This window comes from Camponotus floridanus, unplaced genomic scaffold (genome assembly GCF_003227725.1).
Source record: "Camponotus floridanus strain SB8 unplaced genomic scaffold, Cflo_v7.5 scaffold148, whole genome shotgun sequence".
Classification (NCBI taxonomy): domain Eukaryota; kingdom Metazoa; phylum Arthropoda; class Insecta; order Hymenoptera; family Formicidae; genus Camponotus; species Camponotus floridanus.
In genome coordinates, this window is record NW_020229268.1 from 350,617 (window position 1) to 412,251 (window position 61,635).

General features: G+C 32.8%; 8 protein-coding genes across 16 annotated transcripts; 3 read left to right on the plus strand and 5 right to left on the minus strand.

The window, feature by feature from the left end:
• The first annotated feature begins 1,789 nt into the window (after nt 1-1,789).
• On the plus strand, nt 1,790-4,770 carry LOC105249998 (protein disulfide-isomerase A3). Its single transcript, XM_011255831.3, has 5 exons — nt 1,790-2,086; nt 2,958-3,189; nt 3,267-3,475; nt 3,614-3,730; nt 3,799-4,770. The coding sequence occupies exons 1-5, from the start codon at nt 1,935-1,937 to the stop codon at nt 4,571-4,573; spliced, it is 1,485 nt and encodes a 494-aa protein (XP_011254133.1). The 5' UTR covers nt 1,790-1,934; the 3' UTR covers nt 4,574-4,770.
• Nucleotides 4,771-7,127: 2,357 nt separating this feature from the next.
• LOC105249999 (ras-like GTP-binding protein Rho1) lies at nt 7,128-14,474 on the minus strand. 4 transcript variants are annotated; one of them, XM_011255833.3, is made up of 5 exons: nt 14,344-14,472; nt 10,720-10,802; nt 9,007-9,167; nt 8,511-8,894; nt 7,128-8,314 (listed from the first exon to the last, which is right to left on the minus strand). In XM_011255833.3, the coding sequence occupies exons 2-5, from the start codon at nt 10,775-10,777 to the stop codon at nt 8,276-8,278; spliced, it is 642 nt and encodes a 213-aa protein (XP_011254135.1). In that variant the 5' UTR covers nt 10,778-10,802; nt 14,344-14,472; the 3' UTR covers nt 7,128-8,275. The 4 variants fall into 4 exon arrangements, with proteins under 4 accessions (XP_011254135.1, XP_011254136.1, XP_011254138.1 ...); XM_011255834.3 differs by lacking the exon at nt 14,344-14,472 and adding an exon at nt 13,770-14,048; XM_011255836.3 differs by lacking the exon at nt 10,720-10,802 and having other exon boundaries at nt 14,344-14,474.
• Nucleotides 14,129-15,780, plus strand: LOC112637258. Its single transcript, XM_025406553.1, has 3 exons — nt 14,129-14,550; nt 14,981-15,210; nt 15,503-15,780. Exons 1-3 carry the CDS (start codon nt 14,388-14,390, stop codon nt 15,557-15,559), a joined length of 450 nt encoding a protein of 149 aa, XP_025262338.1. The 5' UTR covers nt 14,129-14,387; the 3' UTR covers nt 15,560-15,780.
• Nucleotides 15,781-17,268: 1,488 nt separating this feature from the next.
• Nucleotides 17,269-19,799, minus strand: LOC105250000 (small glutamine-rich tetratricopeptide repeat-containing protein alpha). 5 transcript variants are annotated; one of them, XM_025406536.1, is made up of 6 exons: nt 19,644-19,799; nt 19,029-19,123; nt 18,627-18,767; nt 18,348-18,545; nt 18,065-18,268; nt 17,805-17,988 (listed from the first exon to the last, which is right to left on the minus strand). In XM_025406536.1, exons 2-5 carry the CDS (start codon nt 19,094-19,096, stop codon nt 18,100-18,102), a joined length of 576 nt encoding a protein of 191 aa, XP_025262321.1. In that variant the 5' UTR covers nt 19,097-19,123; nt 19,644-19,799; the 3' UTR covers nt 17,805-17,988; nt 18,065-18,099. The 5 variants fall into 5 exon arrangements, 4 of the variants coding, with proteins under 4 accessions (XP_025262321.1, XP_025262323.1, XP_025262322.1 ...); XM_025406538.1 differs by lacking the exon at nt 19,644-19,799 and adding an exon at nt 19,508-19,614; XM_025406537.1 differs by lacking the exon at nt 19,644-19,799 and adding an exon at nt 19,286-19,499.
• A 2,308-nt stretch (nt 19,800-22,107) lies between these two features.
• LOC105250002 (small glutamine-rich tetratricopeptide repeat-containing protein alpha) lies at nt 22,108-24,213 on the minus strand. Of its 2 annotated transcripts, none has more exons than XM_011255841.3 (4): nt 24,065-24,213; nt 23,101-23,447; nt 22,559-23,020; nt 22,108-22,423 (listed from the first exon to the last, which is right to left on the minus strand). In XM_011255841.3, exons 2-4 carry the CDS (start codon nt 23,418-23,420, stop codon nt 22,312-22,314), a joined length of 894 nt encoding a protein of 297 aa, XP_011254143.2. In that variant the 5' UTR covers nt 23,421-23,447; nt 24,065-24,213; the 3' UTR covers nt 22,108-22,311. The 2 variants fall into 2 exon arrangements, with proteins under 2 accessions (XP_011254143.2, XP_011254144.2); XM_011255842.3 differs by lacking the exon at nt 24,065-24,213 and adding an exon at nt 23,856-24,007.
• Nucleotides 24,214-25,092: 879 nt separating this feature from the next.
• On the minus strand, nt 25,093-35,078 carry LOC105250003. Its single transcript, XM_020027159.2, has 19 exons — nt 35,041-35,078; nt 33,703-33,795; nt 33,488-33,614; nt 33,046-33,266; nt 32,554-32,762; nt 32,073-32,368; nt 31,887-31,990; nt 31,616-31,814; nt 30,730-31,272; nt 30,451-30,642; nt 30,121-30,336; nt 28,523-29,739; nt 27,696-28,380; nt 27,255-27,472; nt 26,462-27,086; nt 26,122-26,366; nt 25,823-26,027; nt 25,527-25,606; nt 25,093-25,392 (listed from the first exon to the last, which is right to left on the minus strand). The coding sequence occupies exons 2-19, from the start codon at nt 33,721-33,723 to the stop codon at nt 25,252-25,254; spliced, it is 5,544 nt and encodes a 1,847-aa protein (XP_019882718.2). The 5' UTR covers nt 33,724-33,795; nt 35,041-35,078; the 3' UTR covers nt 25,093-25,251.
• A 932-nt stretch (nt 35,079-36,010) lies between these two features.
• LOC105250004 (guanine nucleotide-binding protein G(i) subunit alpha) lies at nt 36,011-41,451 on the plus strand. Its single transcript, XM_011255844.3, has 4 exons — nt 36,011-36,131; nt 39,385-39,569; nt 39,834-40,120; nt 40,442-41,451. The coding sequence occupies exons 1-4, from the start codon at nt 36,011-36,013 to the stop codon at nt 40,917-40,919; spliced, it is 1,071 nt and encodes a 356-aa protein (XP_011254146.1). The 3' UTR covers nt 40,920-41,451.
• Nucleotides 41,452-42,337: 886 nt separating this feature from the next.
• Nucleotides 42,338-50,296, minus strand: LOC105250005 (synaptojanin-1). The gene is made up of 7 exons (XM_011255846.3): nt 50,170-50,296; nt 49,579-49,933; nt 49,244-49,408; nt 47,896-48,947; nt 46,320-46,903; nt 45,332-45,506; nt 42,338-45,117 (listed from the first exon to the last, which is right to left on the minus strand). Exons 1-7 carry the CDS (start codon nt 50,294-50,296, stop codon nt 44,099-44,101), a joined length of 3,477 nt encoding a protein of 1,158 aa, XP_011254148.1. The 3' UTR covers nt 42,338-44,098.
• Between the last annotated feature and the right edge of the window lie 11,339 nt (nt 50,297-61,635).

The following is a 61,635-nucleotide window of genomic DNA, read 5'->3' on the forward strand; positions in this document are numbered from 1 at the left end:
GACTGAAGGTCTTGAGAATTTCAGGTCTTTCTTCTGTCTGCACTTTCTACTTTACTTTTTCACAATATTTATCTTTCTTCTTTTTCTCTTTGATGAATATATTTATTTTATTTTGCATGCAAGTAGAGGACAATATAATGTAGATGAAAAGAACAGCTTTACTCACACGTAGTCTCTTAGAGTTCAAAATCTGACGTTTGTCGCCGATTTAATTCCAATCTTGTCTATCTCATAAAACAAAAATAATATCAGTGTTGCTCGCAAAGTATCGGAATTAATACATTTGAATCGCCGGCTATATTAAAGTTCATTGATCCCTCAACTTGAAATTTCTAACATGCCCTCCTTCAATCCTCCTCTCTTTCAACCCCTCCTACCTCCTCACAAATGCGTTTCTTTCCTAAATTACGCGTTTATAAATGTCGTCATTTATATACATGTAACGATTTTTGTAAATAATCAATATACATATATAAATATAATTATATATATATAAATATATATATAAATTATATATATATGAAAAACAACGGTGTAAATGGACGGAACCTGTCTTTGTTGTATCGATAGTCTTATATCAAACTTGTATATGAACGGAGAGGGACTTTTGATTATTAAAAGTTTCCTAGAGTAAAAAAAATTATGAGTTTTCCCTTCAGCCACGACATTATATAATATAATTATATAATTATCATTATAATAATTATAAAAAAAGTATAAAAACACGAGATACGTGTCGATACTTATATTTTACCTATAATATATAATTAATACATAATTATTGTTTTATCTTATATTTTTTACTATGAGATAAATATTACAATTATACAATAACATGATTAAATCTGCAATTTATTGTTGATGCTTTCGGATAAAAAAGATGAAGCTAAAAAAAATATCTATCTATATAAAAAAAATAAAAAAACTTTAAATTTTTCAATTAAATGTGGAAAGTGCTCTTTAATAGACTAGAAGAAATATTACATCATAAACGCAATGTCGCGTAAAACAAACTTTATATGACATGATAGTCAAATAAATTAACACAAAAAAATAATTAAAAATAAATTAATACAATTAGCAGAATATATATTTTTCTCATCATATGCGGTCCTCCACACGTCACGAATACGCTATGAATATTGCTTTCCAATCACCTTGAGATGGCATCTTGTATCTAGTGCCGCCAATATATGGGGTGTACCAAGAAACACGTATATACATCACAAATAGCGAAATTTTGCTCTGGAAATAATGCGATCAATCATTCTTTCTGCAAATGTCAACCTTCTCCGTTCATTTATCCCGACTCTTCGATCCCCGATACCACATCATATTCTGTAAATTAAATGAAAAATAGCTAAGCTGAAAAAACGAGAGATTCATTTCGAGTCGATTCATCGTAATTTTCAATTCAATTATTTAATTATTCGTGTATATTTTAATTATATTTAAGCAACATAATCTTTTTAAAATTTTCTCATCTTTTTTTTTAAATTATATAATTCGATTATTGAACTTAAAATTTATCATTCTTTTTCTCATCTTTAACTCATTTTTTAATCATTTTTAGGTAACTTTTAAGTGATAAGTAAAATCATGATGATGTCATAATGAAGTCATGAGTTTCATGTTCTACCTGGGACATATCGAATTATCGAAAGATCTTGACGAGATAATCTCTCGCGGAATAATAACGAGATACGGGGATTAGCGGTGCTCTTGCTTTTGGAGCACCGGGTACACGTGACACGCGAATGGGAGACTGGCCAGCCAATCGGTGAGCGACAGCACCTCGCGGGCCGCGTCTCCAAACCGCTGGTCGTCTGAAAGGAAAGAGCCACGTCTGCGACATCGACTTGACGGAACGGATTGCCGGATTCGAGACAGAGTTGCTTCCGATCCGCGCAGGAGCCTAGTTGATCGTCGCGAGGATGCTGCGAAAGTGTCTGGCTATTTTACCCGCTTTACTCCTGATACTCGGCGCCTACGCCGACGAGAAGGATGTCCTGGAGCTCACGGACGAGACCTTCGAGAGCGAGCTCGAGCGTCATGAGAACACGCTCGTCATGTTTTACGCACCTTGGTAAGATACCTGGACCCTATTTTTTCCTCTCGTCGGTTTCATTTTCTCCTTCAATCACATATTTTTCCATATTTGTCAATAATTGCACTCATGCACATAAGATAAAATGGAAAAAGAGAGAGGAAAGGAAAAATAAAAATGTCGAAGATGCAAGTAAAAAGTTACGGAGCTAATCTTTAATCGCCGGATGTCTGGAAGGTTTTTTATCTATCGTAATGGAATTTATCTGTATTTTATATTATCGCATTGGCAAGAAAAGAGAGAGAGAGAGAAAACGAGGAGCTCGTGCGTTTTCTCTTATTAAGGCGAGATATCTTTTTAGAGCCGAAAAATCGCGCTGAAATGTCGACGTCGTCAAATGCCGGTATATTTGTCAGCGGTCTTGATGACGTATTCAAATTTCCAGTCTCCTCGAGTATCTTAAAATAAAAAAAATTTCACTCTATTTTCTTTCAATATCTGATCAGAGAAAATCTGCAATCTGCTCTTTTTCTTTAAATTTCTTTTTTTTTTAATTTATTCAACTTTCCTTTCCTGCTATCTTTTTGCTTTAATGAGTATATAATTATTTTGATAGATTTAGTGGAAAGAAGAAACTTGCTTATATTATCCGAATGTTTTGATTTGAAAGTAGTATAAAAAATATAGCATGAAAATAGCATATATTTATTTATGTTAGAAAACTATAGCTCTTATATTTATTTATATCTCAGATTTATATAAAATAACTATAGGAAACGAGTATCCATAGCTGTATAAATTTGTTGAAAAAAGTTTGAATTAATAAGTTAATAGATTGTTTTGTGCCACTTTAATTCATCATTATTTCATTATAAAGAGGCAAGTGATGGAATATTTATTTTGTCATCAGGTGCGGGCATTGTAAACGCTTGAAACCAGAGTATGCCAAGGCAGCCGAGTTGCTTATAGGCAATGCGCCACCAATCACTCTCGCTAAGGTAGATTGTACAGAGTCTGGAAAGGAGACTTGCAACAAATTTTCTGTCAATGGTTATCCAACTCTCAAGATCTTTGAACGTAATGAGTTCAGATCTGATTACAATGGTCCCAGAGAAGCACCCGGTATTGTTAAATACATGAAGGTAATATCTTATGAGATTTTTATTTATCAGATTTAATTGCACAATTTTTCTACATATCATGGCTATCTTTGTTTCAGTCTCAAGTGGGACCAGCATCTACAGAATTGACTAGTGAACAGGCCCACAAGACGTTCTTGGAGGCTGATGATGTTAGTGTGATAGGTTATTTCGAAAAGGATGATTCTCCTTTGGCCACAGCATTCCACACTGTTGCTAAGAAACTCAGGGAAAAAGTCAGATTCGCTCACACATCGGACAAAGAAGTTTTGGACAAAGTGTCCCATAAGTACGTGTGTTTACATAAAAGTGTTTATGTAAAAGTATAAAATTTCTTTGTATATCTATTTGTGTGCTAAAAAAAATAACTTGTTTCAAATATGCGTATAAAAACTAAGCATACAAACTAAAATCCTTTTTGCTTCAGAAATACTATAATTCTATATCGACCAAAGATACTCCACAACAAGTTTGAAGATAAAAGTATAATATATGAGGGTGGTGACTCTGTTAGCGATGTGAATGACTTTGTTACCAAAAACTAGTAAGTATCATCTTTTCATCAAAGTTTCATAATATTGGATTCACTTTGTAATGCCAATTTTTGCATAGCTATGGTATCGCTGGCATACGCACTCGCGACAATGCACAGGATTTCAAGAATCCTCTAGTGATCGCCTACTACAACGTAGATTATGTGAAGAACGTCAAAGGTACAAATTATTGGCGCAATCGAATCATCAAAGTTGCCAAGGACTTCCCCGAATACTCATTCGCCATAGCTTCCAAGGATGACTTCCAGCATGAATTGAACGACTTCGGTATCGACTACACAAAGGGCGATAAGCCAGTCGTTTTAGCACGAGATGCCAAAAATCAGAAATTTGTTCTTGAAGACGAATTCTCTGTAGAAACGTTCGAAGCGTTCCTAAAGAATCTGCAAGCCAGTGCTCTAGAACCATATCTCAAATCTGAATCAATTCCAGAGAGCAACACGGGCAACGTAAAAGTTGCAGTGGCCAAGAATTTCGATGATGTAGTTACTAATAACGGCAAAGACACGCTAATCGAGTTCTACGCGCCTTGGTGTGGTCATTGTAAGAAATTGGCGCCAATATATGACGAGTTGGGCGAGAAGCTGGCAAACGAGGACGTCGAGATTGTCAAGTTTGACGCGACAGCGAACGACGTGCCGGCTCCGTACGAAGTACGCGGTTTCCCAACCCTCTTCTGGGTGCCCAAAGACGCCAAGGACAACCCCGTTAAATATGAAGGCGACCGCAATCTCGAAGATTTCATCAAATACATCGCCAAGCATGCCACTAACGATCTCAAGGGCTATGATCGCAAAGGCAAGGCGCTCAAGTCTGGAACTGACGAGCTGTAAAACATTATCGAAGAAGACAATCGCGAAGTTCGTTTTTGCATTTCAAAATGCAATCGGATCGACGATCCGCGAGTTTTCCTCATGTAATACACACTTAAGAATGTGCATAAACATAGAGAAGAATAACGCTGTGAGTGCAGATATAATGCGTTCCCGCATTGCGCATTTTGCAATAAGTGACAGATGAAGAATGTTCATCGAATAAAGAGTGTTTCTAGTAGAAATTAGAATTGTCTGTTTATGTATTGATACTTTTGTCATATATTAACTTGTAATGACTGTATAATGACGTGACGCGGCGTATAGAATTTATTTTTAATGTTTTTCCATGATATGCTTTACGAATGGAGAATTATAATATAATGAAAATATATAAATAGACATATCTATATAATAATTTTTTATATATTAGAGATATTATGTATTCAAATATTCTTCATCTTTTACTTATTACAATATATATATAAAATAACATATACACTCCATTCCAACCTAGCGTGTTTCGATTATACTAAGAGATAATGCAGCGATTTCTGTTTATACTGAGAGTAAAAATAAATTGTTTTCTACAAAACTTGGAAAAATTTCTTTTCCTAACATAATTATAAAGCGTCATACTCATTTATAATATACAAATTAGAAAAAAATACATATTTAAAAGTAAAGATATTAGAAACCCTAATACGAATAAATGTCTCATTTACGCGGGTGTATCCAACAGTAGCACCGATTACATCGTCATAATGTTTATTATTAGTTACAATTTGTTATAGCGTTCGTAGGTTAATCATACAGTACAGAAGTTACATACAAAAGCTAGTTAGTAGTTGTAGAGAGAGAGAGAGAGGGGTGTATGTGAACTGGTACAGATTTCGGAAGTCAAGATCGACGATCTTTTCTTTTTAATGATAAAAAATTGGTTTATTCATCGGAACTGCCAATAAATCGCTTTTTTTTTTCTCGCGTATACAAACCCCACTAATCACGTTCGAGTCTCAAAATATCTCTACTTATGAAGAAGATAATTAGCTTACGGTGATTAAAACCGCGTTATCGATAACTCGAGCTTTTCACGGGGCCCGTTAAGAAAAAGTACTTCATTTGTATTTGTGTCTCTGTGTTACGTGTACGGAGATTTATGCGTATTCTCTTCAGCATCAGCTTCAGTCAAAGAAATAAAACGCGAGTCATTCATATTGTGCATGCGAATACGTATTTATCATGTGATAATGTTGGAGGATTTGCACCTATTTAAACGATCAGGATAGTTCTCGTCTCTTTTGCTTATTGCTCTCTGCTTATACCATGCAAGTGTGTGTGTGTGTGTGTGTGTGTGTGTATATATAGGGTGTCTGGAAAGGTAAGGTCAATCGAACAGGAGGTGAAAGAGGAGCATGAGTAGAACACATAATGTAAATAAATTTTTTTCGTATTCGCTATGGTTTAGAAAATACATCACATTATGTGTTCTACTCATGCTCCTCTTTCATCTTCTATTCGATTGGCCTTACCTTTCCAGACACCCTGTATATATACATATACAGGGTTCTAAAACTATGTCGGAACTTTTAAGGGCGTATTCTAGGGGTTAAGAAAGTTAAAATAAGAAAAAGTTCATATATATGGGTCTAAAAATGCTTTCCCTCCGAGTTATAGCTCTCTAATGCTGAAGGAAAAAATTGTCAAAACCACATAAAAATGAAGCTCATTATTAATTATTACGCTGTGTGAAACTTTAACATTCTATAAAAAAGTCTCCAAGAGTTACAATACATTTTTTGATTTTTTTTCCCTCAACTTTAGGGGGCTATAACTCGGAGGAAAAGCATTTTTGGACTCATATTTATATGAGCTCTTTTTCTTATTTTAATCCCTACGCCCTTAAATTCTTCGACATAGTTTTAGAAACACCGTGTATATATATATAATGTGCTCTGGAAAAATGCTATTCGAATCTCGATCGACGCGCGTATATTTATTACGAAAGAACGGATAAAGAATTTATATGTATATATATATACAATATTTTGGGTGCATAATTGATACAATTATATATGTATGTATATATATATATATAACGGTATATATATCCACGAAACTCATTATAAAAACACTTTCGAGCTTCAGAGCGATGCGCGAACTGCAGAGGAGTGGAAAGCGTGTGTCCGAGTGTTTCCCAAAACACTCATTAATTCACAGGCACACTTAATTGCTTAATATACATCTCCCTTTCTCTCTTCTTGCCGTCTTCCTTCTTTCTCTTTGCTTTCCACGAATCCGACGAATACGCGCGTTCGTTCGCAGCAGAAGTAGTCTCAAGTTTTTTTTTTGTCGCTATAAGCTTCCTTTTTTTTCTTTTACGCGGTTTTGAAAAATTCCAGTTAAAAGCGTATTGCGTATAATATAACAAGATCTCTATACTACTATCGCTAAACGCGCGTTCGAGAGAAACAAAGAGAGAACTTAGTGAACACAATTCCGCAGTCAAGTAACGTTGAACTAACAGCCGAGAGAGGCTTCGCGTTACGCGGCTGTTAATTTTCAACACCACGTCTTTATAACACAAATTTTATTATGAATCTTACACAGATTAGACGGATCTCTACACAAGAAGACGAATAACACATCAACATTTTTTTTCTTTACTTCGGCGTAAAGAGTAGTACAAGCGAAACAGGAAGAACTTGTGACGAAAACAACAAGATCGGAAATTAATGTGAATTTCGCGAAGCTCGATACTCAATATAATCGTGGCACACACGGTAAAATCAATTCGGGATATATCGTTGCGAAATAATTATGTACGACTGATAATCTCTGATTATCTGGTAATAATTATACGCTAAAAATATTGATGGCGTATGTACATGTATAAAAAAATGCAAATCGCAAATTCAGTTACGAGAAGTGGACACCGGAAGTGAAGCACTTCTGTTCGAATGTCCATGATTCTTGTGTTTAATAAAAATAAAAAAAAAAAAGACTCGTTCAGACACAAAAAGAAAACGCGTTCCCCGAAGTATATAAATATATAGCCGCAGTTATAATCCGTGTGTTAGTGTGTCACCGTGATACAATATAACTGAAAGGTAATAATAATAAAATATATAATAATACACACATTTAATCTAATTGGTATCTTAAAGACTAAAGTGATCTGTTCTCTGTTCTACCTATACGCGTTTATAATGTAATGTCCATTACTTTTCTTTTTTTTTTCATTCACAAATCCATAACGGAACGATTTTAATAAAATGGCGATGCAAAAAATTCGGAATCCTTCCGAATCGCTTTTTTAGCTTTCTACATTGTTCTTTGACTGCCGTGTTACACTATTTTGTATATTCTCTGTTTCTTATTTATATTCTTTCTTAACTCGATCAATTTTTCCTTCATTTTGTTTATTACCAAAATAAAGAGCCACTACGATTAAAAAAAACAAAAATGTATATAGAATGCATATAATAATAATTATAATTATATAATAATATTAATAATATTAATATTAATAATAATAATGTTCTGGTTTGACGCGGTTGCACCATATCTTTTTTCATTTTTTTTTGTTGTATATTTTATTATGTAAAATAATTAAAGATAGTTTCCGCGGGATCTGCGGCATTACGACTAGCTTTGTTGCAGCTAGTTCCGCAATTCCATTATTTCGCCCGTATTACGTCGGGTTTACTTGGGATAAACATCTTAAAGGAGCCTACATCTGCCCTTCTTCTTCTTCTTTACCTAAAATTTTAACATTTATTAGTATAATGCATTAAAGAATAAAATAACAGATAATTGTTATTGTGGAAAGATTATTTTGGGAAAAAAATTTTCTTGCAATGAATGTTTTTCTCATTTTAACTCGCACAACTATATTTAACGATTATTATTTCTTAAGAATTATTATTGCAAGCATAATATATTAATTAAAACATACTTGTAACGCAGCTCGGGTTGCCGTTTCAAAGACTTCTCTTACACCTTCCTTACTCTTAGCAGAACATTCAAGGTAGGCGAAAGCGTTGATTTTTTCCGCCATGGCTCTACCCTCCTCGGGCTTAACGGGCTCCTGTTTCATCTTGCTCAACTCCTTGATAGTATTAGGATCATTACGCAAGTCTTTTTTATTGCCCACAAGAATAATGGGAACGTTCGGGCAGAAGTGCTTCACTTCTGGTGTCCACTTCTCGGGAATGTTCTCCAGGGAATCGGGACTGTCGATGGAGAAGCACATTAGAATGACGTCCGTATCTGGGTACGACAACGGACGCAACCTATCATAGTCTTCTTGTCCAGCTGTGTCCCAAAGAGCCAGTTCTACCTGTTTATGAAATAAAAATTATCGTCTGTTATAATACCATGTAAAAAATGTATTTGTGTGTAAAAAAATATTTCAACAAAGGGAATAAGAAAAATATAGAAAAAGCATGTACCTGTTTACCATCCACTTCGATGTCGGCAACATAATTCTCGAATACCGTAGGTACATATACTTCAGGGAATTGGTCTTTGCTGAATACTATGAGAAGACATGTTTTTCCGCAAGCGCCGTCACCCACGATAACCAACTTCTTCCTGATGGCTGCCATGAATCCTAAAATTAAAAAGAAAATACACGTTACTTGTAAGACAATTGATAAGTAAATTGGTGAGCTGATGTACGACTGGCACTGTTTGCTTGTTTAGGACATTTATCGCTTTTAAAATAGATACTGATTGATTAATTAATATGAAAAGCAGAATGTGTTTTACATTTGTTATGAGTTAGTGATGCATTTCACAATTACAATCAAGTCAATGTGCTAAAATTTCCTAATTTTTAGATCATATATAAAATTCTGATAAAATATATAACTTTCTCTTAAATAGTATATACTTTGTGTTTTCAATTTATCGATATATATATATATATATATATATATATATATATATATATTTGTTTTATCTTAAAATTAAGGAAAAGAAAATTCCCCCGAGGATATTTCTGAGAATATTTCACAAGATGGTAATTAATAATTTTCAAAAAACAAACATTTTCTCCATCAAATTAACTTACCTACTTTACATAGAGATTGTAATCATATAAATTTTTTTTATATAATTAATTTTGCTATCACATCGTACCACAATGTTAAATATGATTATGTCCAGTAACCGTGCTTTTATCACTATTTCTCACTAATTATGACTCATTTACACAAAGTACACACACATACTATATACTGTACAATTTTCCTCCTATACAAGAGATATAATCGTTCTCACTAATGTTATCTACAATAAATAGTCTTAAACTATTGCAGGTACAAAAGATAAATTCTTTTAAGACGTTTATTTTAACTGTCAGCATATAAATACAGCTTGAGGAGAATATCTTATCACCTAAAAAAATAACACTAAATTGATATCGAAAAAGAATTTCAGTCAGTACGACATTGTACACGAAAAACACTACCAAATTATTCAAACTAAAAGCATGCGGTGTAATGAGTTTGCGACATATACAATGAATAATATTATTAGAACGTAACGAAATACGTCGGGAACGCAAAAGGTAGCTGGAAAGAATCGAAGAATTAGTATTAATAATACTAAACTTGCTTCTCTTGCAGCATCGGTAAATTATAATTGAGTGGAGAGCAGGGTAAACTTTTTTTAGTTCAACAGATTCACAAAAGCGTGTATGATACAAATATATGAAAAAAGTGACGGATGAGGCTAAGAAGCGTTCTTCATCAGAGTTAGGAAGACGAAATCAGGGTAAACCTTCGAGAAAGAGAGAGATCGTGTAAGTTATATACATCTCTCCTTTTTTGGAGAGCGCAATATAAATAGTTTCTCACATTCAAACCTCGTAGGCTATAATTCAATTTTCTCATGTCTTTCAAAAAGAGCTTTATCGTAGCCTAATTATTTTGAGCTAATCTCAATATATAAAACATTATCTTTTTCTATACAGAATAAAGTAGTGTCCCCTTTGACTATTTCAATTTATTATACCCTTTATATAATTTATTTCTATAATTCCAACTCTACTCTCGTAAAGCGAGTAAGAGAGAAATTCTAAATCCTGTAATCTGTTCGATCTATCGAAAAAGCAGGACCTACGAGGACTGAAATTTTAAAGGATATTGACTGGGTCGTACCTGATCCAGGGTACCCCGTATCGTCTGGACCGAGGCATCGGCCCGCATTGCATCCCATGTTTTTAGTCTTTCTTTCAGCGTCTCTGTTTTAAGTGGACATTTTATATGTTAGATGTAGGTAGGAAGCTGCGAGATGAATGCAATATACCACACAACAAATATCAATATATATGTATACATATGTTTATGTACACGTGTACATATACATATATATGTACACATATATGTTATCTGCTTTATATATATTAAAAGTTTGTCTAAATAAAGTTTATCTATATAATTAAAGCTTGAAAACACCTCTTTCATTATATATAAAATTTGTGCAATATTTTCTATTTCATAACTCTTTCTTTTTAATATTAAATAAATAAATAAATATATATATATATATATATATTTATTTATTTATTTATTTATATGTGTATAAATAAATAAATATATATATATATATATATATATATATATATTTATTTATTTATTTATTTATACACACACTACTTTTTTCAACAAGATTGTCAATGATTAAATATAATGATCTTCATCGATGACCTTATGTACATATTTAAATTAAGATATATGGAATTTGTGTGGCTACATAAGGTAGCGTCTTTTTATAACATTGTACTATATTCATAAAAATAGTTATCACATACGAAATGGACTAATATATAAGATTACATTTGCAATTGGCTCGCACTTATATAAGTTCTCTATATCTAACTAGGAAGTTTCTTCAAGTTCAAGTATCAAAGACTTTACCTTATGCATTAGGATAAAATAATAATCTGTCGAGACATGCAGAAAAAAAGAGAAAAGAAAAGAAACAAAAGCTCGTATATTATTTGTTAGACATGCAATATCAAACACTATGTGTGTTCATATTAGAAAAGCCATCTGATAAAACATAAATCCAAATGTGATACACACTGTACAGACACAACAACAATATGCTGCACAGAAATTCAGAGGCTGTTCTAATATGGTTTGAAATGTTTATAACAATTTGAAATATGTAGTTGCCCACAACAGAAAGGAATGATCTCATTGATTCTAGAATCGAGAAGAAAGTACTACATAAATTGACAGCGATGAAAGAAAAAGCTTCTGATGCGAAAATTCATCCCTTCACATATTCCATTCCCAACAATGGCTCATCGTAATAAATTGCAATAATATTTAACAAGGTTTTATAAAAATCAAAGTATCAATATAAAATATCATCTATAAAGTACAAAAAAAATTGCCATAGTATATCCTTCCATATAAATATAATAACAAAAAGAAATATTATTCCTGCTCCAATATACGGCAGTCGTACGAACAAAACTGTTCAAAATATTCGAGCAAATGTCCACGTCGATATCGCGATTCCCTGACACGCAGGAACGAATCCTTTGTTTTACAATTTATATATATATATATATATATATATATATATATATATATATATATGTTTGGATCTTATATACAATTTATTGGGAAAAAACACGCATAGATTGAATATCGAGGGAATAAAAAATTTGTACATCGAGCTCTGAATTAATTCCTCCTATTGTGTATCTTCCGTTAAATATAGAAATTCCTAAAGATGACGAACACATGGATCAATGACAAAAGATGTGTAGCCACCTGTCATAACTCCTAATCCGAGTGTTTTCTACGATAATAGAAATGTCAACTAAGACATACGTTCTTTTCGGTCGCACTTGAAAGAAAAAGAGGTATTTTGATCGAAGAAGAAAATGAAGAGAAGAGAGAAAATTTGTGGAAAAGTGTGTCCGGAATTAAAAAGAACGGACTCCGAGACTCTTAAATGCGCTCTCTTTTACGCTTTCTGCATTTCAAGTGTTTACTCCGATTTTGAAGGGGGCGTAAAAAAGAGAGAAACAAAGTTTAGAGAGTGCGACTAAAATGAAGAGACGAGTATGTCTCGGTTAAACTAACCTATGCCTTCCACCACGACGAAGATAGTGCGCATCGGCCAAGGTCGGGGAGCGTTAAAAAGAGAGAGAAAGAGATAGAAAGAGGGAGAGAGTGCGTGGCGGATACTCGGGACGCCATCGATGACGCGAGTGCTCAGGAGACGCTAACGATGACGTGAATTCTCAAGAGACGCTATTCGACGTCCCGGACATTTATTTTACCTCGCACTTGCTCGATATTTTTTTTTTCGCATTGGAAATGCGCACATTCGAGCCTCGCGAAAAAAAATGAAGAAAAAAAATTAACAAAATACAGGAGAGTGCAACTGAAAATAACAAGCGTCAGGATTATCACAATGTAACGTAATGAAAGAACATGTATTCCTTTGAGCTCTGCACCACACACATGTCATTTTCCTCGAATCTTTTCTCTTTTTTTCCTCCGTCTCGTCTGTCACGAAAAAATAGCAGAAAATCTCGTTAAATCGAATCGCGGAGAAGTGGAACGTGAAGGCAGCCGAAAGGGGACGGACCCGAAGGCGCTGCTCCCGGCGATGCCGGGCACGTCGCACGATTGCGTCACGTCAAAAGCGCGCACGTATTCCAGAATTCGTCGAGCGACATCCGGCTCGCTCGATCGGGCGCTGTCACGAGAGCGAGCTGTCATCGATCGTAGATCCGCGGAATTACGGGAATGACGATGGAAAAGCCGAGGTTGGCCTTCTTCGCAAAATTTCGCAAGGAAAAAAAAAACGCATCCGGTTTCCGCGCGATAAGACGAGACGCGAGCGCGATGAAACTTAACTCCCTGCACTTCCATTTTTCCCTCCCTCTCCTTTCTCTCCTCCGCAATCGTCCCAACGTCCAACGTCGTTACACGAATACGGAAAATACAGAAAATTACGAAGCGAAAGAGACGGACACGTCGAGCGGAAAATAGGGTGGGAAGGGTGGAAATAGCGGCGTGAGAAGTGCGTGCTGCGTAACGCAGAGGTACGCAGGGGGGGTCGTCGCGAAAGCGAAGAGATACGCCTATATGAGTGTGTCTGATACGTGAGAGAGTGAAAGAAAGAGAAAGAAAGAGAGAAAGAAAGAGAGAGAGAGAAAGAAAGAGAGACGTTTACTTACTGAACTAAACGGCCACGTAGTGTCAGGTAGAGCCCGAGAGCATTCCAAGAGATCCGTCGTGCGAATCGCCGAGCTTCGCGACGACCGAACGAGGCGGACGGGGACGACGTGGACGTAGACTAGCACGAACGACGCGAATACGAGATAACCGTCGAGCCTCAGAGCGCGGCGATGCCGAGCGGACGGGATTCGCGACGCATGACACTCCCTCGGAGCCTCCTCGCGCGACCCGTTCTCGCTCTCCTTCGTCTACCTATCTCCCCGCTTCGCACCCACACACACACACACACACACACACACACACACATATATATATATATATATATATACACACGCACGCACGCACCCTTCTCTCTCTTTCTCTCTCTCCGTCTCCCTTTCTCCCTCACTCCCTCACTCCCTCGGCTCGTGGAGGAGGAGCAGGCTCCTTTTTTCCCTCTTTTAGCACCGTACCCGGCCCGATGTCCCGGCGGGATCTCTAACGCGCCCGGAGCACGTTCGCGACGCCCGCGCGCACAACACACCCTCGCACCACTCCGGCCGACGCTAACTTAAAATATAATTGCGTATTTACCTGATGTCTTAAGCGACAGAAAGTCGAGAAAATGGCTGCCCTCGATGGCCACACCTCGATCTGTTGAGTGCAGTGTAGAAGGCTCGTGGGACAAATCCCACCGGCGGGACCTTGGCGCGCACGCGCGACTGACGTCATCCTACCCACGTGACCGATCTCCGCAGACTCGTGCTCGGATGTCATTTCTCGCAGGACGTTTCTTCCTCGGTCTATATAAATTTCTTATCGCTCTCGTTAATATTGAATATACAATCATTTATATTGTATATTATATATTTATTATATGTTATACAGGGTGTCCAGCGTATTATTTAAAATGGGACATCCTGTATATTATATATGTATACAATGATATTTAATATACAAAAATATAAAATATATCTTTTAAATGATATATCAATATCAATCTGATATATGGAATATTTCGAAAATAAGGAGTTAAATTCTCGAAGATTTATTTCTATATCTTTATATGAATCAAAAATATGTAGAGACGCTGAATGTTTCGTTTCTAAATGTAACTTTGTATCTTAGGAACGTGTAGAAAAGAAATTATTCCGTCTAATATTTTTGAAACAAATAAATAAACAACACGTTTATGTATATTTCGTGACATTTCTTAAATTTCTTTCAATAGGTTCATCAATACCCTTATTACCGACAAAGTATACGTTACTGAGGCGTTATTGCACACGCGCGGATTTGTCCCATGATTCTTCCACATTGGTCGAGTGTGCGGCAATCGGTCGAGATGGTAGGGGGCGAGACGCTTCTCGGGTACATCTCAGGAATGCACCGAGTCCAAATGCCGGAGTCCGAATGTCGCGTGACTCGCGCGCGTGTCTGGCTTATCTACCGCCAAATCAGGTCGGCATTCATAAATTGGTTAAACTGAATGAACATTAATTTCGCGATTCGTCGATATTAATAGTCCTTAGCAAAAAATCTCTTTGAGTGCATTCAATAAGAATAAAAAGAACAAATTAAGATCTTGACAAATTTTCTTTCTTTCCTCTCTTTGTATACATTCTCCACCTCTGAAATGTATCAGGTAAACATACAGACGTCGTGAAAGAAGAGAGGGAAAGAATCGTAGAAAGAATACGCAAGTCGACCATTCCATTCACATAAATTAACTCGTAAATGCCTCGGTGGACAGGTGGTAAAGCATCGATCGCGAGGCGCGGCTTTGTCAGTTTGCCGCGTATCCGGCTAAATGGGAAATCGATTCAGGAATTTGCCGGCGCCCGGCGAATTATCTTATTTCGGCCCTGCGATACGCTCCGAAACCGGCGAATCATGCGCCACCCGCGCGCCGCGCGTCATGGACCCCTCTGTGAAAGGGGTTTGCGCATGCGTCGCGCTCCATCACCGTCGCCGCCACCTACGTGGGTGAAGGTGGATGTGTACGACAAAGGGTTGAAAAATATGTAAATAATGACCGAGTCGTTTCTTTATATTATATATATATATATATATATATATATATATATATATATATATGCATGTGTACGCGAATGTTTACCATTGCTGCGTTACGCAGAGAGATGTGAAAATGAAGGAACGAAAATGTTCGTCATTTACATGAGTAGTCTGCAATTTTTGATATATTAACATAAAATTTAAATTTTAAAATGATGTTACATACATATATAATTTTGTATTATAGTGAAGTAATAATGGAATCTAATGTAGATATTAATAAAAATAATAATAAAACATTGCAAAATCACAAAATTACCAAAAATATGGTACATACTAAAACTTCTTTATCTTCACGAAAAATTCAATATTTTATATATAATGGATAGATGAATATTTATTGTACTACAGAAAAAAAATTGCAAAATTAACATAAAAAAATGCATTATATCTATTTTTATATACAGCCATATAGGAACATTTTCATTTTTTCATATCAGTTTCATTATATCTATTTTTATATACAGTCATATAGGAACATTTTCATTTTTTTATATTAGCTTCACATTGTGATGCATATTCACATGTCATTAACCGACATATCAACTAGATAAGATAAATGCCATTATCAAAAATTTCCCCAATTGTAAGCAAAATAAATCTTGTATTCTTTTAATAATAAAGTTTAAGGATTCGAGACATCTTGACATTCAATCGTATTCTAATTGTTATTCAGCGTTAAAAGTAAATTCTAAACAAAGTTTCTTTATTAAAATAAGCTAGAATCGCACTCGAAATATTAATGCTATATATTTTACTTTTATCATTTAAATATTATATATACACGTATAAATTTAGAAAATTTCAGATTATCCCAATAGAAAGAGAATTTGAAAATTTTAAAAATAAAATCCTGCAATTTCTGTACAATAAAGAATTTAAATTAATAAATAAACACAACTACAAATAATTTAAAATTATTGATATAACAAATACTGTTAAATTCTTTTTAAATCGCTCATTTTTATGATCTGTATTTCACTCTTGAATGGACTTTGTGACAGTCAACTGATTCTCAAGAAGTATATGCAAGACGATTCGCTTTCAAGAGAGAAACTATATCTACTAATTATCGTCGCATAGTGAATGCGCTCGTCTAATGTTTCAAAGATGCTGATTAAGGATTAAAGAAATCTTTTAGCATTATAAAATCAAAATTATTTATATAAAAAAAATCTTCATAGCAATAAATAAATAAAAAGAAAGAAAAACATGTGTAATATTCACCCTCTCTCTTGTGGAAAATGTTTTACAATCGGGGATTTTTTGATAATGCATGTGTCAGAAATAAATCTGTTTATCTGATATTTTTATGTATAACTTCGATCTTTTCCTAATTGTTTTCTTAATAATTTCTCAGAGTATGTATGCGTGTGTATATTATGTGAATAATAATGTTCATCAAGTAGAAAAAAAAATTAACAAGAAGTATCTTCAAATATTCGTTAAAAATTTTAATGGACAATTTATATAATATTCGCATGTTTATAAAATATTCAATAGACAATTCTCTATTAAAAGAGCACTCGGATCCATACCAGAAAAATTAGGCAGATTCTAATTAACATTTAGTTGAATCAATTTCTTTTCCGCTAATTGTAAATTATTTCAGTAACTCTTATTATCTGGTTCCATTGCTTCTTATTATCTGGTTCCATTGCTTCTTATTATCTGGTTCCTAAGCCTTTTCATACCTTTCCTTAATTTTATGCTCAAATTACTAAATGCTAAGCCTAACCGAGTATATGCCTCGCTATTCGAGGGATCGATGGAGAGTGCCGTGAGAGAGTCTTTAATGGCTCGGATGAAAATACTATAATGGGAATGACGAACTCCTTTAGTGATAAGCTACCACATCATTCAACTGGATTAGTCTATAAACAAAAATAGATTTAATTACAAAAATAAAGTAATATTTTATAGAATAAAAATAGAGAAATTATGTAAAAATACTTTGTATAACTGGCAAGCGCTTCGTGATATTTTTCCTGATCAATGAGTACATGTGTATACTTTAAATAATTATGTGTATCCCTACACGAGGGATTGATGGAGAGTGCTGTTTGATAGTCTTTAATGCCTAGGTCACGATTACCAAGCTTTTCGTGAACAATTACTCTATTCAGATAATATTCTATATTGTGATTATCCAACTGGATTGCTCTATAAACAAAAATAGATTTAATTAAAAAAATAAAGTAATATTTTATAGAATAATAGAGAAATAATGTAAAAATACTTTGTATAGTTGGCAAGTGCTTCGTGATACTCTTTCTAATCAAAAAATATATTGCCTAACATATTATATGCTTCGTTACTTGAGGGATTGATGGAGAGTGCTGTTTGACAATCTGTAATGCCTAGGGCATAATTACCAAGCTTTTTGTGAACAATTGCTCTATTGATATAATATTTTATATTGTGATTATCCAACTGGATTGCTCTATAAACAAAAATAGATTTAATTAAAAAAAGAAAGTAATATTTTATAGAATAATAATAGAGAAATAATGTAAAAATACTTTGTATAGTAGGTAAGTGCTTCATGATACTTTTCCTGTTTCATAAATATATGGCCTAAATGAATATATATGTCATACGAGGGATTGGTAGAGAGTAACGTGTGATAGTCTTTAATGGCTTTAAAGACATTACCACGCTTTTTGTGAACAATTGCTCTATGGCTATATGCTGCAACGTGATCATTCAATTGGATTGCTCTATAAACACAAAATAGATTTAATTTAAAAAAATAAAGCAATATTTTATAGAATAATAATAGAGAAATAATGTAAAAATACTTTGTACAGTTGGCAAGTGCTTCATGATGCTTTTCCTGTTTCATAAATATATTGCCCATGATTGTTAATCTTTCCGCCTCGGCCTTTGATTCTGCTGTAGCTTCAGGGCCTAAGTTAGATTCTGCATTCTCTACTGTGATTCTGTAAATTTGACAAACATTACAATTTGGTGCATCAAAAACTTGCACATTGTAAGTGCTTTCCGAACACTGGTTAATCATTTCTCTTTCTACACTCTTGCCGAAATCAGCTGTTATATGGTCGGTATTCATGGTCCGGTCTTACATTTAAGATCATCTTAAGCTCTCATTCCACCAATCAATAGCTCAATTGTAGCTATTTAATTAGTTGAATAAGTTCTTAAGATGATCTTAAATGTAAGACCAGGCTATGAATACTGGCCTATGTCCATCTTGCAATTGATCAGTCTGGAACTGCCCAATCGCCGAAATTAATCTCTTGTCGGCCATCAGTACAAAATGATGAAATATTTATTCCTGTAAAGAAAAAAGATAATCTATTGTGAGAATGCAATATATTATAACAGATATATATGTATGTATATATAGCAAGTATAGCATTTCATAATCATCCAATTATTAAAAATAAAATGGAAAGGGATAAAAAAACGTAGAAAAAATGACAAGAAATCGAGATACATCAAAGTGTCTCGTCACTTATGCGAAGCCAACCGCAGTTAGAAGAATCCAATGGTAATGTGGACAAAATTATCTATTTTGTCATCGCTTGATATAATCAAAAAATTCTTGCCACATTTCTTTTAAAAAGCTAAAGGTAGGTTTTTTTACACGCGAATAAATTTTCAGAGGCTCGATTATCCCTCCGAATCGCGATATCACGTTCATAAACGCACTATGTACTTTGTTTAATAATATTAAACTGCTAATCCTCGTGGACGTTGCGCTCGTGATAACTGACGAGAGAACGATCGGGGAGGAACGGCGATACAAATTGCGCGCGATTAGGCGAGTGCGAAAAAATATGAAAAAAATGCACCTTTTTTTCGTGTAACTCGAATAGGAACTCTGGACTCGAAGTCGAACGGAAAGGAACAGACGCAGAAGAGTACAACCTGGAGCACATAAAAAAACTTAGACAGTAAACTTAAGACTTAAACGAATCGATCAATCACAGTCGAGCAATAAGGCAGCCATTGTCTTATTGCTCGACTGTGATTGGTCGATTTGTTTAAGTTAACACGTCGTCTACAATGGCAGTAGGATTAATGGATTAAAGCAATAACTTAAGAAATTGACCAATCACAGTCAAGCATCAAAAGAATACTCGACTGTGATTGGTTTCTTGAGTTACAGCTTTAATCCATTAATCCTACTGCCATTGTAGACGACGCTTTAAGGCCCGGTTCCAGCACAACTCGAGTTAATCCGAGTTTAATACGTTAAACTGGGTCCTGATTGGTCCATTTGCTACTTAAACTCGGATTAACTGGATTGTGGAACTGGGCCTAAGCGTAACGAATATTTTATATGTATAACGAATGAATGTATATATGTATGTACTACAGAAAAAAGTACAAAATATAAAGAAAATACGCATTATATCTATTTTTATAAATAGATTATATTATAGAACATTTTTAATTTTTTATATTAATTTCACATCATGATACATATTCACATATATGTCATTAACCGGCTAATCAACTGAGTAAAATAAATGCCATTATTAAAAATTTCCCCAATCGTAAGAAAAATTAATCTTGTATTTTTTTAATAATAAAGTTTTTAATAATAAAGAATTCGAAACATCCTGACATTCAATCGTATTCTCATTGTTATTCAGCGTTAAAAGTGGTAAATTCTATACAACAAAGTTTCGTTATTAAAATAGCTAAAATCGCACTCGAAATATTAATGCAATATATTTTACTCTTATCATTTAAATATTATATATACACGTATAAATTTAGAAAATTCCAGATTATCCCAATAGAAAGAGAATTTTAAAATTTTAAAAATAAAATCCTGCAATTTCTGTATAATAAAGAAATTAAATTAATAAATAAACACAACTACAAATAATTTGAAATTATTGATATAACAAATACTGTTAAATTCTTTTTAAATCGCTCATTTTTATAAACTGTATTTCACTCTTGAATGGACTTTGTGACAGTCAACTGATTCTCAAGAAGTATATGCAACACGATTCGCTTTCAATCATAGATAAAGACCATCAGACATAAAATTCCATAAGCAAATGAGACGTAAGTGTAAGGAAATCCAATTGGAAGGGCCAATACTCGATCGTGATTGGGCGATTATTTTATACAAATCACAAATGTAGCTTGCAATACTATTCGCTTGTGCATATCCCAGCAATATACATGACATACACGCTACGTATGTGCCAAATAAGAATGATGTCATTTTGGCCAGCTCTTATGCCCAATGCTAGCCGAATACAAGAAATACGACCATTAATGTAGTTTACGCATTTAACTGGCAGAGATAAACTATATCTACTGATTAACGCCGGCGAATGCGCTCGTCTAACGTCACAAAAATATCGATAAAAGATCAAAGAAATTTTCCAGCATCATATAATTAAAATTATGTATATCGAAAAAAATCTCCATAGCAATAAATAAATAAAAAGAAAGAATGAAAGAGACTTGTAACATTCACTCTTGTGGAAAATGTCTTACAAGCAAGGATTTTTTGATAATGCATGATGTCAGAAATAAATCTATTTATTAGATATTTTTGTGTAACTTCGATTTTTTCTTAATTGCTTTTTAATAATCTCTCAGAGTATGTATACGTGTATATATTGTGTGAATAGTAATGTTCTTATTATCAAATAGAAAAGAAAATTAAATAAAAAAAATTAACAAGATAACAAATTAACAACATCTTCAAATGCTCTTTATAATGCGACTTTTATTACAATTTATCTTTTATTAGCACATTGTTTTATTTTCGTATACAATGTGCTAAGAAACCAACATGTTTGAAATACTCAAGACTGTGAACTTGATATGCATAAGCTCTTGTCTGAGATTGGTTAAAAATTTTGATGAACAATTTATAATATTCGCATGTTTATAAAATATTCAATAGACAATTCTCTATTACAATATGTAGAGAAAATTCAAGAAGATATCAATAAAATGTACATATATTTCTTATTAATCGAATTTCCAATCATTTAATTGGAAAATGTAATAAACAATTGTATATAAATTTGTATGTGCAATTCAGTATTCAAACACAATCCGAGTAACAAAATATTTTGAACAATGTAGTAAATTAATTCCAATATATGTATATTGCTCAAAATCATTGCAGCCATTTAAAAAATATTTTGTTACATTATATTAATTCTTGTATGTATACTATAAAAAATTGCCCAAGGAGAACAAAGGAGAGAGAAAAGGAGAAGGAAGAGAAAGGAAGAAAGATGAAAGAAAGAGAAACAGAAGAGGAAATATGATTTTCCAGCCACAATTAATGACTGATCTATAAAATGAATTCTGTAGTATGCATGTTAACTTTGCCTTAAACATGACGATAGAATAATTGTCATTGAAGCCATCTCACCTTATGACGTTTTAAAAAATGATACTATTTCATAACGAATGAGAAAGGAAATGATGTACACATGCAGTGTTCACATCCTATCATATAATCAGTCATATATTTTAATTTTGCTGCGGCGGTTCTGGATCGTTCGGATTGCCGCCCATTTGCCGTCTTAGTGATTCGATTAACTCGGGGTTTGCATTCTGCATTTGTTGTGCCAATTGTTGACCTCTAAAATATTTATGTGTATGTGCATAAATATATAAGCCAAGATTAGATGAATGTGTCGAGCTATCGACAAATTTAATATCAATACACTTTGATTTTATTAAATATAAAATGATAAATAATAAATAATACACTTACGCTTCTATGAGTACTTCCATACGATTTCCACCTTCCTCCACATTACTAGACATGAGATTGCACATCATATTCTGCATAGCTGGGTCGGATAACATCTGGCGCGCCATATTCATTAGAGCAGGATTGCTTAAAAGGGCACTCAGATCCATACCAGGCATATTAGGCAGATTCTGATTAACACCTAACTGAGCCAATTTCTCTTCCGCTAATTGTAAATTATTTCGGTAACTCTCATTATCTGGTTCCATTGCTAAAGCCTTTTCGTAACTTTCCTTAGCTTCTTTATGCCTCTCCAAACTAGAATATGCTAAGCCTAAACGACCATATGCCTTGCTATATGAGGGATCAATGGAGAGTGCTGTGTGACAATCTTTAATAGCTAGGGCATGATTGCCAAGCTTGCTATGAACAGCCGCTCTATTGCAATAATATACCGCATTGCGACCATCCAATTGGATTGCTCTATAAACAAAAATAGATTTAATTTAAAAAAATAAAGCAATATTTTATAGAATAAAAATAGAGAAAATATATAAAAATACTTTGTATAGTTGGCAAGTGCTTCATGGTGCTTTTCCTGTTTCATAAGTATATTGCCCATGTTTTTCAATCTTTCCGCCTCGGCCTTTGATTCTGCTGTAGCTTCAGGGCCTAAGTTAGACGTTGAGTTCTCTACTGTATTTTTGTAAACTTGATATATATTAAAGTTTGGTGGTGCATCAGAAGCTTGTACATTGTAAGCGCTTTCCAGACACTGGATAGCCACTTCTAAACTCTCACGGGAATCTGCAGTTATATCTCCATCTTGTAATTGGTCAGTCAGGAACTGCACAATCGCCGAAATTAACCCTTTGACAGCCATCAGTGCAAAATGAAGAAATATTTATTCCTGTAAAGAAAAAAAAACAATCTACTGTAAGAATGCAATATATTATGACACATCATATACGTATATATATATATATATATATATATATATATATATTATTTATTATATATTATATATTATATATATATATATATATATATATATATATATATATATATCAATTTATATCAAGTGCGGCATCTCATAATCATCCAATTAACGAAAATAAAATGGAAGGAGGAAAAAGTAGCAAAAATGACAAGAAATCGAGACACATCAAAGTGCCTCACTATTTATTATTATTATGCGAAGGCAATGGCAGTTGGAAGAATCCAAAAGTGATGATGACAATTTCTAATTTGTCATCGCTTGACATAACCAAAACGTTCTTGCCGAATTTCTCTTAAAGAGCCAAAAGTAGATCTTTACGCGCGAATAAGTTTTCCAAAGGCTCGATTATCCCTCCGAATCGCGATGTCACGTTCCATAAACGCGCTACGTATTCTATTTAATAATATTAAACTGCCGATCCTCGTGGACGTTGCGCTCGTGACAGCTGATGGGAACGAATGCGGGGGAGCGGCGACGCAAATTGCGCGCGATTAGGCAAGGGCGAGAAAATACGGGAAAAAACGCACCTTTTTTTTCGGGTACCTCGGATAGGAAGTAGGAATCCGAAGCCGAACGGAACGGAACAGACCGAGAAGACCTTCGCCCTCGCTCGCACGCACGTAGCACTCTGAAGTTCGTCCAAGTGCAACTTCGGTGCAGTTCGCGTGCTCGCGCACCATCGGCGGGACGAACTTCGGTGACTTCCGCTCCGCGAAAGTGAAAAATAAACTCGCCAATGTGTTTTCCCGAGAAACGAAATTCGTCAAATATATGAGAATGCATCTGCGATCCATGAATTCGGAGAGCTCTAACATTTCTTTAGTGAAATATTTTAATAGAAAATAATTTATGGTCATATAATTACGTCGTAAGATAATGCGATTATTAAACATAAAAATTTATTATTCTTTTTGTCATCTTTAATTCATTTTTTAATCATTTTTGTTTAGATAACTTTTAAGTGATAAATAAAAAATCATGATGACGTCATAATGATGTCATTATGAGTTTCATGTTCTACCTGGGTTCCTTCTTTTATCGCTAAATTTTGTGCTATCGCGTTGGTTCATTTTATCGAAACTCAACCGATATAAATAAAAAAATATTAACGATTTTTTTTCGAAAATGCGTTTATATACATATTGCTTCATAATTCATTTTCATACTTTCGTACATACATATTATAAAGCATTATAAGCACGTCTCCAAGGACAATCATTTGAAAAAAATTCTATAAATCATGTCAAGCGTTCGCGAGAATTGGCGCGTCGCTTTAAATTTTATTTCAAACGATTTCAAACAAGTAAACGATAGAATATTAAATATAATTTGATACGCATAGAAGATTATACATCTCAGTAAAAAATTACGTATAAATATTTTATAGTAATTAAATTATGCAGTTTTTGTTCGCAAATAACTCTGTTAATATTATTGACGTGATATAATGTGCAATGCAATAAATGTATTTATGAGAAAATGATAATAATCAACAATAAAAATAAATAACAATATAGAAAGAAAATAATAATAAATAGTATTAATTAATTTCGCCATGTTTTATATCTTCTTTATATCCTCCTTATAGTCGATTAACGATTGAACGTAATAAATACTTGTATCAATTTTTAATAATGTCGGAATATATAAGTAATCATAAGTATATATACGTGCGCATATACATCAAATTCATACCGATGATTTTTTTGTAGGATTAATGTGGACCCTGTTTCACAATTCGGAAGATTATATTGTTATCATCTGTACCAATCAAGATGTAATGCCGATTCATATGGTAAAACGGCATTATCGTTCGTAAGCCATCCACAGTGTGTTGTAACTTCATCTGGAATTTCTGTAATAATTGTAAAAAATTACATGTATAATATATATCTTAAAATTATACAGAAAGTTTCTTATTTTATTTATTCATATAAGAGAATATACAAGAACCAATGTATAAAAAAATATAATAGTTTATAGACTTACCCCAGCAAACATATATTCGTACATGTAAAATCGACCACCTTGCGTTGTGATAATCACAAACACATCACTATTGCCAAAATCTGTGATGGTAAAAGAATAAATTGTAAATTGTAAATGATAAATAAATCAAAAATAAAATTTTAATTATAATAATAACCGTTAATTATAACTGTCAATTAAAATAATTAGGATTATAATAAATATATGCACATACACACCGTATGTGTATCTTAATTATATTAAAATCACTGTGTCTATCTTATAATTATATTAAATTATCACTTTAAAACTCATACCATCAGTGTAGAAGCATTCGATACCATTAATTCGATGAACATGAAAAATGTTTTGATAGTGGTAAAAGTTCCGAGATGTAGGATCATATTTGTAAATATTCACGGCGTTTGTATCAGGATTATCAAGCAAGATAAAATAATCATTTCCTTGCGCTAAACTCTTTACGTAACGACTTCTGCTTGCGAATATTTTCAGTTGTTCAAACTACAAAAAAATAAAAGAATTAATTTTTTATTTTGTATTACAAGAAGCTGTATGCAAATTGTTTATATAGTTTGATTGTCGCGACAATTATTACCTTTTGTGTTAATGGATTGAATCTATATAAAGAAGATTCCGAAGACTTGCTAAAACAGCCGATAAGAAGAAACACCTCGTGATGATTGATTTTGAAAATTTGAATAGACCAGGCACCGTCCGTAGGAATTTCTTGAACTAATGTTGCATTTTTCGTTGTCATATGTATTCTATAAAGCAAGGAGTTTGTACGATGTGTCGCGTGTGCTTTATCATAGTAAATCGCCAAAACTATATACACATTATCTGTAAATTATATTTCATATTTATGTTCGAAATTTCACATTAACTTTCTCTTTATTTCAATTTTGACGATGGATTCTTTAACATGATGTACGTACCATCGTGTTTAAAAATACTGGCATCTTTCAAATATCCCTCTATCTGATCGAAAACATCTTCTTGAATCTCTTTAGAATCTTCAGACCTTATCAAGGAAATCGTAGTGAATTCTTCCTTGGTTCTCGACGAGATGCATTTTTCACTGCTCGAAACGGCATTTGTTATTATATTAACATCGAAAATACTACTCGGATCGTGAAAATTCTTTACGATTTCTCCAGGATTGACTTGCCATTTTCGTACATTTCTATCAACGATTTCTACTACAGATTGATATGTACACGAACAATTGTCTGGTAGCCCACAAAATCTTCCAGGTTGTTCGCTATGCATGTTTAATCTGACTGCGTTTTCGTTGAAGTGCACTACGTCAATTTTGCTGACATTGGTTCCGGGTATTCTTAGATCCTCTTCCGTTTCCAGATAAAAGAAAATATTGCGCAAAGTCTCAGATATTTGAGAATTATACTGGATATTCTGTTCGATTATCCTCCAGCTTTCCTCCAGGCTTTGAAGAGTTTCATTCACCTTCTCTTGAGAATCGCTGATAGCGGAATGTAAATTTACACCATTCACCAAACCGGAAACATTCATACTTTGAATCTGAACGTTCGACTTAAAAATCTAGTGGAAGAAATAATTCAAGCATATATTAAAATTAATTTTAATTAAACATTTGTGTTAAATTACTATACTTGTATTAACTTAAATTTCTGATTATTAAATCTTTCAGCCTTGTAGATTTATTGCAATTTAATAGAAATAAAAACATTCTTTTAATGTTATACTAACGAGATTTCCAAAAATATCGACATCCTCATCGTTTTGTACACCATTATTATATTCCTTTAATATTTCAACATTGTTGACTCGCGGTGCAGTAACATTTCCTTCGATTATCAAATCCTCTTCAAAAGTTTTCGTGCCATATATCATTTGCATCTCATGAGCATTATTGAGGACAAACTCGGATGGATGAATTCCGTTAATTTTCGCTACATTCGCATTACCTAAAATCATATAAAGATTTATGAGAATTTATCAAAAATTCTTGTGTGTGTTCTATAAATTACAAACTAGAATGACAACATAATACTATCGAATCAATCTTGCTCCAAATGTATAAATTATTTAATTATTAATCATTAATTTTTCTTTCTTTATCTCTCATTAAAAATTCTTATTAAGATTCTGATAACATTATCACTAAATTAATTTGTATAATTGTTTCACCTGTTACTGTAACGACACCATTAAATTTCAAATCGCATGAGATATTGTGATTTCCGGTGAGAGTAACACGATTGTTTGCAAACTTGTCGAAATCTATATTGTTTAAATTCTGTAGATGTACATTGCTCACTACTACAAGCTCCTCGAAGAAGATGTTATCTGGCATAACATCGTCAGAACGTACAGCAGCGTTAATGGATGCATTAAGATCGGCATCGTTTGCTTGAAGTTTCTCGATTGTCACATCCTTGAGGAATGTCAACGGACCGATGATCGTTTCCTCACGATCTTTTCTAACAACCGAATCGTTAAACTTGAGAATATCCACGTCGTTGACTTTGGCGATGCCCAAATCACCGTTCACCACCAACTTGTTCGCGACGAAATCATCCTCAAAGAATTTCTTTCCATTGATTTCGATTTCTCCCCCGTTGTCGATCACGGCGTCTGATATTATACGTCCAATTTCATTAATCTCGTTGAATGCACCGGTGACTGCCCACGCGCGAACGTCCTTCGTAAAGGTCACTTTGCCCGTGATATTTTGATCTTCAGTCTTAGTCACGGCGTTCTTCAACAAGTAAGATGTAGAGGTAGAACTAGTCAAAGGCGTCTCCCAATAAATTTCGTCCACTTTAAGGAAATCGATATTTTTCACGGGAATATATAATAAACTGTCGTATAACTATAACACAAGAGAAAAACCAAAATATTAAGTTATTTTTTATAGAAAGAAATCTGCAAATTAATAAAACTGTTAATTATTTAAACATTTTATGTGTATGATACTAACAATGAGATTATGAAAAAAGATCTTTATTTGTTACCTCACGCACGTTACGTCCATTTAACTTTGAAGTAATCACATCGCCTTCGACAAATAAATCGGAGAATGTTACATTGCCCGTAATCGTTAAAGGTTCATCCACCCACATGAGCTGTGAAGTGTTCTGCTTGTTGATGAAATCTATTGTGACATTATTGGAAGTGATAACATCGGCTGAAAAGTATCCTGGTATCGTTTGTTCCCTCGATTTTGAGAGAATACTTGCAAATAGCTCATCGAAATTTCGACCATGAAGAGATTTCAATGTTATGTTTTCTACGATCAAGTTTTCAATGCTCTTCTTCGTTGTTATCAAGATATCACTTTGCCCCAGTTCATCTAAGAAACTCTCAATCGATTGTCCGTCTACTTGACTGATTGTTAGGTTCTCTACCATCAAGTCTCCATCAATAATGATTCTCAAGTCAGAATTTTCCAACTGCATCAGAAGATTCAGCTCGGTTCCATTCAACCTTTCCACTTCCAACTTTTGTACGTTGAAATGCGGTACCTTCAAGGTTGCTATCTGATGATCATCATTGATACGAAGCCCGTCTTCGAAAATGATCTTGCGATCATTGAGAAGGCAGACATCGAGATTGTCGACGAATACACGACGTGCTCGAACGACGGGAAGTTTTGTGGTTCCTGAGAAATTTGCTCCAATTCCGTTCATGATATCATCAACGTCGATACCATTGAAAGCTAAAGTAATGATATCTTCCGCTTGAAGACTTTGTAGATGCAATTGTTTCCGAATAATTAATTGATCGGATAGAACCTGAAAGAGAGTATCGTTCGAACCATCTTCAGGAAAAAATTCATCGACATAAAGATTTTCGAAACGTAGATTGGTGAACTCGCTCGGTATCTCCTCCATTGTGGTGTAAAGAAAGTCATTTTCCGCAAAACCGTTGAGGTACTTTGTATTGAGTCTGTCGATGGTGAATCCACTTTTCAAAGTAATTTTTTCCGTGATCGTTTGATCGCTTGATTTCGTCCAGGAGTTGTTAAACATGTTGTTTACATTTACTAGAACATCTTCTATAAAGAGCGTAGCTGTGTTTTCGATTTTCATATTCCGAAGATGTAGATCACCGAATATCATAACGTTTTCATAGATATGAAGAAACTGTTCGTTGGGCATTTTCATTACAGATGTGTTCACATCAATCATGAAATTCTCGGTGACGTGGAGATTCGCCAATTTTAACTTACCTTAAATAATATAAATTTTCTCATAAAATATACAAATATTAGGCATAATATTACATAAATATTCATTATTAGTCAAAATAAAACAAAAATTAAAAAAAAATAATTACTTAATTTATAATTATTCTAATAAATGCATTATTTTAATAAAAATTAAATAATTTTTACATTAATATTAATGCAAAACATATATAATTATACATATAATTATAGTTATAGAATAATAGTATAATTATAGTATAATATATTGTATATTTTAATATAGTATAATATAGCATATTAGTATAAGATAGAATATTACAATTAAAATTTATCAATTATTAAAATTAACATACATGGTCAGAATTAAATAATAATAATGGATCTAATTATTTTGTAAATTACCTTTAATAACATTTTCGCGAGACTTTCGCGCAGCTTCCTCAACCGGTATTCCATTAATCGTTTCAGCAAATAAATTGTCAATCTGCAAAACTTTTATATAAAAATCATCAAAGGTCTGATTCGTTGTCGTTGTCATAAGTTTATCAGCGGGAATACCGTTCAACATCTGTGTCGTAAAATTCATAATATTCAACGAGTTTTTATACGTAATTGTACCTGCAATGTAAATGTCATAAAATTGTTATCCGTGTTCCATCAACACGTTTTTTAAATTCAATTTTCTACAACTTGTTAAATAATAATGCAAAGTAATAAATTGTTATATTTAACCTTTAATTGTCTGATTATGGTTAATACGGAATAGATTATCAATCAATTGATCAACGATTGTCCCGTTCAAGCTTTTAATTTTTAACTTTGGTACTGTCAAATCAGAGTGTAATATAATAGTGTCATTTAAATATTCAATTGAATTATTTGCAGCAACAAATTTGATTCCTTCATCCTTTTGTAACATCCAATCTGCAGCATATTAAAAAGACGTGAAAAAAGAAAAAAAAAACATATAAGATAAATTATAGAAATTATTCAGTTTTTACTCTAACTTACATTGAGGTGGCACTCCACAGAGAGACTCAACTTCAAGTTCGTCTACAATGATATTTTTCCAGCGCAACGGATATGTAAAGTTTTCATTGCGTTCCGAGAGAACTATCTTCTCTGATTGTATCTCCATGTCGTTTATGATATCCACGTTCACTTGATCGATTTCCAACTCTTCTAGATATGCATCGTCGATCACGATCGAGTCTTTCGATGTTTCTAATGCAATTGTGCTCATTTCTTTCTTCTTTGACAGTTTTGGCATTATGACATCATGGATACTGCGATTAAGTCCGTCCAAAGATTTTTCAATTTGATGAGGCGGTAAAATGTTTTCCTTAGTCACAACTTCAATGTTCTCCACTGTGCCGGATTGCAAATTCAAATTATCGAACTTTATTGGCTCCGAGATCGTCAAATTTTTCGCGGACGATAAGAGAAATTTCCAAGAATCTTTGGCTTCCTTTATAGCCGGCATTCTTGCTTGCAATGTTTCGATCAGATTCGACAAGCACTTCCTTGTTTCATCAGCATCTTTTACATTGTTTTCTATGTAAAAAATTATATTTAAAATTTGTTTCTATTGCTAGAATTTTCTCGTTAAATTTTTTCCATAAATCTTCAGACTTGAGATGTTTAAAAAATTTAATAAAAAATGAAATTTTGAAATAAATCATTAAAATTTTGAAATAAATCATATGTATAGACTAATAAATATAAAAAAAAATTAATTAAAGAAGTAGATCTTAAGAACGAAATTTCAATATTTTTAATTCCGCAAAAAATCAATAAAAAAATATCAAAATAGTATAAGATAGATAATTTAAACTTATTTTCGTATTACTTGTTTTTTTTTCGTGATGAATTAAAAAAATCAATTACAATTATTTACCGCTTGGTACAGAAGCCATTTCAGCTTGCCACTGTTCCACCCAATATACATTTTTTTCCTCAATAACCAATATTACAGTCACCGTATAATTATTCATCGATATCACCATATCAATTATCGTTTGATTATCCTTGAATTGTTTAATGTTTTCAATTTTCCAATCGGATGTGCTATGAAATTTATATAACTGGATGATATTCTGTAAATACATTTGTTATAATATTACATTTCGCTTTTATATTTGCAAAGATTAATTAATTCTTATTCTTACATCATGTGCTACAACTATAAAAGTATCGCCGTCTACGTGGAAGATACTCATCAAGCTATGTGGATCAATCTCGGAAAGATTAAACCAATCCAACAACTCTTGTCCTAGAATGCAATAATTTTCAGTTAACATTTTATTCGAAAAAAAAAAGAAGAAAGTTTATATATTCAAGAGAGGAATACCAACCATCCCAGCAGAGAACATTGCTTGGCCCCAACTCGTTTATCATTAAGACGAAATTGAAGTCGCTGTGGACATAGTGATGCATCGAAACCGGTCGCGAGGTGGACAAAAATTGTATCCTCGCGATGTCACCGCCTTTGAACTCGTACACTTCAGAACCGACCCGCGGATTCTCGGTATCGTACTGTGCGAACAAGATAATCATCGATCGTCGTTGCTCGAATGCAGTGACCGATATCACACCGATTGTCATCACCTCGTTGACTACATCCATGTACGTACCGCTCCATCGATAGATACTGCAATTTGATTGCAATTCGATTGCAAGAGAAATAAAAAATGTGCTCTCGGCAAGCATATATTCGCTATCATTTAAAAATTTAAATCATTTATAGACAAGAAATTTATATTATATATATATATATATATATATATATATATATATATTGAAATTAATTGAGCTATATAAGTGTACAAGACTTACATGGATGGCACAGAAAATTTGCCAGCATAATTGGCGATGACTAGATGGAGTTGATCATCCTGTATGAAAAATTTAGCATCCACGGGAGTCCCTCTGTGTCCGATAGTGTGGCGGAATCGCAACATGTCTTTTCGCGTTGCCGTATAAAGATTACACAAATCGGACTCGTAACATAGTAATAGATAGGTGATATCATTCCATACGATGTCCTGCAAATAGCGCAACTCGTGATTTAAATCATGATTATATAATGAATTTTATATAAGTGTGAAAAGAATAAATATATTATAAATATAATATACACGTATTATAATACGTAATATAATATACACGTATATAGAATTGTATACGCATATATATATGTACAATATGTATATACATAATATAAAAATAATAAATATGTAAAAAAATATCAAAAAATATTTTCCACAAGATGTGATAGAAAATTGAAATTATCGCTATTGATATTATTATTAAAGATGATTAAAGTACCCTGACAAATTTAATGGCGGAGTGTTCCTCGATCGAATCAACCTGACGTAACGCTTCGTGGGTTTCATTCCAAGAGGTCTTATTAAGAAAAGATACCATCACATGATTATCATCGAGGATAAATATCTCATCGAACATATTTATCACGAATGGCCGATGCTTGCTCGTTAGAGGTATTCGCCATGATCTATCCCATTGTACTTTGTACGATTTTTCCTGTACTGCAAACAGAGAGTGTTAGTTATTAATATCTTGTTACATAGTGAGTTATCTTGTCATTCAATAGAAAAATCATTTCCAAATAAATAAATACTATTGTACATATTTAATTTATGTTCATTTGAAAATAAGTGATTAAAAGAAAGATTTTTAACATAATTAGTTTTGAGAAAGATTTCTTTGAAAATATATCCGTTAAATTCACTTCATTACATAAACTTACCCGGCGATATTTCCTGAATGTGAATTTTAATAAATTCTATCTTAGATTGCCGTAATTTTTCGTATAGATATTCGTTCACATTTGTCGCGTGTACGGAAAAGAACTGAATAAAGGCACAACTTGCCATCTGCAACATAACAGATATTAAAAGAATGCAAATATCTTGGCATTTTATCGTTCACTGTATTCACATTAGAAAAGATAACAGTACTCACAAATAGAAATAAGAGTTTCATAGTTTTGTGATTTTTCAATTACTACCATTCACGGTGAAGACCGTGCAAACACTGAGACATTTCGGACATAATCTGTAATATTTGAGTGACCTTAACATATCGTATACGAGGAATAATAGAGTATGAATATATATACAATCGTAAATATGCCCAATGTGTATAGATACACACAGATAAATCAATAATATTATGAAGTAGAATTATAGTAGAGGTACAGTAAACACAAATATCAATGCTCATATTCAATTTAAAATAAAAAATAAGAAATTAAGATAAAAAGATTACAATTATGATAACAAATATATAAGTATGTATAAACATATATATATATATTCTCTCTCTCTTTCTCTCTTTTCCTCTCTCTCTCTCTCTCTCTCTCTCTCTCTCTCTCTCTCTCTCTTTCTTTCTCGCTTTCTTCTCTTTCGAAAAGTGATATATATGTACTGTTTATACAGATGTAAAATGAACCTTATAATTCTTATTTTGATATGAAAATATTTAATCAATTAAAAATTGTGAATCAAAAAATTAAAAAATGTGATATTATCACGCTATTTTTTTCTTAAATAATCGATTACAAATCTATTCGATACTTTGATCTTTATGTTTTTTTATAATTTATATTTTTGTTATAATTTATGAGCATTTATGTGTCATGTTTCGATCTCTTCGTCTTCTTCTCTCATTTTTTTAACATGCAAATTAGAAGTTGTGCGCTAGAAAATTTATCATATTTAGTATGTTTCTCAAAGCCATAAAAATCACATCACTGACATTAATAATTTCTGGAATAATAATTTTGTGAAGTTGAATTTTTTTAGGGGAACATGGTACTTGGTATTTTTTATTACAGATTCAAATTGTACATGAAAAAATAAAAAACTTTTGTATCAAACGTTTTTTTTGAAAGCCTCCGTCAATCTTAAAATTTACCTTGAAAGTAACTGTGATGAAATAATAAGGTCAATTTTAAGATTGACAAAGGCACTTTTAGAAAAAACGTTTGATACAAAAGTTTCTTATTTTTTCACGTACAATTCGAATCTGTAATAAAAAGTGCCATGTTCCCCTAAAAAAATTCAACTTCCGATCCGGATGGCGTATTTCCGGTCGGAATCCAACGTTGAAAATATCACAATTTGATAAAGCGTACCTGATTTACTTAAAAATCTAGGACACTCTGTGTATGTATAAGTATATACAACTATATTAAATGCAAATAGAAAACAGTTTATTTGATTCAATGCATTAAACTTCGATCTTTTCGCACATACACACGCATAAAAAGGGAATATTCAAATTACTGTTAGATCTTACCATGATGCTCTCATATCACAATTCTTTAAATAGAAATCGTAATGTGCGTTGTACAAAATTTCCATGTCAAGACGAAAGTATTAATTCTTGAAATAATACCTCAATAATATATATCAATAATAATAATTGAATACCCATATATCTAAAAGAAACTAGAAAGAAGAGAGCAAACAACAAACTCCGCATACAAAATACAGCAGAATCAATGTACTCGTATTCGAACGCCGGCATCGATCGAAGCAAAACTTAGATCGCTTCAAATACCAATCCTCGTTTCTGACAGATGCGAGCGACACGCGACGGAGGCGCGCGCACGCGCATTGGCTAGCGGCGAGCGGCGTCGAGCGATCCGATTGGCCGCGCGGCGACGAATCGCGGGGCGCGGCCCGAACTGACAACGGCGACCTAGTTGCGACTCTAATTACCGTGCGCTGGCGCCGATTCATCGCTCGCGCGCCGCTATCTGCCACCGGAGCGGAAAGCGGTCGGTTTCGCCGGAACGCCGGATCCCCTCGCCCGCGTCGTCCACGTCTTCGACGTCTCGTTTGACAAGGCGCGAGCATTCGCGAACGTCAAGCGCAAATCGAACAAGTCGAGAACGCGTCCGCGCAGCTGCGTGCGCGATCAAGAGCACGCACGCCCGCGCGCGCGCGTAATGTGTCGTTCATAAGTGTGTTTTATGCGTGTTGGATCGTCGCGCGTTCGCGTCCGTGTGTGCGAGCGCGACCGCGTGCGGGCGGTTCCCACACGACGTCGTCCGTGCAACAAGTGTCAGGAGTAGGAGGAGGAGGCGACGGCGGTCGCTTCAACTGGTACGGTGGTGTGGAATACGTCGTGCATGGTGCTGGTGGATCGGTGTGCGTGACGGATCGGTTTGACGGCCCACGACGACCACCATCAACATCCATCGGCGTCACCGTTATCATCATCACGACGTGCTGACGAGAACCGTCACCGGCGAGGGCGCGGGATGGGCTGCGCCATGAGCACCACCGGCGAGAAGGAGGCCGCCGAGCGGTCCAAGAAGATCGACAAGGACCTCCGCGCTGATGGCGAGCGGACCGCCAGCGAGGTCAAGCTCCTGCTGCTCGGTAAATGCCCTTTCCCCCGGGGGACCCGGTCCTCCGGTTCCTCGTTTACTCGAGGACGGATGTAACGCACGATTCGCTCTCGGTTCCGGTTCTCGGAAGACGATGGGAAATTTGCATCCCCTACTTGATGGCGAGCTCTTTTTCTCTCTCTCTCTCTCTTTCTCTCTCGCTCTCTCGCTCTCTTTCTTTTCCTCTCTTTCTACTCGCACCTCGCCTCGTATCGTATATATATTGAACATACGTTCGCCGAACGCTCCCGAAGGCGCCGCGTGAACCATGATCCGTAGAATTAGATTCCGTTCCTCTTAGCTACACTTTCCGCTTGCATTCTTGTACACAGAGAAAAATGTATACTGTATTCAAGTAAATATTATTTATTTTAAGTATATCATAAGTTTGTATATCCGCAAATATATCATAAATTTACCACAAGCATTAAATTTAATTGAATATATTCTGAATTTTAGTAAGCGCAGTATTTTGGTCAAGAATATTAAATTAGAAAAATTTGATTTGCTTACTACAAGAGTTGACGGTTTGATTTTTCTTTGATACAACTTGACAATATTCTTGAAGAGAAAATAAATTCTTCTTTTGAGTATGATAATGAGATTTTGTAACACTTGTGATGAGTATATTTTAAGATTATTATCAAGAATATATTCTTTGTTGAAGAAAATTATTACTTAAAAAAAGAAAAATAAACTGAGTAATCGCTTTTCTTTATAGTAGAATGATATTTTTCTCTGTGTAGCTTTTCCAATCTCCTGCTCTTCCAGAAAATTATCCTTCTGTTTAAAGGGAATAATATATCAGTGGCCATATTTTCAGAGAGAAAATTAAGGACAAGCCTGGAGATCGCCGAGCAAAAAAAAATTACTCTGTGACTATCAGAGGTCTACGTATTCTTATACCTTTTATTTGTCGGTTGTTTTCGTAAAAATTCTCACGTTAGGCATTGAAACGCTAAATAAAAAATAAAGGACAAAATTATAATATAAAGAACAAAATTGTAAAAATAAAGGACAAAATTAAGTTTTGAAAAAATTTTGAATAAATCTAAAGGACAGCTACTTAAAATAAAGGACGGATGGTCACCGTAAATACAGCACACCTGTAAATTACGGATTTATTATTTTAGAGTTTAGTATTTAACATTCGCTCCGTATAAATATATATATTTTTCACATTGTTATGTATCAAATAAATTCTTGGGTTGGTATTCTCTCTCATGAAATCTAAAATCTCTAACATTTCTCCTCTCGATTTGTCACAACCAAGAGAGAGGCGAACGTTGATGACACGCGAGATCGTTCCGAAAGATTCGGTGTTTCTTCCGAAATTATAAATCCTACTCAATTTAGTAATGTCTCTTGTAATTTGTACATTTCTCTGTCTTTCCTTCCAATAAACGCTGAATATACAGGGTATTTCTAAAACTATGTCGGAGAATTTAAGGGCGTATTCTAGAGATTAAAATAAGAAAAAAAGCTCATATAAACATGAGTCCAAAAATGCTTTTCCTCCGAGTTATAGAAACACCCTGTATTTCAATCTGCGAACAGGAATTTTGTGAGTCGAAAGTACTCTAACTTTTCGTTCCTGAATCGGAGATTTGGATCAGAATTTATATAAGAAAATGCAGCTTTAAACGTGTGGTTGTGACGCTAATTTAGGCGAAGAATGCTTTCCTAACGTTTAGGCGACACGATGTCTTTCGGATAATATACTTTCGATTGCGCGAACTCTGCGGTATCCTTTTTCGCGAGTGTTTCTCGCAAATGTATATGTGTCACGTTTCTTGTCTTCTACGTTCTAAAACATAGACTTGTGAGCATGAAATTGCTTTCGTTATTTCGTCCACCAGAAATTATTTCTTCGCGAATAAGTTTTCTGAGAAAAAAAATTATATACGGAATGTTCCAAACTTGTTACATCATTCTATTAATTATAGAGAGTCATTAAATAGTCATTAAATTGTATATCTATTTATTTGGTATTTAAAGTATTTCAGAATCGGAATATATATTAAATCCATAATAACTTTATTTACGTTAAACTTATTCAGTGTCATGGATTCGAAGAAATATGATTTATTTAAATAATACGATTTTAAATATATAAATGTCATTAGTATGTGTGTGACGCATACTAATGTTTTTCCAGATTTGAATTAAAGATTCTTAATCTTAATTTCTCTACATTTTTCACACATTTTGTTATCATTTAAAATTATTATTATAATTAAATACTTATATATATATATATATATATATATATATATATATATATAATTTATATATTATATATATTATTTATATATATATTTCATTTATTTATTTATTTACTTATTATAATATTTATATAATCAATATTATATATTATTTAAAATTTAATACTTATATATTAATCGTTAAATTAAATATTACATGTTTAATTTAACGATTAATATAAGTATCGAATTTAATTAATTATAAATTAAATTAATTAATTATAAATTAATTATTTTAATTATCATACTAATTATTAATTTAATTAATTAATTATAGATATAATTATATTAACAACATTGAATAATTTGATTTCTTAATATTGTAAATCAATAAATTTCAAAATTTTTGACGACGAATTTTAATCGAGAACGTACAATAAAAACGGATGAATAGAACGCGTGTAACGTTGCGGGAAACTTGAATCATCGACCGCGTGTGAATCACGAGATTACGTCTCGCCGTGCGAAATATATCTTCGTCTCACTTAGGGAAAAAATATTGTTCTTCCTCAAACGAGTAATATCCGACATGATGACTGGCCGGATCGCAAGTCAATCAAACGAAACTCTACGATAAAAAGGCCGATGATTAATCGGTTAATTAAATTCGTTTACAAAACATTAACAAAGTCATTCAAATGCGAGCGTATTTGCATAGATTCGCATTGATTCAAAAATAGTTGCCAGTCGTACGTCAAATAAATATTAACAAATAAATATTAACAATTAACGACATGGTGACAATTTTAATTATTTGTCATTTTAATTATGATTAATTTAATTATTATTAATTATTTATTATTTATCATTTCAATTATTATGCCAAGGAATGCTTGCAGCTTTCTCGACCATACGACACTCTTCTTGTTGGAGCAAATATTTAATCCAATAATTTATTATTAAAATATATACATGTATTTAATATTTGTAATGATTATTGATTTGATAAGTAATATAAATATTTGATGTGTTAAAATTCAGGTGCTGGCGAGTCTGGCAAATCCACGATAGTGAAACAAATGAAAATCATTCACGAGACGGGCTACAGTAGAGAGGAATGTGAACAATACACGAAAGTAGTATACAGCAATACAATACAGAGTCTAATGACGATAATCAGAGCTATGGGGGAGCTTAGGATCGATTTTGCTGATCCTAATAAAGCGGTAAAGTCTTTATGTCTATCAGACTGATGCGAAAGATTTACACCAAGTAAAGTTAAAACCAATATTGCATATAGTTTTTTAAATAAAATATCTTTTTCTACATCTAGAAAATATATTTATAATTTTTTCTAAAAATCAACTTTGAAACAGAATTTCAGAGAGAGAGATGATAAATCTTTTCGCATCAATGCTTGATAGCATCGCTCATTATTAATGGCACTTGTGCCCTACTGACATTAAAATAATATCGGCCTTGTATTGTAGGATATGGCGCGACAATTTTTCACCCTCGCATCGGCGGCAGAGGAAGGTGAACTAACTGGGGAACTAGCGCTATTAATGAAGCGATTATGGCAGGACGCGGGTGTCCAGCTCTGTTTCACGCGTAACAGAGAATACCTGCTCAACGATTCGGCAGCGTATTACCTTAATGCACTTGATCGCATAGCGCAACACAATTACATCCCGACACAGCAGGATGTTTTGCGAACGCGCGTCAAAACCACAGGAATCGTGGAGACGCATTTCTCCTTCAAGGGTTTACACTTCAAGTATGTTAAATTTGTTAAACGCTTCATTTATTATTCAAAGATATTTATGTAGTCTATCTTATCTAGTAGTCAAATGACAATGAGTCATTTCAGAAATGATTCATTGAATCATTTCTAAACGCGCGCGTGCGTTAACAAGTTTTTACAAAAACATTACATTAAATTACATTTTAATATATAAAATATAAAGAGAATCATCACTTGTTGATAGATATATTTTTTCTACGTGATAAAAATATTCATTAAAATTATATAATATTTTTGACTAGATTGAAAGAAATTTAATAATTATAATTATATAATGTATTTCTCCTTTTTTAGAATGTTTGATGTTGGTGGTCAACGGTCCGAGAGAAAAAAGTGGATACACTGTTTCGAGGGGGTCACTGCAATCATCTTCTGCGTCGCTCTGAGTGGTTATGATCTAGTGCTAGCAGAGGATGAGGAAATGAATCGTATGATAGAATCGATGAAATTGTTCGATTCGATTTGCAATAGCAAATGGTTCGTCGAAACATCGATTATACTATTTCTGAACAAAAAGGACCTATTCGAGGAGAAGATTACCAAAAGTCCGCTCACTATCTGCTTCCCGGAGTACAAAGGTGCCAACACTTACGAAGAATGCGCCTCTTATATTCAAATGAAATTCGAGAATCTGAATAAGAGAAAGGATCAGAAACAGATCTACACGCATTTCACGTGCGCCACAGATACGTCCAATATACAATTTGTGTTTGATGCTGTAACAGACGTGATAATCAAGAACAACTTGAGTAATTGTGGTTTATTAAGCTAAGTATTCAAATATATTTGATCAGAGAAAACTATTGGGAAACACAAAGTATACATCTCAATACATGTTGACGATTCGTAGATCTTTGTCACAGGGAAAAGAAAAAGAGACTGATCAAAAATTCTAAAAAATATACCACGTATTGTTTATGTTTAAACACGAATACATATTCAATCATTCGATGATTTATTCACATATTAGGCTCTTGAAATATTCTATTGCAGTGTGACGTAACTTTTTTATTCTATTTTAGTTTTTAATGAATTGTTCTTTGTACAAAATTCGTAAATTTGTCGAGATTTCTAATATGAATATGCTATTTTTTAACTTATTGGGTTCTATTTTCGGTGATTAGATTAACAAAATATTCTCATATCACGAACAAATTATTCACAATACTCGCGAATCAAATGATAAAGCATTTCACATTATTGCTAAGAATATTTGTTTTTATCTACTATTTATATTTTTAGGAAATTTAGTATTTTTGTGCATTGACATCATTAATTAATCATACTTTTTAAAAAATTTTTAACTTGTAACAAGCAAATTTTGTATCATTTCAATATTTTAGCAGTCCTAATTTGTTGGAAAACATGAAAACAATAAAAATTTGTTTTGAAATAACATTTACATATAACAATAAAATTAATATATAAATTATATAAATTAATAATTACATAATTATAATAAATTTAAATAATTATATAATTTTATGTATTCAAATTTATATAAATATTTATATAATTTATTATATAATTATAATAAATTATAATAAATAATAAATTAATAAATTATATAATTATATAAATTATAATAATTAATAACAATAATTTATATAATTAAATAAATTATAATACTCACAGTAATGCACAATTGTTTAATTTTCTATAAATATAATATAAGAAATAATGTGCAGAAAAAAAGTTGAGGCAATAATGTTAAATATAAGTACATACATACCGCACATTTAATTCGATTAAAAAGAGCAAATAAAATGTTACTTTGTTTTTGCTAAATGTATTTAACTATACTAACCGAGAAGAATCTCTAGATAGCTATTAATTTAGTAATACTTTTTGTATATAATTTATTACATACACTAAAAACGACTATGTGCTAAATGGAAATGTACTTCCATATTTCTGCTCATATTATTTGCATTATGACAAATAGAAATTTAATATCTCAACAGAGACATGGTTATGTGATTCTTTTTTTACAATACATATTTATCAATTTGAGAAACAATTTTTTTATACAAGCTTCGTTTTTTATACATGTATTAATAAGTAATAAAACCGACCATTCCTCGATTTGTCGGGCCGTTGAAATGACAATATTAGTACTATTAGTGCAAGTTTAAATCAAATCTCTTTATACAGTTTAGATCAATAAATGAATTTTTTTTAAATTCTATGTTTTCTTCTTTCCTGTCTGATCTCTTTATTATTTGTAGATCATTTGATACATATATACATGTCCAATCTTTTACATCTTGTGTACTAGATGAGGATCTAATTAATAAAATGCATCAACTACACATACAAGTGTGAAAGGAATGCGTATTACTGAGGTGCTATAGGATAAAATTTTATTATATTATACCTATAATATTATACCTATAATATATAGGTAAGGTATGTAAGAAACAATTTTCTCTACATACATCATATCACTTATACCATTTTTGTTATACTAATTTTTTACACATATGTATACGTCCATTTTCCCGTTATTAGAGCCACCTTTATATAAAGCTGAAAATAATGGAAATTAAAAAATAGCATAAATAGTTAATATATACAATTTATAATAATTAACATTTTGACTATCACGTCATATGTATTTTCCTGTGAGTTATAATATTATGAGTAATAACTTCTGTCCTCTCATCTTTTAATTTGCATTCGTAATTCATTATGTATAACATGACAATCAAAAGGATAGAACATTTATATATCATGTGCAAGAACCGTAATACTATGTCTTCTGAAAAATAATCGAAAACATTTAAAGAAAAAAATGTAGATAGGTGGGTATGTTGGACCCATTGGGACGGACGCTTTAGAAATGTTCATGGAATGCAAAATGTAGGAACTTCAAAATTAAGAGAGAAATAAATAAGATTATACGAAGATAAGATTTTAGATTATATCTAAATTATAGCCGCCTTTAAAATAATTAAACTAGTTCCCTGTGTAAAAATTCGTGCAGGTAGATGATTATCATTATATATCTATGTATATATGTATGTGTGTTGTGTGTGTGTCTATATATTTTACACTTGTGAAAATACTGCTGCGTTTGCGAATCTCTATGTTCTTCCTTTTGTCGTGCTATATATAATTGTTTGTAAAATTAAGCTCCTTGGAGGTTTTTGATACACTTAGATTATTAAGATATTGCCCATACAGCACAGAATATTGCAGCAATATTATTAATATTGTTGTAACATTGCAGCAACATTGCAATATTGCCGCAATATTACTGCAATGTTCTGTGCTGTATGGGTGCGAAGAAACTCCTAAAACTTTATAGAAGCAGTACTAACATCAAGAATTACATTTTAAATAATATCAGTACATGATACAAGCAGCTACAACATTATTACCACAAGTATCTTTTCATTTAAACTTGATGGATCACTAACTTCCTGATATATCCAATTTGATAACGCTTTCAAAACACGGATTACATGCGTATTAAATCTCTGTGTCACATCAACAACTATAAATCGATTAGATTTTTTAAACAATAGATATTTATGTTATTCAAACATTCGTAGTGAAAACAACAGCTTCCTACATCACCAATGTGAAATGGGGCTCTACAGGATTAGTACGTATATTATCACTAACAAGAAAAATACAGAATATAGATTTGGCAAGCTCAAGAACAGCCCCTATAAATACAAATCTACAATTAATTATGCTCACGATATTGGAGATCTTTCGAATAAAATAATTACTTCTGATTTGATGATTTCATTTCTTAAAATAATCACAGATTTTTAACTATCCTATCTATCGCGAACCTGGAACTCAGTTTGGAAGCGAGGATTCATCGTTAATTATGCCTACTCGTTGTTATTAACATCATAAATAATCACGTCCATTAGAATAATGTTAAATAAATGTACCATTACTTGGTGTCGAGAATATTTATCCTACATCTCTTTCTTATTGAGGATTTCTAGCCGGAATGGGCGGTCCACCGGTAGTTCTCGCTGGAACGGGTGGCGGAACATTTGATGGAGGTAGACTCGGCGGTGGATGCTGTGGAGGCGGCGGAGCTTGCCTGTGCGGTAAGGGAGGAGGTATCGAGCTAGGCGAGGGTCTATTACTCGGCGATTCCTGAGGCCCGTCCATTCGCGGTAACGGCGGCGGCGGCCGATTTGGTACAGGATAGCTGGGCGATCCATCTGGTATTTCTTCATAGATGGCCGAATCGGGCGACAATCTCTCGTCCTGTTGATCGTTTGCTGTCTTATCTGCCGATTGCGTCATGGAAAACGGAAACTGATTGGGTACCACGCTAAAAACACCCGCGCGTGGTCCCTTTCGCTCATGAGCAGGACTCTTCGGTGGTTGAGGTGGACGTCCCGGTGGCGCTGGTCTCGGGGGTGGAATCCCACCATTGGGGCTACCTCTACTGGGAGACGATCGTTCGGATATTTCCAATTGTTCGAATCGTTGCATGGGACTTCTCAACGGCGAATTCGCCGTGAATTGCGCCACCGTGGTGTTGCTGCAAATCTCGATCTCCTTCTCAATTAGCTGCATCCAGTCGGGCGATTTCAGTGACAACTTCAGCGTCTGGCCGCATATCTGCGTCATACCTTTCTTCGCCGCGGCCAAGGCGCATTGACCATCCCTGAATGTCACCCAGATGGTCTCGCCGACGTAACGTACCAGAATCGCCTCGCCGATATGAGACAGATCCTGTATTAGAGCAAACATGAGATTGTTGTCGAATACGCTATCCATGTCCTCAATATCCTCTACCGCCTTGACTATTATCGTGCCATCGGGCGGACCGAGATCCTGTATCACCTCTTTGAACACGCGCTCGCGTTTCTCGGAATCGACACAATGTACATCTATGTCGATCGTGGCGATTACCGGACGATGATCGCTCTGTTTCAATTCCGCTCTACCGTAATAAACAAGCTTTCCCGGATTCCAATCTGTGGGCGAATCTAAAATATAGCGTGATAATTATATGATGATACATTAAATATAATATAATTATAATTAATAATATATTTATAATAATATTAAATATAATATTAATTATATTAATATATAATATTAAATATTATATTAATATATATTTAATATTATATTAATATATAATAATATTAATATAATATTAAATATAAATAGGATATAATAATATAGAGAAAAACTAACCGATATCAGGTACTTGTTTCCTACGTTTCCAAAGAACTCTATCCGTCCATGCAGGTTGACGACATTTTTCGCTGGTATCATAATCTTCCGAGAATAGATCGTATTTATATGTAGGATCGAAATTGATAGGTCCTTCCAAGAAATTCTTGAAAACATTACCCTGCTCTTGTTGAACCTTGTTTAAAATTGAAAACCTCGTAAAATATATATTATTAGAGAAATTAAAAATCTTTAAATATAAAATTGATCAAAAAAAACTTGTTTGTTTATTTATGTTTTTTTTATATGTATTCTCTCGAGAGCACAGTGAATGCACGAGTGAACCTCGAGTGAGAATTTTTATCGCGGGAGAAGATATGGAGATAAATCTTTGAAATAATAAAGTTTCTAAGTGAACGGCATATATTTTAATAACTATTCACAATATATCAATATTTTATTAGATTTATTAGATTTTATTAGATTTAATAAAATGCAATTACCAGTTGCAAGCACGAAAACGTAGTAATCTTAACTAAGCAAGAACTGCAAGTAACGGAACTTTTCGAAAGAATTATGAATTATGAGTGTTTGTCTCAACACTCAACAATAATGCGCTCCGATTTTTTATTTTCTCACTCGTGGTTTTATATAATCCTTTCGAAAAAGATTCAAAGTTCTCTCCAAAAAAAAGTTGTAAATGTACATTTATAATTTTAATTGACTCTATTTTTTTAATTTGTTTATTTCGATCTTTGTCGAAGAGCATTAATTATTTTCGGAATTTGTTGTCACGAATCTCCTTTGCTGGCTATGGTGCCAGTGAGGTATAGCCTTCATGCGAGAAGTGCGAAAAGGATTCGTCGGATAAAATCGTTCCATATGCGTCACAAGTGCAGATTTAATTACACTGGCTCAATAATTTGATCTATCCAACTCAATCTCAAATACTATATGATCCTAACTAAATATCAAAATTTTTTTAAATAAATTCGATTTGATATAGTACCCTTAATTGATCGTATTGCAGTATCTGATCCAATTCGCCCCGCTTAATCATTTCCCTCATCTCATCCTTGTCCATGTCGACTCTGTAGTTGAAATCACCGCACCAAAACACATAATCGTGTGTGTTCAGGGTTCTGCCCATGGGAAATGCTATCTTTCTTGTAATCTCAGCGTAATCGGCGTTACGTTCGTTCACCTGAGATTGGCCGGCCGCGAAATGCGCGCATACGAAACAGAAGGATGTGGAGTAGAGCACGCATCTGATCGCCGCGGCGCCCTTGTTTCCAGTTGCGCCTCCCAATCCCGTTTTCACACAATCTACCGCCACATCTCGTAAATACGGCGCATGCACAGGCCGTATAAACAAATATAGGCAGACACCGACTAACTGCTGATATGTCACAAGAACATACTCCGTGTCCTTCGATAAAACTTTCTGCAGCTCGTCGGCCCAAGCTTTCGCATTGTCTGAACTGGCGGCCATAATATTGCTGGCGTTCAAATCAACAATCTCCTCGAATCCAATCGCAAATATGTCCACAGGAACGTCATTGTCAGTATTATCTTGCTCTAAAGACACCAAGGCTGCAGAAAAAAATTAATAGAGATTTTAAACAATTTTTGCAATATTATGTTCCTTTTATACAAGGTGTTTTAGACCACCGTATCACCCATTTAAAAACTAAAGAAGTGGTTATTTAAAAAAAGTAAAAACATTTTCTTTATAAATCGGGTGCGCTCTATTGAATGGTGATATTTTCAACCTCTGGTTTGCGGTCGGAAATAGGCGATTCAGACCGCAGTGCATTTTTTTAAATGGAACCCCCTATTTTTCATTGCATATTCTTGTAGCTTACCTCAAGAGCTTTCCAAAACACTATAATAAATTATTTTTCCATGAAGTACTTTAAGAGTTATGAGGCTTGAAATCATTTCTTAATTTTATATAAACCATAAAATATCTTATAAAATATTCATTTTTCGATCTTCTCTTAATACTTTTATGCACAAAATAATAAGAGGACTCAATTGGTGTAAAGAAAACATACAGTTGTTTAAAAAAAAAAAATATGGAATTATTAATTGCAAAATACATATTTTTTCTTAGAAACAACTATGTTTTTCTTTATACCAATTGATTCCTCTCAGTATGTTGTACATAAAAGTATTAAGGTAAGATAATCGAAAAATGAATATTTTACAAGATATTTTATGGTTTATGTAAAATTAAGAAATGATTTCAAGCCTCATAATTCATAAAGTACTTCATAAAGTACTTCATGGAAAAATAATTTATTATAGTGTTTTGGAAAGCTCTCGAGATAAGCTACAAGAATATACAATGAAAAATAGGGGGTTCCATTTAAAAAATGCACTTCCGGTCTGAATCGCCTATTTCCGGGCGGAACCAGAAGTTGAAAATATCACCATTCGATAGAGCGCACCCGATTAAAGACCCTTTATAAAGAAAATGTTTTTACTTTTTTGAAATAACTTCTCTAATTTTTAAATGGGTGGTACGGGTGGTCTGAAACACCTTGTATATTTTATGATATTCTCATCAAAATAATACTTACATGATTTCCGCGACCCATTGAATAACCAATCAGCCAGAGATACGTCCTTATAAACTACACTTCTAAAATGCTTCCCTCCATTAACGTTGTAAGTACCGACGCTCACTCTGAGATTCATCGTAACCACGTACTCGTTATAGCGCTTACACATCTCTCGTAAGAGATTTGGCGCAGCGTGTAACATATTGGTAGGTAACAACAAACGTGCTCTATCAGCTAGTTCTGTGTTTAACGTTGAACCTAATAATAGAATATCGATCGCTTCCTGTTTATTAGAATCTAGTAAATTATTCTGTATCGTTCTAGCTGCCGATCTCGCGCCGTCCATCAATTTAGAACTGCCTTGGATGGCACCAGTACCCGCGTATATTTTGCTGACTTCGTTGCCATTATTGATCCACATCTGGCGAAATACCTCCTCGAATCGAGACACCATCTGCTGCTTTTCCATCAGTTTCAACAGACTCATCTGTTTGCCCAGCATTTCGAGCGCGAAGAATGTTTGCACGCAATTTGTTCTATCCAAACAATCTAGACAGTTGGTTCTGATAGTGCCAGTTTGTTCAAGAATCACAGTATTGCCAACCGCATAGAACATAGAGAACGATTCCAAATATTTTTCCACTTTCGCCTTCAGTTTCGAGAGATTTTTCATATTTCCACCACGACATTCTTGATGATAATCGAATATAATATGTGGCACATCCTTGTGCTCTGACATATTATGATGAGTTTGAAATAACTGACTCAACATCGCCTCCCCTTCCTTGCTACCGATTAGACTAGAGCCAAGAAGATTAACAATTACTTGCTGGCCATATCGTGTCTTAATCATTTTTAAATGTCTATCGAAGGCGGGCGCAGAGGTTTCGAAGCCGCGTGAAATTTTTACTTTGTGAGAACCGACTTGTATACCAGGCTGTTCCCAAAATAGCGGAACTGATCCCCTCGTTTGGACGTAAGACGTCACTTCGTTATCTATGTAAATTACTTGTTCTGTCTCTACAAAATTTGCCACATGTCCATCGTCATTGGTTCCTCTAACGTTGAATCTAGAAATATAAATTAATTATATAAAACTAATTATATAAAAAATACTTCTTATATAATTTTAGCAGGAACAAACAAATAGTTCAATAATACAAAATGCTAAATTTAATCAGGCCATATGTCTAGTAATCTTGTTTTATATCAGTTTCAATATGTGTGCGTGATTATATATTAGCCATATGTTTATTTCCTGAGATATAGCTTATCAAACACAGATATTTTCTGACATTAATAAATTAGAAGATAAATGTATCATCCTACATTTTCCTAATTTTTAAATAGAAAAAAATAATCTTACCTAGTGCCAGCACGTTCGCAACTTAATCTAGACATTAGCACTGCTCGAGCTTGTCTGTGTCCAACATAGACAGTCCTAATCTCCACACTACCACACATTGCTTTCAATAACCATTGACTTGTATCTACACCATATCTTACTAGATGAATATGTAACATCCGATTCCTGTAAATAAATTGCAAAATTAAATTTTTATTTTTTTATCTTTATCTTGCATAGATTGTACAATTTTAAGTAGTATAAAATTTTAAACAATGGTATAAAAATTAAATAATGAAAAAATTGTATTTCAAAAAATTAGCATAGAATAATTGAAAAAATTGATGTGTACTAACCAGAAGAACCTATTGTCCGTAGTTGTCGATTTGCATCTTCTTTGAGCACTTAGGGTGATATCGAGCGACTCCTGTCCAGCGGACCAGGAGAAGTAAAATGTCCCAGAATTCAGAACCTTTCTGACTTCGGATACACGATCCTCTGTCCCCTGACTGTAAAACAATGGTACAAAACCTGATTGCGTTATTCGAAAGACCTCCGATTCTCCTATTTTCCCCACGGAGAAGCATCCGGTAACCAGGACAAGATACAACAGTGTGTTCTCTCCCGCATTTAGCTGCAGGACACCCAAGCATCCGTACGCATCCAACAATTTTGTATACTTCGGTTTGAGGAATTCATGTTCCTCAGCAGCTGCAAATTACACATCAAGATAATTATTGTTAAATTTTCAGATATTTATTTTTAAATACTTTTTTTTTATTTTTAAATATTTATTTTTAATTTAAATTTTTAGTTTTAAATATTTATTTTTAATTTAAATTTTTATTTTTAATTTAAATTTTTATTTTTAAATATTTATATTTAAATGCTACTGTAAAATAAGCGAACAAGATGAGATGTGAGATCACCTCAGCGATGGTACTTACAGAGGACTGCGACCGCTTGTGACTCGAAGAGGAGCGTCTCCTTGCGATTTCGTTGCTCCAGGATGACCGAGTGCGGCTTGGGGGAGTCCAGCTTCTCATAGACGCGAAAACCTTTGCCCATCGCCATTGTTACGCGGCAACGTTCCACAGTGATGTGACAGTTCGCGGTCTGTCATGCAGCACGTTAACGGTAATGAACGGTAGACAGATCGTCCGCTGACCGCGGCGACTGAGAATTTCCGCTCTTCACCATCGACGATACATCATCGAAGATTGGTCGCCTCCATTGTATAATTCGTTCTAAAGTCACTAGATTAACAAAGTACCGCAATTTTGATCTCAATAAGATAAGCTGGAGCAAAAATGGCGTCCGATAGTATAGATATAGGCTGCGATTGTTGCATTTCTCCACGTAACAACCTGGCATTTTTGATATTTTCTTCTTTTTCTGCGCAACAGAAGGAGTTTTCTCACCTCACACACAACAGGACACAGGACAAACCAGGATCAAGGTTAGAAAAATTGCACTTAGTATAGATAGCTATACAAAGTGTGCACTATCTGCACTATGCGATACTTTGTTAATCTAGTGATTTTACCCGCGAGAATGTCAAGGTTCGTTCGAACGTGTGATGCGCGTAAACATAATACACGCATGTATGTGCGCCAACAGCTCTTTTAAGAAAATACTCAGGACTGAAACAGTTTCACCAACTGGTCAATCGACGAGTTTTTTGTATCAGTGATTGGTAGAACTGTCTCATATATGAAATAGTTGAACTTTTTATTCGTCGTTGTCGCGATATTAACATCCGGAATAAGTGGAATATATTCGTAAGTTATATACAATTTTATTAATAAATAGTTGATTGCTCTCGAAATACGATATTCGATTATACGATAGGAATCAAAATTATAAATTATTACTTTGTTGCAATCTTTACGAGCAATGATTATTCTTCTATTTCTATTTCGTTTCTATCCTAATATATATGTGTACACACACACACACACATTTAGAATTCTAATATAATAAATAAATATTCTCTCTGATATCATTTGATCTAAATATAATTTGATTCAGAATGCGCAATAAAACGATCGAATAAAAATCGGATAATTAACATAACGGATATATATATTTTTAAAGTTATATACAAGTGTATTTATATACAAGTATATCTTTAAAGTCACACACACACACACACACACACATACACACACACACACACACGCACGGATTAATAATTTATTAAACACACATCTTTAAAGTCACACACACACGTACACGTACACACGGATTAATAATTTATTAAACACACATCTTTAAAGTCACACACACACGTACACGTACACACGGATTAATAATTTATTAAACACACATCTTTAAAGTCACACACACACGTACACGTACACACGGATTAATAATTTATTAAACACACATCTTTAAAGTCACACACACACTCACACACACACGTACACGTACACACGGATTAATAATTTATTAAACACACATCTTTAAAGTCACACACACACGTACACGTACACACGGATTAATTATTTATTAAACGATTAATATACTTCGTGAAGTTATTTCCATTTTTTATTGCAATTATGATCTTTAATAAAGATTTCTCATCATAATAAAAAAATTTTATATCGTTTATCAAAAGTTTAAATTAGATTTAAAAGTATATTATTGCCTCTTTTCGATAATAATTGATTATTTCACTGTACCTATTTCATGAATAGCTATCATTACAGAGATCGCGTAGAGTTTGACAATGCAATAAAATTAATAATAAAATTCCAATAAAATTAAATACAAATTAATTATAATAATTAAATATAAATTTGTTTATAATTAACTTTTTCTACGTTGAGAAAAGTTCTTCGTTTCTTTTGGAATATCTTAAAGATTCTTTTAATTAAATTTTACAAAATATGTAACTATTAAATTTATAGTATTTAATATTTAGAAATAAATAGATAATATTTCATTTTTATATCGATTACGTATACGATATTATTTATTAAAAGAACTAATATATCTTTTATGGATCTTTTTGTTAAGTTAATTATTTAGATCTACGATTCGATTGTTTTACTGCATTTCAATCCGAATTATATATTTAAATGATCGAAAAATAAAACGATAATAAAATAATAAGCAATATATCTATTTTAAAAATAGTGTATATAAATAATAAATAATAAATAATTTATAAAATTATAATAATTTATAATAAATAATAATAATTTATAAAATTATTTATTATTTATTATTTATATACACTATTTTTAAAATAGATATATTGCTTATTATTTTATTATCGTTTTATTTTTCGATCATTTAAATATATAATTCGGATTGAAATGCAGTAAAACAATCGAATCGTAGATCTAAATAATTAACTTAACAAAAAGATCCATAAAAGATATATTAGTTCTTTTAATAAATAATATCGTATACGTAATCGATATAAAAATGAAATATTATCTATTTATTTCTAAATATTAAATACTATAAATTTAATAGTTACATATTTTGTAAAATTTAATTAAAAGAATCTTTAAGATATTCCAAAAGAAACGAAGAACTTTTCTCAACGTAGAAAAAGTTAATTATAAACAAATTTATATTTAATTATTATAATTAATTTGTATTTAATTTTATTGGAATTTTATTATTAATTTTATTGCATTGTCAAACTCTACGCGATCTCTGTAATGATAGCTATTCATGAAATAGGTACAGTGAAATAATCAATTATTATCGAAAAGAGGCAATAATATACTTTTAAATCTAATTTAAACTTTTGATAAACGATATAAAATTTTTTTATTATGATGAGAAATCTTTATTAAAGATCATAATTGCAATAAAAAATGGAAATAACTTCACGAAGTATATTAATCGTTTAATAAATAATTAATCCGTGTGTACGTGTACGTGTGTGTGTGACTTTAAAGATGTGTGTTTAATAAATTATTAATCCGTGTGTACGTGTACGTGTGTGTGTGAGTGTGTGTGTGACTTTAAAGATGTGTGTTTAATAAATTATTAATCCGTGTGTACGTGTACGTGTGTGTGTGACTTTAAAGATGTGTGTTTAATAAATTATTAATCCGTGTGTACGTGTACGTGTGTGTGTGACTTTAAAGATGTGTGTTTAATAAATTATTAATCCGTGTGTACGTGTACGTGTGTGTGTGACTTTAAAGATGTGTGTTTAATAAATAATTAATCCGTGTGTGTGTGTGTGTGTGTGTGTGTGTGTGTGTGACTTTAAAGATATACTTGTATATAAATACACTTGTATATAACTTTAAAAAAATTACTCACCGCATGTCTCTGGCTGCTTCAGGCTCTTTCCCTGCTTTCTGACTGTCCGATACTTTTCCAGATGTCCTTTTTTTTTGTTGTTTCATCCTTTGTTGTTTCCTCGTAGCAGTCACGTATTCACTCGCGAACAAACAATTATATTTCAATTAATTATATTTCAGTCATATACAGAAACGATCGCAAGACATTTTGCACGGCACTCCCGATCGCAAAATAATCATACGAGATACGTATTTTTATAATATTATTATTTTATTATTATTGCAAGAGAGGAACACAAAAATTACAATAATTCGCTCGATTTTTAAACGAAGCAAAATCATGCACCACTCGATTCTTACTAATTAACTATTTCTATTTGTTGATGTATAATATATGTATAATATGATGTATAATAATGCGAATCATAATATTAAAATATTAAAGTAATGTAAATTGATGATATAGCAATCGTTTAATTAATATGATATATATGCATGCAGTTTAGGAAAGTTTAAAACATCGGGCGAAATCGAATTTCATTCTATGCAATGTTAAAGAAATAATTATTATTCGTAAAGTTCGATAATCGGAGAATATTGCGAGAAAATTTGTAATTTTTGTCCCTTTCGCTTCAATTTCTATTTGCAATAATGAAAGATCGCGTTTCGATGAATTTATCGTCGCCACAATTTCATGTCATTTATTAATTAATTATTTGTCAATTGTAATAGTCGAATTATTATATTTTGATCTAATCACGATCGTACTTTTAGGAAAAGAATTCGATAATACGGAGCGTTCCGTATCACTATTTTCCCGCTGGAATGTCGCCGTGCGAATGAGGGGAGGTCGTCGCGTATATAAACAATAGCGCGCTACGTCACAAGGTCGAATGACGTGTTAGCTCGCTGCCGAAATATTTAACGCGTACTGTGACGTATGTGAGAATTGTATTTATATACAAGTATATTTTTAAAGTCTCACACACACACACACACACACACACGTACACTGAGAAAAGAAGTTGTTAACTCGACTAAACCGTTTAACTAAATTATTATTTTTTTAATTGAAATATTGAAATATTTAAGTTAAATAAATGTCATGTTAGATTTATAATAGTTAAATATTCCAATTAAAAAGATAATAATTTAGTTAAATGGTTTAGTTAAGTTAACAACTTAACAGTGTACACAGTTTAATTATTTATTAAACCTCACGAGATGTATTAATCGTTTAATAATATAAGTGTATTTATATCCAAGTATATTTTTAAAGTCTCACACACACACGTACATTGAGAAAAAAAAAGTTGTTAACTCAACTAAACCGTTTAACTAAATTATTATTTTTTAAATTAAAATATTGAAATATTTAAGTTAAATAAATGTCATGTTAGATTTATAATAGTTAAATATTCCAGTTAAAAAGATAATAATTTAGTTAAATGGTTTAGTTAAGTTAACAACTTTTTTTCTTTTACAATTAGTTTTTTTTCTGTTTACTATTTGATTGTTTTATTACGCTTTTAGAAAGTCAAGTTCTATAATGTAACTTTTAATTTTGTATTTCGTATGAAATTATTATTTTAAACATAATAATTTTCTTTCTTTGCATTTCTATCATGAATAGACATTTCCAACTAAACTCTTTACTAAAAAAACTAAAAATATCCCTCAATTTTTTCTCTCTTCGGACAATTTATTTACATTTATATATAATTCTCTTTATTTCTTTAAAAATGAACATCGAGAACAAGGTACACGAGTATTGTAAATGTCAAAAAATGATCGCGCGAATATTATAGTTGTGAATATATACAAATAAATGCAATATACTATGAATTTTTTACGTTATATATTGAATCGAAATTGCACAAAAGAGGAAAAGAAGAACAAGCCTATGAATAGACATTTCCATTTTTTACTAAAAAAAAAAAATTAAAAATATCTCTCAATTTTTTCTCTCTTTCTTTAGGCAAGTCTACATATATGACCAATATGATTAATTGATTCCGTCTTTATATATTTATCATTATGTGCTATTAATTAAAGCCGTAAACAATATTTCAGAAATCAAAGTGTGCGAACGTTGCGCGCAGGAATGGCCATGCGCAGAAACGAACGCGCAGTGGTTCGGCCGCCATGTTAGCGCGTGCTACTACGTCATACGCGTCATACGAGACTCGGAGTCATACGCAGTTACACGGATCGTCGAACGTCCGCATTTTTCGCGTCTTTTAACCGTTTTTAAACGAATATCGCGAGTAAAAGAGCGTCGAAAGTGTTCAAGGATGATCGCGCGACTTTCATAATATGTCAGTGAAAGTACGCGACAGCCGTTTTCGATAATTCAGTGATAGCGCGATCACGAAGATGGAGCGAAGTCGCGTCGCGTTATTTGCGCCCTTGATGATGATTATCGGATGCGAGCGAATATCGGGAGTGCCGAATAAAGTGTCGCGTGTTCGCGTTGATGATATCGTGTGCATCAAGATCGGAATGGGACGTCCCGAGGCGAGCGAGTGGAGCGGCCTGTGGAACAGCCAGTGAACGGTGAGTAGATGTGATTTATTATCATATTTGCGTGACAATTCGTGCTCATTCGGCGCTTATACAGTATCGCGATGTCCCGAATTACGTTCAAACAAATCGGCGCCGCATCATAATTCGATGCGATGCCGTGCAATTCAAATAAAGTCGATCGCGTGAAGATGGTTATGCTAGAAGCCATTTCAAATTTATTTTATATACGCGCAGTGCTGCACAACCTATCTCGTAGGGCTACCAACTGTTAAACGATGAATTTGTTTGATCTAACCTAACATAACCTAACCTAACCTCTGTCTTTGGATATCTATTGTAAACATAAGCGTATGCTGCCTGGATTGTATCATGCTTTCAAAAATAATATTTAATTATTTCATTAGTGTATTACATTTTATTACGTAGTATATTAATCGCATTAAATGTGCGACGTACAGTTTTACACATTTTAATGAGGAGCATATAATATAATTGGTTAGGTTAGAATAAATAATAGAATAAATTAAAACAAGCTGCTGTGATTCATTTAATGTAATAGGATTAATTTGACGAATGTGCAGCTATTGAAGTTACATGATATTTGTGGACACATTTTTAAAGTAATCATGAGTATCTTATCTCATCTTGATTATATGAAATTAAAATATAAAATATTTATGTATTCCACATTAACGTTATTCATTACAAGTACTATATTACTTTTCTTATATCTCAATCATATTTCATCGATGAAGCTTTTCATATATCGCAGACAATATGATACTGTGTGTGCAATTTTACACAGGTAATACATGGCACAAAAATAATTTGTTCTCAAATATTGTGCACATTTCTCAAAAATAAATCAAATTAAATTATTTTAAGTAAGATCCAAAAATCACTACATTGCCAGGATTGTATCTTATTATAACTGCGATATTATCACCTTTTAATATGTGTGCGCAGTATTACATACATAAAATATATAAATTTATTTGAAACGTACAGAAATCTTTATCTTATTTATAATATTTATGATATAAAAGAAAATTGCAACTCTAATGAAACAGAGCGGTGGAATAATTGGTTGATACTTATGCTGGTCTACAATATTTATCCTTTTTTCACCATTAGACTTTTGGTGCTTTTTTTATTATACAGATGTTGTCTGTAAATATAGTACTCGTAATGTTGTTTCTGTGTCACTGTAAGCATACAAAAATGATAGCATTTGCAGGTAATTATGTTATACTTATATATCATAAGAAAGAGAAAATAAAATTAAAGTTGAATACTGAATGTGCTATAAAGTAAATCTCATCTAAATAAATAAATGCATAAATGTGCGCTCCACATTTCTCATGAAAAAAATACATAATATTAATCTTTATGTATTATTTTTAGATTTGTTTTTTATTCTTTTAAATTCTCTAGATGCACTTTTCATTTCTGCTCTCTTTCTTTCCAACTACTAAATATACTACTAATCTATCATTTTTAATATAGATGTCATTTTTAGTGTACATTATTGCAGTAAGTGGAATAAAGAGCAAATCTTTTGACACATTTAAAATGTACAGGAAAGTCAGTTTTATCTGATGCGTTTTTTTCAATAGAAATATGTAAAAAAATCTGAAAAAATTCATACGTCTTTTTAAATCTTATTCTTTCTAAATAAAAATTAGAATAATAAATTTGCAAAATAATTTGCTTTAATATATTTTTATTGCAAACATATGAAGCAAAGTGCTCAATGTGCATCACTATGAAAACATAGATAGAATAAAAAGTAGATCGTATACAAAAAAATTAAAATATTTACACTACATATTTGATATAGCATTTAATCGATATGTGCAGTAATACGATAAAATCTAATTTTCTCTCGAATTTTTTCACGAAATTTAAACTACTAAGAAAATATCAAACATTCAAATTGTTCAATAGTCTTGCGAAAGAAGCAGTTCTCGCTTAAAGAATCTTTAGAAAAAAAAGTAAAAAAATTCTAAAGAAAAAAAAGGACAAAAAATTTTAAATCTCACATCGATATTTAATTTTATACTAATATTTTTAATGTAACCCTTCATTTATAAAGATTTTATTTTGTGAAACGTTTTTACATAAAAGTACAATGATTATACGGCTTCTTTAATCTATTGTTTCATCTTCGCATGATTTACGTTTATAAAATATTTGTGCCTCTGGATATTTTTCTCTGGAAGCTTTATGCAATGTGTGTAACCTAAATCTGTTAACGTACAAGTATTAGAGTAACGGAATAAGTATATGTAATTTGATTAAAAATACGTTTCTTACATGAATTTTTAATTACATATTTTATTATACTACAAATAAAAAAATCATACTTGCGCGACGTGATTCTAACAATTTACCGACATGCACAAAATGATGACTTTACCGGCACTCGAAAAGTATTTTGACTACGTAATTCTGGCGTTTAACGCGAATGCAGATGGCGATACTAAACAGCAAAGAAAGATGGCCGCATGAGTGAAACGCGAGGCGCGAAATATTGCATTTCGTATATCGTTCTTTGCGAAAAAAATGTGTGAAAGTGTTGTACGTATTCGCGATTAACAGTTCGGTATTGATGAATACTAATCAACGCAAGTATAATTTGTCGTGCATTGGATATCTCTTCAAACTCTGTATATGAATCGCTCTCAGTCTTTTAAAATGCAAAAGTAAATATTATAAGATTTGACTTTGGAAAAGCGCGATAAAACAATCGAATCATTCGTAATTCATATCATTAGCATAATATACTATGAATTTTTTACGTTATATATTGAATCGAAATTGCGCGAAATTGCGAAAAGAGGAAAAAAAGAACAAGCCTATGAATAGACATTTCCATCCTTTACTAAAAGAAAAAGAAATTAAAAATATCTCTCAATTTTTTCTCTGTTTCTTCGGGCAAGTCTACATATATGACCAATATGATTAATTGATTCTATCTTTATATATTTATCATTATGTGCTTTCAGAAATCAAAGTTGCGCGAACGTTGAGCACAGGAATGGCCCTGCGCAGAAACGAATGCGCAGTGGTTCGGCCGCCATGTTGGCGCGTGACTGCTACGTCACTGCTACGTCATACGCGTCATACGTGAATCGGAGTCACACGCAGTTACACGGATCGTCGTACATCCGCATTTTTCGCATCTTTTAACCGTTTTTAAACGAATATCGCGAGTGAACGAGCGCCGAGAGTGTCCAAGGATGATCGCGCGACTTTTATAGTGTGTCGATGGAAACGCGCGACAGCGATTTTTGACGATATTCAGTGATGGCGTCATTGCGAAGATGGAGCGAAATTGCGTCGCGTTATTCGGGCCCTTGATGATGATTATCGGATGCGAGCGAGTATCGGGAGTGCCGAATAAAGTGTCGCGCGTTCGCGTTGATGATATCGTGTGGATTTGTGTGCATCAAGATCGGAATGGGACGTCCCGAGGCGAGCGAACTGTCCCGAGGAGGAGCGGCCTGTGGAACAGCCGGTGAGTAGATTTGATTTATCATATTTGCGTGATAATTTGTGCTCATTCGACGCTTATACAGCATCGCGATGTCCCGAATTTCATTCGGACAAATCGGCATCATAATTCGATTCGGTGCAATTCAAATAAAGTCGATCGCGTGAAGATGGTTATGCTAGAAGCGATTTCAAATTTATTTTGTACGCGCGTGCAGTGCTGCACAGTCTATCTCGTAGGGCTGCCAACTATTAAACGATAAATTTGTTTGATCTAACCTAACCTAACCTAACCTAACCTCTCAGTGTCTTTGGATATCGAATGTAAATACAAGCGTATGCTGCCTGGATTGTATCATGCTTTCAAAAATAATATTTAATTATTTCATTAGTGTATTACATTTTATTACGTAGTATATTAATCGTATTAAATGTGCGACGTACAGTTTTACATATTTTAATGAGGAGCATATAATATAATTGGTTAGGTTAGATTAAATTAAAACAAGCTGCTGTGATTCATTTAAAGTAATAGGATTAATTTGACGAATGTGCAGCTATTGAAGTTACATGATATTTGGACACATTTTTAAATCATGAGTGCCTTATCTCATCTTGATTATATGAAATTAAAATATAAAATATTTATGTATTCCACATTAACATTATTCATTACAAGTACTATATTACTTTTCTTATATCTCAATCATATTTCATCGATGAAGCTTTTCATATATCGCAGACAATATGATACTGTGTGTGCAATTTTACACAGGTAATATATGGCACAAAAATAATTTGTTCTCAAGTATTGTGCGCATTTCTCAAAAATAAATCAAATTAAATTATTTTAAGTAGGATCCAAAAATCACTACATTGCCAGGATTGTATCTTATTATAACTGCGATATTATCACCTTTTAATATGTGTGTGCAGTATTACATACATAAAATATATAAATTTATTTGAAACGTACAGAAATCTTTATCTTATTTATAATATTTATGATATAAAAGAAAATTGCAACTCTAATGAAACAGAGCGGTGGAATAATTGGTTGATACTTATGCTGGTCTACAATATTTATCCTTTTTTCATCATTAGATTTTTGCTTTTTTTTATTATACAGATGTTATCTGTAAATATAGTACTTGTAATGTTGCTTCTGTAAGCACACAAAAATGATAGCATTTGCAGGTAATTATGTTATACTTATATATCATAAGAAAGAGAAAATAAAATTAAAGTTGAATACTGAATGTGCTCTAAAGTAAATCTCATCTAAATAAATAAATACATAAATGTGCGCCCCACATTCCTCATGAAAAAAATACATAATATTAATTTTTATGTATTATTTTTAGATTTTTATTCTTTTAAATTAACTAGTTGCACTTTTCATTTCTCCTCTCTTTCTTTCCAACTACTAAATATAGATCTATCATTTTTAATATATTTTTATAAATAAAAAATGTTTCTTTCTAATAAATTAAATATAAATTAAATTCATATAAATTAAATAAAATTAAATATAAATTAAATTCATTTAAATTAAATAAAAGTATAATATGCCTTTAAATACTTTATATATATACCTGCTGCAAACCAGTAAAGAATGTTTTTACATTCCTCCTTGTACTTTGGCATACATATCCTTTATGCCAATTATCTCGCAACACGCTTTTATCGCATGATAACAAACAAGCCTATTATCCTTCATGAATTTCTTTACAAATATTTTTATATTCTCAAACTGTGTAAAGAAATCATGTAACACTGAAAAATACAAAGTGATATTAAAAGAGAAGAAATAAATTTTATATTATATAGTATTGACAAGTATTTTCTTACCAGTGTGTTCCTTATATGTAGGAATATACATTAATCTTTGACCAGCCCTATTTTTAATCATCTTTAGGGATACTTTGGCTTTTGATAATGCAAATCCAGCCAATCCATTTCCATTCCCAGTTACTATAAATGAATTGATTCTAGTCTTACATGCTAAATTACTGGTCATACAAGTTATCATTTTGTTTTCCAAAATCCAGGTTTCAAAACTTTCAAATGTATCTGCAGAAAACAAAGATATTAATTATATAAGATTCTAATATTTAA

What these genes read in the sequence shown, in the direction of transcription:
- LOC105249998 (XM_011255831.3), top strand. Translation starts at nt 1,935, where the DNA reads ATGCTGCGAAAGTGTCTGGCTATTTTACCCGCTTTACTCCTGATACTC. An exon ending in GTATTGTTAAATACATGAAG is followed by an intron (nt 3,190 to 3,266) that starts GTAATATCTTAT and finishes TCTTTGTTTCAG; the next exon opens with TCTCAAGTGGGACCAGCATC. An exon ending in GACTTTGTTACCAAAAACTA is followed by an intron (nt 3,731 to 3,798) that starts GTAAGTATCATC and finishes ATTTTTGCATAG; the next exon opens with CTATGGTATCGCTGGCATAC.
- LOC105249999 (XM_011255833.3), bottom strand. Translation starts at nt 10,777, where the DNA reads ATGGGATGCAATGCGGGCCGATGCCTCGGTCCAGACGATACGGGGTAC. An exon ending in TCGAAGTGGATGGTAAACAG is followed by an intron (nt 8,895 to 9,006) that starts GTACATGCTTTT and finishes TTTCATAAACAG; the next exon opens with GTAGAACTGGCTCTTTGGGA. An exon ending in CAACCCGAGCTGCGTTACAA is followed by an intron (nt 8,315 to 8,510) that starts GTATGTTTTAAT and finishes TTAAAATTTTAG; the next exon opens with GTAAAGAAGAAGAAGAAGGG.
- LOC112637258 (XM_025406553.1), top strand. Translation starts at nt 14,388, where the DNA reads ATGGCCACACCTCGATCTGTTGAGTGCAGTGTAGAAGGCTCGTGGGAC. An exon ending in CGCAGGACGTTTCTTCCTCG is followed by an intron (nt 14,551 to 14,980) that starts GTCTATATAAAT and finishes TTCTTTCAATAG; the next exon opens with GTTCATCAATACCCTTATTA. An exon ending in CTTATCTACCGCCAAATCAG is followed by an intron (nt 15,211 to 15,502) that starts GTCGGCATTCAT and finishes CTCGGTGGACAG; the next exon opens with GTGGTAAAGCATCGATCGCG.
- LOC105250000 (XM_020027162.2), bottom strand. Translation starts at nt 18,898, where the DNA reads ATGAATACCGACCATATAACAGCTGATTTCGGCAAGAGTGTAGAAAGA. An exon ending in GCACTTGCCAACTGTACAAA is followed by an intron (nt 18,546 to 18,626) that starts GTATTTTTACAT and finishes TTGTGTTTATAG; the next exon opens with AGCAATCCAATTGAATGATC. An exon ending in GCACTTACCTACTATACAAA is followed by an intron (nt 18,269 to 18,347) that starts GTATTTTTACAT and finishes TTTTGTTTATAG; the next exon opens with AGCAATCCAGTTGGATAATC.
- LOC105250002 (XM_011255841.3), bottom strand. Translation starts at nt 23,420, where the DNA reads ATGGCTGTCAAAGGGTTAATTTCGGCGATTGTGCAGTTCCTGACTGAC. An exon ending in GCACTTGCCAACTATACAAA is followed by an intron (nt 23,021 to 23,100) that starts GTATTTTTATAT and finishes TTTTGTTTATAG; the next exon opens with AGCAATCCAATTGGATGGTC. An exon ending in ATGGAAGTACTCATAGAAGC is followed by an intron (nt 22,424 to 22,558) that starts GTAAGTGTATTA and finishes TAAATATTTTAG; the next exon opens with AGGTCAACAATTGGCACAAC.
- LOC105250003 (XM_020027159.2), bottom strand. Translation starts at nt 33,723, where the DNA reads ATGAAACTCTTATTTCTATTT. An exon ending in TGAAACTCTTATTTCTATTT is followed by an intron (nt 33,615 to 33,702) that starts GTGAGTACTGTT and finishes GTTATGTTGCAG; the next exon opens with ATGGCAAGTTGTGCCTTTAT. An exon ending in TTATAGTTGTAGCACATGAT is followed by an intron (nt 31,815 to 31,886) that starts GTAAGAATAAGA and finishes ATGTATTTACAG; the next exon opens with AATATCATCCAGTTATATAA.
- LOC105250004 (XM_011255844.3), top strand. Translation starts at nt 36,011, where the DNA reads ATGGGCTGCGCCATGAGCACCACCGGCGAGAAGGAGGCCGCCGAGCGG. An exon ending in GGTCAAGCTCCTGCTGCTCG is followed by an intron (nt 36,132 to 39,384) that starts GTAAATGCCCTT and finishes GTTAAAATTCAG; the next exon opens with GTGCTGGCGAGTCTGGCAAA. An exon ending in TTCAAGGGTTTACACTTCAA is followed by an intron (nt 40,121 to 40,441) that starts GTATGTTAAATT and finishes CTCCTTTTTTAG; the next exon opens with AATGTTTGATGTTGGTGGTC.
- LOC105250005 (XM_011255846.3), bottom strand. Translation starts at nt 50,296, where the DNA reads ATGGCGATGGGCAAAGGTTTTCGCGTCTATGAGAAGCTGGACTCCCCC. An exon ending in ACGGACAATAGGTTCTTCTG is followed by an intron (nt 49,409 to 49,578) that starts GTTAGTACACAT and finishes ATTTATTTACAG; the next exon opens with GAATCGGATGTTACATATTC. An exon ending in TGCAATACGATCAATTAAGG is followed by an intron (nt 45,507 to 46,319) that starts GTACTATATCAA and finishes ATTTTAAACAAG; the next exon opens with GTTCAACAAGAGCAGGGTAA.